The sequence below is a fragment of the Cornus florida genome, unplaced genomic scaffold (assembly GCF_030987335.1).
Source record: "Cornus florida cultivar Cherokee Brave unplaced genomic scaffold, ASM3098733v1 CherokeeBrave_3.0.0_Hap2_Chr01, whole genome shotgun sequence".
Classification (NCBI taxonomy): domain Eukaryota; kingdom Viridiplantae; phylum Streptophyta; class Magnoliopsida; order Cornales; family Cornaceae; genus Cornus; species Cornus florida.
Window position 1 is genome coordinate 96239154 of NW_026775571.1, and position 72089 is coordinate 96311242.

The following is a 72089-nucleotide window of genomic DNA, read 5'->3' on the forward strand; positions in this document are numbered from 1 at the left end:
ACTTCTATGGCATGACAAATGTCGAATCTTTAGTGTGCGATTCGTTATACGCTATAACAATATATGTCAACATTGAAAACATAAACTCTGAATTTAATACAAGTCCAGAATCATAATTTAAACATATAACCAATGTCAAACACATGATTAAATCATTAACGCTATAGAAACGAAAATTAATTAAATAAACTAATTAATTTTTTTAAATTTCAAATCTCAATCAAATGATCCCTAATTAACACATGTTAAACAACATTGCATGGTCATTACATAAATCCTTTCAAAATCTTAATTAGGCCAATGAAACAACAAAGTAGAATTTAATTAAATCATGATAATTAAATCTTTAACTTCTAAAACAACTTCAAATGGTCCCAAATTAATAAATATGCTAATAAACAAGTCCTAGTCATTTCAAATATCAAGTTTAAAACTCAATTAAGCCAATGGAACCCTTAAATCGATTTTAATTAATTCTCTAGATTTTTATATTCATCCAAATGCTCAAAAATTAAAGTATGTTAAAGAGCATGCCAAGACTTAATTTAATAGCCTATCACAGGTTAATTCCATGCAAGGTACGACCATAACAATTAAACTTTCACAAAAGAAAATTATTAAATAAAAGTTGCAATCTTTATTAAAATAATCCAAATTTATTATATGTTAACAAACATATCAAAGCCTAATTTACTAGCATACCACAATTTAATTCTAAGTTGAATATCATCATGAGAATTAAATATTAAACATAGAAAATAATTAAATTAAATTCTAGATTATGAACAAAAGCATGCATACAAGTTATATAAGCATCAATAGCATGCAAGATAATAAAAAATAATAACCTATAACATCCCCTACCTCAATTTGAGATAAAATCTCAAATCCCCACCGAAAGAAAAATACTCCGAATTCGACGATACTCCTAGGTTATGTCGGGGACAACGAGGGGAGCAACTTTAACCTTTGAGGTACCATGAAAACCAAACTTGAACTTGAAACCCGAACTCAAAATTGGTCAGAAATGGATTCTAATAAAGAGGAAAGGAAGGCATAGTCAAGGCCTTCGATAAACGTTAAGGCACGACGGTAAAATACCTAAGGGAAGAAGGTTAAAATGAGAGAAGAAGAGTGACAATCCCCCTTGGGCTGCCATGGCAGCTGCTGGTCATGCTTGAAGAGAGGAGAAGGTCAAAAATGAAATGTTTCACCTCCCTTTTATAGGAAAACCCTAAAAGTGCCCCGAAAGGGCCTCGCCTTGTCTGGAAAAGTGGAATTCGCGTAAATGCACTCAAACAGCAAAACTCTGTGAACAAAAAAAAATGAAATGAGAAAATATGAACAACGGAAGAAACGGCGTCAAAAATCGAGTCCCGAGTAGAAAGATATGTCCCGAACAAGTTTAGCGACAACTGGGGCCAAAAACCCTAAAACTGGGGGAAAACGATCAAAAGGAAATTCTAAGAGTATACGACTTGACGAAAAGTAAAAATGAATCCTGTATGAGGATCCAGGCTCAAAACGAGGCATTTTTACAATAATTTTCATTAATTGCACAATGGCCCCTCCAAAAAGTGAAAACTGCACTAATGACCCAGAATGAAAATATCTTCCAAAAATATTTTCTTAAAAACCCCTAAAATAAAATATCTTCAAAAGATATTTATGAAAAACACCCCAAGACAAGAAAAAGATTCTGAAAAACTATACATCCATGCCTGTATGGACACCGGGAGCAACCAGAGTACTTTACTCCAAAAGTAAAGATACGTATTTCTTGGAAACTACTTAGAATGAAGATATGTGAAGTCAAAAACCAACTCCAAACATAGAAAGTGAGGTTATGCCAACAAAGTGACAAACGGGGAAAATGACGAAAAGTGAATAGTATCGAAAAACGAAAAATGCATAAATGACTCGGTTCTTAAAGGAAGTTGTCAATCCAAAGGAAAGAGTCTCAAAAACCATTTCCGAGCACTCAAGATGACACTAAGTGATGAGAAACCAAACATAGAATAGAAAAGACAATGAAAAAAATTTATCTGAAAAATTTGAGGAAAAAGGAAAGGAAAGAAAATGACGGAGTCATTATGTGTGACCATCATGTTGAAGCATCAATTAAGATCATAAAATAGCAAAATGGTCCACAGGGTGGATGAATTGGCCCACATATATCCCTGTGAATTCGTTGTAAAAGTGAAAGAGATTCAATAATGACTTTTGAAGGAGATGGTCTAATAATCAACTTACCTTGTGAGCAGGCAGTGCATAGATGATTATTTGGTAAGGTGATTTTTTTTTTAATTTTATTCTTTAATGGGTGTCCATGTGAATTTTCAATAATTCGACACATCATTGTATTCCCTGGGTGACCAAGTCGATCATGCCAAAGCATAAGAAGTTTTAGATCACAAGATTTTTTATGTATCACAGCATTTGACTCAATTATCCTAATGGTTGTATAGTATAACCCAGAAGAGAAAACATGGAGTTTTTCTAATATCAGCTTCTTGCATGAGGTAATGGAAGTAATGTAGAGATATTCTACATTTCTTTCATTTGCGGTCTCAATATGATACCCATTATAACGAAAGTCTTTAAACTCAACAGATTTCTCCGAGATATTGTAGAATATAAGGCATCATTGATTTATAATCTTGTTCCATGTGGTAAAATGATGTTGGCTTGTCCGGTACCTTCAATCAAGTCGGTGGGACCTGATATTATACTGACACTAGCGTCTGTCAAAGTTAGGTGAGAAAAATGTTTTTGATCTCGAAGAATTGTGTGTGTCGTTCCACTATCTGCAAGACATATATCTTCACCATTTATTTTGGAACTAGTCAGATCTATTCCTACTTATGCAAATTTCTATATTAGAAAAGAAACATTTATAACAAAAGAAACTTTAATACAAACTAAAATAAAAACATTAATACAAGGAAAATAAAAAGTTGTTGAAGATAACATAGTAGACAAAACAATAAAATGAAAATAGGATTAAGTGGTGTGGACATTTCCATCACCAATCAGGTGGTCTATTTTTCCATCACGATTCTCAAAAAAATCTGATACATCCAGAATTGTGATGTCAACTGGCTCATCATGATCAATGAAATTCATTTATTTCCGTTTCCCCTTTTTTTTCATTGAGGCTTGGTAAAGTTCAGCCAGATGATTAGGTGTACAAAAAATGCTTTGCCAATGCCCTGTCATTCCACACCGATAACAAGTATTATCATATGCCTTGGGAGGTTGAGCCACATCCTTCTCTTTTACTTGTTTCATTTCATTATATTCTCTTCTTTGGGGATATGGTGTAGATCTTTGATTGTGAAAATTTTAGGATTGATATCCTTCACGGTAACAGGAATGATTTATACCACGACTATATTCATTATTGTGGTATTTATTTTTACCACGACTATATTCATTATTATAGCTATTTCTACCACCACGACCACGTCCACGTCCACGGGATGAGGCAACATATGTTTTAGGGATCGGTGTTGATTCAGTTGGACGAGACTAGTGGTTTCTTAACAAAAGCTCGTTATTTTGCTCTGCCACAAGTAAACATGATATCAACTATGAATATTTTTCAAATTTAAGCTCTCGATATTGTTGTTGTAAGAGTACATGAGGCGTAAAATGTGGTGAATGTTTTTTCCAACAAAAGTTTATCATTGATGGTATCACCACACAATTTCAGTGTAGAGCTGATTTTAAATAGAGTAGAGTTGTATTCAGCTACAGTTTTAAAATCTTGCAACTGCAGTTACTGCCAATCAGCCCGAGTTTTTGGGAGGATAACTATTTTTTTATGATCATATCTTTCTTTCAAATTTTTCCACAAATACAGTGGATCTCTTTTAGTGATGTATTCAGTTTTTAGCTCCTCACTAATATGGCGCCGAAAGAAAATCATGACATTCGCTTTATCTTGTAATGATGCATCATTCTCTTTTTTAATTGTGTTTCCAAGGCCCATGGCATCTAAATGGATCTGAGCGTCTAGAATCCATGATAAATAATTTTTGCCAGAACTATCCGAGGCCACGAATTCCAGCTTTGTCAAGTTTGACATTTTCAGAATAACTAGACATGACAACAAGATAGAAATACAATTTAGCATAGTATATAAAAAAATAAAATGGTATTAAATGAAACATTAACATAAGATGAACTTATTTAAATAACAAAAGTGGTAAAACCAACCATAGTGACATAAATTATTAAACAATAAAGGCGATAGAACTGAACGTAGTGTGAGCACGTATATCACTTAAGTAAACAAATTAATTTTACGAACAATAATCAATAATTAAAATTTTCTTACATTTTGGAGTCAGAAATATAATTTTATTCGATAAAACAAACAAACCCAATAATCTATTAAAACTAATATCACAAAAGAGATATATAGTTGAAACAGAAAGATGGAGAGAGAACTTCTTCTTCAAATCTCAGATGGCTAGAGTTGGTGCTAATAACGTGTTATGAATATATATATATATATATATATATATAGAGAGAGAGAGAGAGAGAGAGAGAGAGAAAGTAATATCAAGTGAGAGATATTAAGAGAGAGAAAACTGTAAAAGATGAAAGAGAGAAATTGCTTCTTTTTTTTTCTTTTTTTTTCACACCTCACAAATGTATGCATATGGAATCAATTTATAGCATCCAAAAGCGTGGGCACCAAGCAGCTTCTTCAACAAGCTGCTCTGATATTCAAAATGTGTTTATTATAAGTGGACAACAAGCAGCTTCTTCAACAAGCTGCAAAATGTGTTAATTACAAGTGAACTCCACCCAACATTCATATATCTAACAACAATAGTCTTGTTATATTTTTTTTATGAAGTGAAGTGTTAAAGTGAGTGGGCGGAATGGGCTTTGGACGAAAAGACCTGAATGGCCTATAAATTCAAATCCCTTTAATAATTTCATTAGAATACTGTGGGTGGTAGACCTTTTATGATTGTGGAGGGTTAAAGTGAGTGGTGGGCTGAAGTGCAGGTCATATCAACATTTTATCTTCATCACATCGGTCAATCATTAGTGGGCCCAAGCCCAAATATTGCAACCTTTCGTATTTAATTAAATGTAACGTCCAGATTTGGACGCGTTGCGCTCATGTCTCTTTTCGTCGGTCAATCCTTTAGGGTCCCAATCTATTCATTTACGATTAGAAAGAAGGCATCTACTCACAAAATTATTGTCTTAGTTGAATGCCTCAAATCCATATTTCATTTATATATATATATATTGTAACATTTTTAAATGATTCTCTTGATATTGATTTGATTAAACAAGTCCAATAACTACCAGTACTCCTCTATCTTATAATAAGGATGGACTTGAAAATTCAGTTTATTAATAAAATAAAATAAAATTAAAAATTTATTACCATAAAAAATTAGGTTGCCTGAGCATCCAAGAATTTTGGAACAGGTAGAGTATTAGTTAATTTAATTAATGAATTTAGGTATAAAAAAAAAAAAAGAAAAAAAAAAGTGATAATTAAGGACTCTTCCAAGCTTGATGCCAGAGTGGACAACCATAAAATAAAATAAAAATAAAAATAAAAATAAATAAATAAGTTAGATAAGGTTTGTTTTAACTGGGAAGAGAAACCTATTTCATTAATAGTTGAGTAGACATAAGTCTTTTGGACAAGATTCATATTTTTTGTGTTCCTAAAAGAAAGAAAAGTAGGAAGTGGCCGGTTAGTTGTAACAAGGGGGAATTTATTTCGCATCGATTCAGATGGAAAAGTGAATGAGATGTATATGGATTAAGTGTTAGCTTCACTTAATAGTTTAGATTTTTGGGTCGGATCACAAAGCATACATCCACCCATTACAGTTGGTATCAAAACCAAATCCATATGGTGTAACGCCAAACAGCCGGCCCAGAGGGCGTTCAGGTTTGCAACCCGGGTACACAGAGTGGCCCTAGTCTTAACGAAGACTTTGCGAGTTCGGATGGAAGATGGAAGAGAATGTAACAAAAAGAAACTTATCCCACCAATACAAAGAGAGATTGAAAATATTCTAATCCTGTTGATCCAACGAGAGTGGCAAATGAAAATATTTTTTTTTTAGCTCGAGTGAACTAGCTAATACTGATTATTGTTAAACTTGTGTGTTAATATGTATTTATAATATAGTCTCGTATATATATATTTTGGGGTTGGGGTGGGGGGTGGGAGGAGGGGTTTAAGGCTCATGAATACCTTGACGTATGGTGATGAAGAAGTCAAAACAATCTTAAAGATTAACTCAACTTGAACGATTATTGCTATTAAATGTGCAAAACACAAGCTTTTCAAAACGATGACAAGTTGAGCCCGAGCTCAACTTTGATCCTAAATTGAGTTAAAGCTAAGCCCACTAATGAATGAGTCTAGTTGAAATAAACTAAAATTCTGTTTGTATGTACGTATTTTGTTACCACCTTCCGCTTCAAAGGGTCTGTGCCCAAGAATTATCTAGCAACCTGGCTGAGTTAAAAGTCATATTTTTCAAAAATTTGTCCATGTTGATGTAGCCTTCTTCTTTTTTTTTTTTTTTTTTTTTTTTTTTTTTTTTTTTTTTTTCAATAAAATAACTTTATGTCTAAACATTATAGTCGGATCCATGGATTTTAAACGTGCATTTTCTTTGTCTTCATTAATAAGAATGTTTATCACTAACTGAGCTAGTCGGATTTTGGGGTAAAAAATATGGACATATTGTGTGTCTCACGTTCATCCTTGTTATAGTCACTAAAAAATTTATTAAAGAATTACTGTTTTTAATTATTTGCCAATCACAGAATTAGTTGCATCAATATCGAATTTATTTGTCAATCACAGAATTAGTTGCATCAATATCGAATTGTTGACGACACGCTTATATAAAAGTATGTTCATGGCATAGATAACTTCATCTATATATATATATATATATGCTTTCCAAGATTGTGAGGACTTCGTGATGTCGCCTCGATCTGCTTGGAACCTTCCTAGCTCTGTGTTCATGGAGGTCCATCATCCCCCCTAGCTCCTACCTCTTTGCTGAGAATTTTGCCCCAACCTCCTCTGTTTGAAAGGAGGTTGGTTCAACGGTCGTTTTTGTTTTTGGGTGGGCTGGTTTTTGATTGTACTAGTACTACTACCATATAACTTCACTTTAATGTAATGGAAAACAAAATGGGATCTTTAGTAATGCATGATAATTTGCCTTGTACTAGCTCTTTGCTGGTTCTTCCTTTGGGCTTATCTTTTCCTTCCTTTGGGCTTATCTTTTCCTTCCTATGTCAAGCTGTATTGCCCGACTTTCAGCTAATCCACCATGTAACATGCAACAAAGGTTGGAGAGATTGAGTGCTTACTAGCACCATGGTCTGTTCAATTCCCACTAGGAGCTTACGACAACTTAGGGTCACGCCTTCATTGCCATGCTCAACTACTTACCTGACCCGGGGTGAAGAGACACCCTTTCTGGGTCCTCGAGAATTAGTCGGGGTGAAACCTGTGTAACATCTTTTTACTAATCTACCATGACTTAGGCAGAAGTGTATAAGATTTTATTTAATCAAAAAGATGTTTTTGGGTCGGACTGTTTCCAATTAAATAAGAATACAAGTTGACGACGACCATGTATATATTAAGCTTGGGCATTAATAACGGGGTGTCCGGGGCAAAGTATATATTAAGCTTAAACATTAATAACGGGGTGTCAAGGGCAAATCCCTAACTAATCCACGGGACTTGCCTTGACCAGGGCGGATGTGAATCCTAAAGAATTGTTTGCACCTAAGAGTAATCGATTCTGAAACCTTATACTTCATGTGCCACTAGGGTTCAAATCTTTTATAACTAAGCTAATCCCTTGGATTTTATTTCTCTAACATTATGAGAAGTAAAAACCACAAAATGTTGTGTTCTTCACAAGATTCATGCCTTCTCTCTTTACTCTTATTTCCTTCAATTGACAGATTTGGACTTTTCACAACAATTGATCCAACTGACAAAGACAGGATTTAAGCACAGGAAGTGTCGGCATTTCTTCTAATTCAACTTTAATTATCTACTTAGTGCATAGAAAGATTATATACTTAAATTGACCTGTGTTGTACTTTATTTCGCTAATCACTCATTTCATATCGTTTATGGTACTTTATTATGATATGAAATGCGGTGTGTCATAATTCTTCTTTTGGTTTACTGGGGGAATATCAATAGATTCAATTGGTTTATCAGTCACTATCAAATGGTTTTGAATCCTCAATTGGATATGTAAACCCCTTTCGGTTCATTTTTTTTAATCCAATCTATCAACATGCTACCATGGTCAGTTCACTCTGCTAATAATGCTGAAAACATCAAATCAGCAGGTGGTTTTTGGATTACTTTTTGACAAATTGTAGGAAGGTCCCGGGTCTCTGCCACATAGGCAGGATGGGTTCCAACTTCCAACCGCAGCAAGAGTATTGTGAAATTCGTTAAAGTTGGTATTAAAGAAAAGTCTTGATCATTTTTTACAGTAAAAAGTACATTCTTTTAATTTTGTACATAATGATTAATTCTAAGTCTACTGGATTGATGCAAGAAACCTAGGAAGCCCTATTTTTTTACCCAAGTTTTTGACATCCTCGGAGACCTGCGCTCTGAGTTCTCCGAAGCTAAATTTTCTGTACATGGAAGGCTCAACGCAACTCTGTATCATAGTCAGCTCATCGAATGGGCAGAAGAAGTATGCAGTCGAGAACCTCTGCACTAGCTTGTTGGTCACGACCCTATGTTCAACACTCTTATAAAGGCCATTGCTCCATACCTGCATCGATCGCAAAGATTCAATGACAATTGCAAGTTAACATGGATAGACGGTTTGTTAATTTATTGAGGAATTAATGAATTTTAAGAAGATATGCAACACTCATTATTGTACCTCAAATAAGTCACCAATGTTGATAACTAAAGTCTCTTGATTTGGTTTAACAGCCATCCATTTCCATTCCTTCACCAACTGCAATCCTCCAATCTGATCTTGATGGATGATGTTGAGAAAGTCGCTATCGGTGTCTTAACCAAACCGAACGCCTCAGGAGATACCGGCAAGGTGGGTACCCGTTCAACCGAACATAGCATGTGCTCGGTAAACAGTTTTCTTCAAAGAATGTCAATTTTTGGCCCATATTCACTGCTAAAATTTCCACCAACTTTTTTGCAAGTTCGGAAACTATTGTGACACATTGTAGCATTGCTGATCTGAACAAGTGCAAGGGAAAAATAGTTCAGGCAAAAGTAGGATTTTTTTTTTTTTTTTTTCACAGAACAAACAAACAAACAAAAGTAATTATATGTTACCCCTTTCGGTTCAATTTTTCATATTGTCTACCAAGAATGCTAATACGTTGGTCATTTCACTCTCCCTAAAATGCTGAAAACATCAAATCAGTAAGCTGAGGATTACTTTTTACTTTTGACAAATTGCAAGTAAAAGGTGAAATAGGTGAATCAACAAAAGTTGACATGCAGTAAGTGATATATATCCTATTCCATTGCAATTGCTTTCACATATACTGCATTTTATGGATAACTGAATCACTGTTTTTTTGAAAAAATAAATAAATAAGATTTAAAAGGTAGAATCATCCCTTGTTGTACTTCTATTTCTTGTGTCAAAAATATTTTGTATCAAAAATAAAGAAAAGTAACTTCTCAACAAATTGAATTGACACATAGACACATAGGCCTAATATGCCCTAATTAGGAATTGTGCGCATTAATATTTATTTAGCACAATTAATAATAAAAGTAAATTAATTAGGTAAAACTAAACGTGGCCTCAATCAGAAGAGCATATAATTTCAGTAAAAATATTTTCTAATAAAGTTTGATCGTTTTTATAATATCTAGTAAAATATATGTCAACTAACTAGAATTGGACCAAATTTAACTGAGTTAAAACTTTAAACTAAACTATTTTTTCTTCTCCAGAGTCAGCATTAGATTAACTAAAAACAATTATATTGGTATATATCTTCTTATCATAATAGCATTCAACAGATAGAAAACAACACACACACACACACACACACACACACACACACACATATATATAAACACACATAAACACATAGAAGGGAGGGTTGCACATATACACATAAAGAGAGAGGGTTGTAAGTATATACCTGAGATTGGTGTGACCACCGGAATCCTGGAAACTGGTCATTGGGACATGGAAGGCTTCAGACCATGACAGCTTACTGGGATATTTAGCCATTTCTGTTCCCCAACGCTAAGTACCGGCCTTGAAAGGCAAACCTTCTTCCCTTTTTTTCACTTCAAATGGCTTCTCGAAAACCCTAACCTGCTCGCTTCTCATTCTCTCCAGAATCTCCCCAGGTATACCGTGGTTCACTACTTGAAAGAAACTCCACTTTTCTGATGCCTTCACCATCTCCCTCTTGCACTCCTCCACATCAAACTTCCCACCATTCAATCTACTCAGGTCAATCATTGGCAGTTCGCATTCATCTACCACTATAAAGTCCTCCGGTGGAGTCGCTCCGTTGGTATTCCGGACGAGGCTCTGGTAGAACTCCAGCAAAGGTGGCTCTGGCGAACCCATACTTACAGACTGAAAAAATAAACAAAAACTAACAAGAGAAGTATTAGACATATATATATACATAGTAACATATATATATATATAATAAACTGCATGGTTCAAATTAAATAACTAGCTAGTATTAGTAAAGGAGTCACAGACTTACCCTATACTTTAAAGACTAAGATGAGAAAGAATAAAATCTAGAAGTGATAAGGAAGAAGAAGAAAACGGAAGAGCTGAGCTTTGTTTGTTATTGTCGATGAAAAACGTTATTGTGCTGTATTTTATGGAGTGAAGAGAGAGAGAGAGAGAGAGTTGGGCTTTAGGGGGAGGGAGCTAGTGAGGTATAAATTGGTCCATTAACAGATATTCACATAAGGAACTTGTTTTGAGTGGACCGTGAAGCGGTCAAAAATCATAAAATAGATAAATGAAAATTTCATGAGTATTTTTTTTTTATATAATAAAGTACATTCGATTTTTATACTTCTATAGTTGTTTACATTTATATTAGGAGCACAGAGAGTCACACATTCACTAATTTTATATGAATAAAGATTGATATTATCATGACATTAGTAATATTAATGACATTATGATAATGTCAACCATACTGAATACTCACAATAGAAATTAGATTAAAGTAAAATGATATTGATAAATAGAATAGCAATTATATTTAATAAATAAATATAAAAATAGTATCATTTCCATTATATTATTTAAATAATATAATGGAATTGATCACTTGTATGGTAAACTCTTGACATACTCTTGAGGCATTCGGGGTTACATTAACTTTCTTAATTGAGCAGTACTTGTCACCCATTTAATTATTTTACTTTATTTGCAAATTTTGGATAATGCAAACTATTAATATCCAAATTTGTTAATTTAGAAATATTTTTTGTAATTTAAATTTGAAGCACGGACACTTCTAAAAAGTAATTGTACCCGTGTGTACCCGTGTCTGTATCCATATTATATAGCAATTTAACCTTTGCAAAAATGGTGGCCCACTGTCCATAGAAACAATACGCGAAGGCGGAGATGGTATTGACTTTTAGGGTAAAACCCAACTCTTCCTTTCCCCATAGAAAGGTACAAGGAACAGCTAATTATAGGGGCGTTGTACATGACATTAGTAAAATCTAATTTATGTTAAGGTCTATCTTTTCAGCACCGCCATATGTTAAAATTATTAAAATATTCTTAATTATATTATTTTAAATTTCTCGAAATATTCAAATAGATAAAAAGTGGAATGAGGATGAGATAAATTGTCTATAAACATCACAAAATCATAATCGAAGATAAGACTGATTTAGTCAGAATTGTTGTTGCCCACATACAGAAAGATAAATTTATTTTTGCCGGTGTACATGGAAATCCCCATAGTTATATATTGGAGAGAGTAATGATACTTTGTCCGATCAAATTGGCCTACTCGTAGTCTGAATCCTACGTGTAATTGCCACTAATTACCTAAATCGTTGATATTTTATTTGTATGCTAAAGATACCAAAAATAAATATATGGAAAGAAGCAGAAAATGTTTTGACGACCCATCTCTATCTCTCTGATTTCATTCTGCTGCTTCCTTGATTCTTTCTCTCTTTAACTCACTGTTCACTCTTTTCTACTAACAAAATTGATAAGAAAACAAAGCATTGAGAAGTCTTTATTGGTTCATAAAATCAAAAGGGAAAATACATATATATACAAAGAGGAAAAAACGAATCCTAATAAGATTGAAGGTATTTTTTCATTTTTTTTTATTTCATTTTCAATATATATTTTGGCTTCCGTATATGAAGATTTGATTAAGAAAAAAAAAAAAACTTCAAAAGTTCGTTAAGAATTGTAATGATGAATCGTGAGTTAGAGAGATAAACAATCAATGGAGAGATAAAGAATCAATGGAGCATCAAACGAAGAAGATGAATAGAGAAATTCTTTCCATATTTATTTTTGGTATCTTTAGTTCCCAAATAAAATATCGACTATTTAAATAATTACGTGACAGTTACATATAGGATTCGAACAAGGAATAGTTCAATTCAATCGAACAGAGTATCGTTACTCTATTGGACATAATTTACAAATAGCCGGTACCCCTCTTAATTAATGTGCTTTATTTTTATTAATACTAATAAGGAGTGGAATAGAGAACGTGTCAACTCACACCAAGTATTGTAAACAGGCTTCTAAGTGACATGCAACATCGTAAAATCTGACTATCTGTTTGGGTGGGACCGACAATTTAGGTGATTTCTTTTCTGCACGCCATACGTACGCTAATATTATCAAATTACATATCCTTAATTACTTTATTTTAATTATCTCGAAAAGAGTTATAAATGATTCAATTAAAATATGTATTAAATGATTCATTTGATCTTTTATGTATTTTTAAAAGTCTGTCTCAAAAGATGATGAGGAAATTCTCTTGAGAGCATTATTTGTCTTGAAATACTCTAATAGATAAAAGTGAAATGAGATTGAGATAGACTGAAAACAAATATTACAAAAAAACAGAGTTGAATTATCTTGGAAATTATTAATTTTAATTAGTCAAAGACATGTACATAATTAAAATTAAGATAAGAGTAGTACATAATTAAAATTAAGATAAGAGTATAACATAACACAAAATTAAATGGGAGACATGACCAAATGCCTCTAAACTTATAGTAACTTTTAGAAAGGATAACTCTGATTTTAGAGTTCTTAAATGAGATGTGGATGAGACAAAATGCACATAGATATTACAAAATTAATTAGCCAGTGACCTAGAGGTATTAGTTCCCTATCATTTAAAGGGAAGTCAGGGTTCGAGTCTCAATAAAAACATGTGTATGAGTATTAACTAAAAAAAAAAAAAATTCAAAGTTGAGCATCAAAGTTGAGGATGAGACCTTAATTCTTAGGGTTCCATTGTTACTACTATCACAAACACAGATAAATTAGTTTTTGGCATGTGCAAGGTTAAAATTAAGAGTACAAATTCTCTAGGGTACAAAGTTGAATTAGGAATCGAATAATACACAGAGGGCAAAAGGTATCACACAATCATGAAAGTTGACAAAATAGTGAGTGATAAAATTCATTCGAAAATTAGGAGCACGGAATTTCTATAGTACAAACATTAGATCAAACAAAATCTAATAGAACGTTACATGTAATATAAGAGAGGATGCCTACTCAAAAATAAACAAGGGGTTATTAGGTGTCCTTCAAAAAAACAACTCCATGTTATCTAAAATTATGTACTGATTATAATCATCTATAAAGTACGGACAACTTTACAAATGAGTCATACCCGTATCGTATTTGTGTCAGACAATTTATATATATTTCCAAAAATAAAAATAATAAAAAATCATTTTGAACACTTTAACTACAATTATGGACACGTGAAATCATAAAATAGATAAATGATAAATTCATTAGTATTTATTCTGTCCGTTCCAAAATAAATGAGTATTTCGGGAATTGTGACTCATACCCATCTATTTTGGAATGAACACAATAATTTTTATTATTTATTTTATTTATTTACTGGAATACATTGAATTTTTATACTCGTAAAGCTGTAAACCTTTTGAATAGATGTTGCACCAAAATTTAATTGCACACGATTAGATTAATACATTAAAAGAAATATATATATAGATATATATATATATATATATATATATATATATATATATAATGTCCTGTTAATAATTTAGGAATACTTTATACAATATAACCTTTGTAATAAATGGTGGCCCACCGCCCACCGAACCACTACACGAAGGCGGTGATGGTATTGATTTGTAGCCAACTCTTCCACTCTCCATAGAAAGGTGCAAGGAACAGCTTAATATGGAGGCTTTGTTTGTACATGAAATAGTAAAATCTTATTTATGGTTAGGTTTATGTTTTCAGCAACGCCATATGTTAAAATTATTAAAATGTTCTTAATTACATTATTTAATTTTTTTTTTTTTTTAAATACTCAAATGAATAAAAGTGAAATGAGATGAGATAGACTGTCGGTATATATCACAAAATCAGAGTCGAGTATCACAAAATTGTGAGAGTGATAGATTTTGTCGAAAATTAAGAGTACTAATTCGACGAGTATAGAATAAAGCATAATTCAAATAAATATCAAACAATGAAGAGAGTTATGTAACCATTAAAACATGAGATGGAGTGGCATCGCATTAGCTGAGTTGCTACCAAGTGAAAATGCCTCTGAACTTGTAGTAACTTTTACAATGGATAACTCTGATCCAATTTAAAGTTCTTGAGATACTCAAATGGATAAAAATGAAATGTAAATAAAGACGAAATGCACATAGATATTACAATATTAGAGTTGAGGATCAGACCTGGATAGGCTTGGATGGGGTTGCCCCCATTGTTACTACTATCACACAAATAAATTTGTCATTGACAAATAACAAATATCTCAAAATTATGAGTGTGATAGAATTCATTTGAAAATTAAGAACACAAATTTTAATAGAGTATTAGAATGATGTTACTAAATCCAAGTCACCTATACAATACTCCTAAACGTCAAATGAAATTGAGTGTAGATAGATAGATATACATAAGAGCAATAGAAACCGTTGGAGGCAATGCAAGAGAGGATGCCAACTCAAAAATAGATGAGGGATTATGTGTCATTCAAAAAAAAAAAAGAAAAAACAACTCCCTGTGATCTGGAAATATGTACCGGAGAGTCATCACATCAGATGAGTTCAAATGCCTCTGAAATATTGTCAGGTCTCTCTGTTTCCTTTGGAAGCTGGATTTTCATTGCTGTCCAGCTTCTTCCTTCGATACTTGGAATAAATTGGTCAAAAGTAATTGCCTAGTTATGAACAATACAGAGTAAAAGCTTCAGGTAGAAAAAAACATTAGGGCAAACAGATCATGCAGTGTATCAATTAGTTGGGTGTACTTGTTAAAACTACTAATTCTTAGAATTTGTTTGGCTCAGTTTGAAAAATTAATTTAAAAAATTAAAAAATTTGTCAATCAAATAAATTACCAAACCATACTTTTTTTTTTTTTTGACAAACCAAATCAAGTATATCCTTACAATTTTGAATTCTTTTTTTCTTTTCACTCATTTTAACCACGTAAATTCGTCTTGTCTTTGCGCCATCTTGAACATTGAAGTTACCAATAATCTGCTAGGTTACTCTTCTTGATAAAGTTTGAATGTTCTTATCGTTCTCAATAAAAAAATACATATTCAAAGTAAAATATATCAGACACCATGTAAGGATGTAATAAACTTGGCTGTTCAAGCTTCAATTTATTTAAGTTGAGTTTGATGTGATCAAGGCCATTGATAACAATACTGCAGAAGAAAAAGGATAAATTTTTCTGTGCGAAGAGGGAAAGAGAAAGTGGGCTTTAGGCTATAAATAGAGCGAGAAGGAGACAGTGAGTGAAAAAAGACTTGGGCTTTAGGGGGTTGAGGGGCATGGGGTATAAATAGGTAGGTCCATTAGAGATATACACAGCGAAGGAACTTGTTTTGAGTGGACGGTCTGCGCGGTCAAATCATAAAGTTGATAAAATCAATAAATAAAAAATTATATATATATAATTATAAAATAGATAATTGACAAGAATGACAAAATCTTTTTTTTTTTTTTTTTTTTTTTTTTTTTGATACTGGAGTACATTCAATTTTTATACTCGTAAAGCTGTTAACCTATATGTTGCATCAAAATTTAATTACACACAAAATTAAGATTAATACATTAAAAGAAATATATAAATAATATAATATTTAAATTTGTTAATAATTTAGGAATATTTTATACTATCTAACTATTGTAATAAATGGTGTCCCACCGCCCACCTAGCCAATACATGAAGGCGGTGATGGTATTGATTTTTAGAGTAACCCCCAATTCTTCCCCTCCATAGAAAGGCGCAAGGAACAACTAATTATAGAGGCTCTGTTTGTACATGACATAGTAAAATCTTATTTATGGTTAAGTCTATCTTTTCAACAACGTCATATTTTAAAATTATCAAAATATCCTTAATTACATTATTTAAATAAATAAAAGCGAAATGAGATGAGACAGAGTGTCTATAGATATTACAAAATCAATGTCTGAGTATTACAAAATTGTAAGAGTGATAGACTTCCTCGAAAATTAAGAGTACTAATTCGACGAGTATCAAATAAGATATAATTCAAATAAATATCAAAAAATTAAGAGAGTGAGTATCAAATAAGACATAATTCAAATAAATATCAAAAAATTAAGAGAGTGAGAAATCGTCCCATTTAGTACACTCAAAAATTAAAATGGGGTTAGATGTCATTCAAGAAAACTACTCTATAATATGGATTAAAACATGAGATGGAATGGCATCACATTAGTTGAGTTGTCACCAAGTGAAAATGCCTCTGGACTTGTAGCAACGTTTACGATGGATAACTCTGATCTAATTTAAAGTTCTTGAGATAGTTAAATGAAGACAAAAATGGGATGTAAACGAAGACAAAAATGCACATAGATAAATAAAATAAATTAAATAATAATTATATATAAAAAAAAATTATAAATTATAAAATAGATAATTGATATGAATAACAAAATCATTTTTTTTTTTTTTTTTTTGAATATTGGAATACATTGAATTTTTATACTCCTAAAGCTGTTAACGATGTTGCATCAAAATTTAATTACACAAAAAATTACGATTAATACATTAAAAGAAATATGTAAATAATATAATGTTTAAATTTGTTAATAATTTAGAAATATTTTATACTGTCTAACCTTTGTAATAAATGGTGTCCAACCGCCTACCGAACCAAGTGATGGTATTGATTTTTAGGGTAACCCCCCAACTCTTCTCCTCTCCATAAAAAGGTGCAAGGAACAGCTAATTATAGAGGTTTTGTTTGTACATGACATAGTAAAATAAGATTTATGGTTAGGTCTATCCATTCAGTACCCCATATGTTAAAATTATCAAAATATTCTTAATTATATTATTTTAAATTTTTTAGAATACTCAAATGGAAAAACAAAAAATGAAATGAGAATGAGACAATTGTACGTGGATAAAACTTGTTTAATTATAAACTTCAACGAGGTTACCACATTACTGTTGCCATGACACACACAGAAATAAATTTAATTTTGCCGTTTACATAGTTAAAATTAAGAGATTGCAAATCCAATTAGATAGAAAATGCAAATTAATATCACAAAATTGTGAGTGTGATAGAATTTGTCAAAATTTTAGAGTATTATTGAATTCGACGAGTATTAAATTAAACAGAATTAAGATAGATATCAAAAAATTAAGAGAGAGAGAAATTAAAAGGGGGTTAGATGTCATTCAAGAAAACGACACTATGATTTGGATTATGTACCATTAAAACACATTAGCTGAGTTGTGATCAAGTAAAAATATCTCTAAACGTGTAACTTTTACAATGGATAACTCTGATTTTAAAGTTCTTGAGATACTAAAATGGATAAAAATGGGATGTAAATGGGACAAAATACATCCCATTTAGGTTTATCTTTTGATTCTTTTCAATACCGTCATTTGTTAAAATTATTAAAATATCCTTAATTATATTAATAGTAATTGAGAACAAGAGTCATTTAGTCCAAAGAGGCTTTGATAAGGTTAACCCATTATTATTTCCATAACAGACATAGATATCAAAAAATTAAGAGAGAGAAAATAAAAAGGGGCTACATGCCATTTAAGAAAACAACAATATGATTTGGATTATGTACCATTAAAACTCATTAGTTGAGTTGTGACCAAGTGAAAATGTCTCTAAACATGTAGTAACTTTTACAATGGATAACTTTGATTTTAAAATTCTTGAGATACTCAAATGGATAAAAATGAGATGTAAATGAGACCAAATACATCCCATTTTATGGTTAAATCTATCTTTTCAACACCGTCATATATTAAAATTATTAAAATATTCTTAATTATATTATTTTAAAAATTTTAAAATATTTAAATAGATAAAAGTGAAATGAGAATAAAAGACTTTCTAAGTCTATGTATTCAAAATCGTAATCGAGAACAAGACTTATTTAGTTGAAATAAGCTTCGATAAGGTTAGTCCATTGTTATTTGTTATTGTCATGAAGAGTTAAAATTAAGAGATTGGAAATCCAATGAGATATAGAGTGCCAATTGATATCACAAAATTAAGAGTAATAATTCTATGGTGTATTGATTCGACGAGTACAGAATTAAACAAAATTTTGATAGATATAAAAAAATTAAGAGGGAGCGAGAGAAATCGTCCATTTTTGTACACTCCAAAATTATAAGAGCGATAGAAGCCATCGAATGCAAATACAAGAGAGGATGCCAACTAAAAAATCGATATAAGTGGTTAGGTGTCATTCATAAAACCTAGCAAGAGAGGATGCCACATGTGATCTGGAATTATGTACCACTGTAAAAAGAGAGGGAGAGCCATCACATAAGCTGAGTTGAGACCAAATTCAAATGGATGAGGCTGAAATAATAAGTTGTCAGATCTCTGTTTCCTTTAATACCTGGAATAAATTGGTCAAAAGTTTTGCCTACAAACAGGTCACATGCGGTAAAAGATTCTGGTAGAACCAAAATAAATAAATGAACAAAACAATAAGGGCTAATAACATTGTGACAATGAAACTGCACGGGTGTAAGGGACGGAGTGGGGTGGTAAATTATGACACGATACGATAACACAACACTAATATAACACGATTTAAAAGGATTTGAATTTGATATAAATAGGTTTGGGTCATAAAAGGGTCGACACGATTGATCTGTTTACTTAACCGTATCAAGTTAGGGTTAAAGAGTTCAATTCGTATAATCTGTTTATATTTAACTTAACATGTTATAATCGTGAATATAACTTATATAATATGTAATATGTTTAAACCCAGTTATTATGAATAGTTAAATCATTTCAACATAAACCTTGTCTATGGTTTATGATTTTTCTTTTTATTTTAAATATTTAAGTTAATTATGACAATTTTTTTCTATTATTTAGTATTTGATTAAATATTAAATGTCTCATTTTAATAAACAGATTATTAAATGGGTTAATACGTTTACCTGTTTAATAAACGGGTTGTGTTAGTGTTCAGGATTCTTGACGCGATTATTAAATAGGTTGAGTCTGGGTTTACCTATTTAATATAATACCTTTACATCGACACGACACGAACACAACCCACGAACACAAATTGTCACTCCTAGGATGGACGCTTGTTCATTTATTTAAAAGCTTAAGTTAAACTGTGTTGCATATTTCATCCATTCATACTTAATTACTCAGAATAAATCTCCCCTTATAATATTCTTTTCCACTCGAACTCGCAACGCTCTTGTTGCTGTCGGGCCATCCTGTCTACCCGAGTGGCTCACCCAGACGCTTTCTGAGGCGGGAGCTTGACGTGACATCGGATTAAGGATTGAATATAACTCTGATATTAACGGTAACGAATGAGCGCTTGCCTATTTTGAGTTATAACTAGTGGACACTTATCTATTTATTCAAAAATTTAAAATGTTAAAACTACTATATACTCATTCATTTATATTTAGTCACTTTATCATTTAAATTTGACGTGGTACAAAACTCCCTTGTGACATCATGCCAAGAAATTATAGCTAAGATGATTACGTTAGTGTTAATTGGGCATACTCGTTAAAACTACTAATTCTCAGAATTTGTTTGGCTCAGTTTGAAATTTACATTTACTGAAAAGATCAGGTATGCCCATATCTAGATTAATTCTATGGCAATTTGTCTTATATCCTAAAACAGAAAAACACAAGGCCCTAATTAGATCTTAATCCATATATAGATACATGGAGATTTGGAATGGAATAGAAGTTGCCTAGAAGATTCTACCTATGATTTCCTCCCTTCCAAAATTATTATGATAATTCCAACTTTGTAATAAGAAACATCTCTTTTAAATTACAAAACTACCCCTACAAGTAAGTGTTAGTAGAGTAAGGTAGTGTTTGCCATGGCTCCGGGAATAACTTCGTAAAAATCAATTTGAAAATAAAAAGGTTAACCTAAGTTAATTTAACTTTTCAACAGTATTGGTAACTGCAAAATGATCTACAATTTTACACTAATACCCTAACATAATATTTATCTAATATCATTTTGACACAAATTATTGAATCTAGCACCAATTTTATCATTTCAAAAAACACATAAAATTGTAATTTAATTACGAAATAAAGGAATACACACAAGCTATTCATACATGCATGCATACACATCTGGCTGAACAACTCAAATATTTTATAATTTGTAGGGTTAAATCTGAACAACTCAAATATTTTATAATTTGTAGGGTTAAATCTCCCATCAGCTTCCCGAGAAATTGATTTCAAAAGCCTCATTTTGTGCTTCTATTGAACGGACTTTTGAAAACCTTGGCTTCTTAAGGAAGCCCATTTCAAAAAAATTACTAAACACGCCCATTTTTGTGGAATGCCTTCCTGATTTTAGAAGTCCGTTCTAGAGTCCCAGGAAGCCACGCCAAACAGAACCTAAGTTTTCAATAAATTAAAAATATTTTTGAAAATAAATTATCATTTTATCTGGACTATTACTAGAATTTATTTACAGTTAAAAATAAAAAAGGAACAAAAATTTGGGGGTGGAGAGAGTGTATATACTATTTTAGAGAGAGAACATAAATATAGTAAAAATCAGCATAGATACAATTAGTCCCCCAATATATGATGGCATTAAGACATTTTATTTTCCCCTACCTGGTTTTGATGCGCGGAAAATTTATCAGATTTGAGAGCTATTGCTTCCTTCAATGAACACAAATATTTTTAAAAAAATATTTTTTAATTTTTGGTGTTTGGTTGTCATAAAATATTTACTATTTCTTAACATTTTCTATATTTTATATTTTCATAAAATGTCTCATTAACTATATTTAATTATTCATACCTCATTTACATTAATGTGTCCCATTAAAAGTATAATTAAAGGTTAATTTCAGTTTATATCATCTATTATGTATATCTACATACAATTTTAATGAAAAACGTGTACATTATAAGTATATTAAAAAAAGTTGGGAGTTGAATAGTCAATAGTTACAACTTTTTAATTGCCAAGAGTTACATCTATCTCTTTATTTCTTAGCACTTTAATCAAATATATTCTGCTACATTATATCTTTTGGGCATTTTGTCTCTGTCATTAGTACTCCGTATTTGTTAAATTTTTTTTTTCTTTTTTGTTTTGTTTTGTTTGGGGTAAATGTTTTTTTTTTTTTTCAATAGATTAAAAATTACTATTTCATTTTGATGAATTGTCATGGAGATTGATCATTTTGTTATATGTTCTTGTTTTGGTCAGAATATTAAATTAAGCTTAACAACACTGCAGATGATTGTTTGGCTCATAAAAGGGGAAAGTAGAGAAGAAGGAAAATATTGAAGCAAGGTTTCAGAAGGTTTATTTTGTTAAACTTTTTTTTTTTCAAACATTTTTTATTTCCTTTTTGTATGATTATGTCATGCATAAGGAAAGAAGACCTGAGAAGTGGATTTTTTTTTTTTTTTTTCATATACAGTTCTACATTTTTTTTATTTCGGGCATTTCCTCTCTTTCATTAGTATTTGTTAGATTTTTTTCTTTTCTTTTTTGGCGTAGATACGTTTTTTATTTTTTCTATAGATTAAAAATCACTAATTTATTTTGAAGAATTGGCATGGAGATTAGTCATTTTTGGTTATGTGGTTTTTTTTTTTTTTTTTTTTTAATGGGTAAATCAATTTATTCAAAAAAACAAAGGCTACAATACAAGGGCTACCCAAAATAGGCAGCCCAAAACAAACATGAAGAAAAAGGCACTAAGGCCCGAATAGAAGCCTGAAGGCAACAAAGAACCTCCATAACTGCACAGAGGAAACCATTACACAGTAGAGCAAATAGCGAGCAGAGCTCAGTCCATAGCACTATTGTTATCAATGACCACACTTGGCAGTCTCCAATTAGCAGCCATACTCCAAGAGGTTCTGGAGTCTTTGAATCTCAAGGAGAGAAGATGACTACGAATGCAGTCTTCAGTGAGTTTCCACATGAGGGAATGAAGATTTTTCAGCATAGGTACGTTTGTTCCTTGTCTTCCATATGAAATAAATAGAAGCAGAAAAGCATAGTCTAGCTGTTATAGCATCCATAGAAATACACTTGTCATTCCACACATTGTCAATCCATCTAGCTATGAATGTAAGGCTACGCTCACCATAATAGAATCCACAAGTATGTTGAACCATATCCCAAATACAAGATGAAAAACTACACTTGAAGAACAAATGCTCATGAGTTTCATCCTCACTCATACACAAAGGACATAGGTTAGATTCTCCCATTTGACCTGCGAAGAACCTGTCTTTAGTATATAGTCTGGTGTGAAGAGCAAGTCAACTGACAAAGGCATGTCTTGGGATGTGTTTGGAAAATCATGTAATGCTGGTCCAAGTAGACAAAGGGGCATGAGGAAGAAGCGTATTATAGGCATGCTTCAAACTAAATTTGCCTGTAGGAGACAAAGTCCAAATAACCCTACCCATGCTATTAGCATTGATAGCTGGTGGATCTTCAACCAAGTTAATTAGATTCCTGAATAGGGGAGGTAATCTCCACTGGTCATGTCTGATAAAACCTTTGATGTTAGAGTTTACATTCCACATAGAGTTGATAATAACATCATTGCCAACACTAAGGTTGAGAGGGCCGGAAGGCAACCAGTAGTCAAACCATAGAAATGTAGTAGAGCCATCACCTACCTGATGCTTGATAAATTGCCAAGCTAAACCCCTCAGCTTGAGGAGCATTCTCCAGTTCCAAAACCTTAATTAATTGGCTTTAATATTCCAAAAAAATTTCTCCTTAAATTAAACTTAATTACACAGCAAATGATAGTTTGGAGAATGAGAGGAGAAAGTAGAGAAGAGGGAAATATTGAAGCAAGACTTCAGGAGGTTTGTTTTGCTTACCTTTTTTTTTCGAATATATTCTGATTTTTTTATTAATTTTTTTTTTTTTTCTTTTTATATGATCGTGTCATGCATAAGGAAAGAAGGTGTGAGAAGTGGAATTTTTTTTTTTTTTTTTTTTTTTTTCATATACTCTGCTACATTATATATTTTGAGCATTATCTCTCTTTCATTAGTATATATTAGATTTTTTTTTTCCTGTGATTAATCATTTTGTTATGTGTTCTTGTTTTGGTCAGAATATTGAATTAAGCTTTGGAAGATGAGAGGGGAAAGTAGAGAAGGGAAAATATTGAAGCAAATCTTTAGGAGGTTTGTTTTGTTAAACTTGTTTTTCTTGAATATATTCTTAATTTTTTTTTTCTTTTTATATGATCATGTCATGCATAAAGAAAGAATGCCTGAGTAGTGGAATTTTATTTATTTTATTTATTTATTTATTTATTTATTTATTTTTTCATATGCTTTGCTACACAATATATATTTTGGGCATTCCCTCTCTTTCGTTACTATTTGTGATTTTTTATTTATTTATTTATTTATTTTTTTGTGTAGATATGTTATTTTATTTTTTTTATGGATTAAAAATCACTTTTTCTTTCTGATGAATTGTCATGGAGATTGATAATTTTATTATGTGTTCTTGTTGTGGTCAAATATTGAATTAAATTTAATTACACTGCAGATAGTTGTTTAGAGGATGAGAGGGGAAAGTAGATCGAGAAGATGGAAATTATGCAAGGTTTCAAAAGGTTTGTTTCTTAAAACTTTTTTTTTTTTTTTTTTTTTTAACATATTTTGATTTTTTTTTTTTTTCCTTTTTGTATAATCATGTCATGCATAAGGAAAGAAGGCCTGAGATGTGAATTTTTTTTTTAAGGTTATATTTTTATTTTTTGAAAGGTAAGAAAATTGCTTAGTAAAGAAGTTCCAAAGCATCAAAAAGTGAAATTGAATGGTACCCAGTTCTTTGCTCAAAATAAATTAAGATTGGTGGCAAGTTTTATGAATAATAGAGTTATGAACCATTAGTTTTGCCTTTTCTATTTTGAATGTTGTAACTATATCACTATTTCCTCTATTAATTTAATGAAAATTTTCTCTTAATTTCTTATTTAATAAAGTAAGTCTTCAAAAGGTTTGTTTTGTTAAATTTATTTATTTATTTAAAATAGTAATCTTAGTTGCTTTAAGAAGCTTTTATAGGATCTATTTCAAAGACACACCTAAGTCACATAATTCTTTTCAACATGTATTATTTTCATGTTTCGAGCACGCTCCTGCTCTCATGTTCTCGCTCAAATTCTTATTACTTTTGACTTAATTCTGCCGTTCTCACGCTCTCGTTCTCGAATTCGCTCTCGCTCTCGCTCCTGCTCCGGCATTATCTGACTTAATGACTTAAAGACTTAAAGACATACTGATAAGTGTGATTTTTTTTTTTTTTTGAAACCTATGTTTAATTTTTTTTTAAGGTAAGAAAAGTGGAAATTGCATGGTAAAGAAATTTCAAAAAAATCAAAAAGGGCAATTAGGTAGTGTTAAAGGAAATTAAACAGAATTAACTTTGTTAATAGAAAATTTCGTGTAGAACCATTATTTTTATATTTTATTTTTTCTTAATCTATTTGTTAGATGCTAAGTACTTCTGAGCAAATATGTTAATACATTTTTAAATGTTTAAGTTGGAAGTTGAATACTTAAAACTTGCAACCCTTGGAATTTCTTAAGAGTTACATGTATCTCTCTTTTTTAGCACTTTAATCAAATATACTCTTGTATATTATATATTATGGGCATTCCCACTCTTTCATTATTTTGTGTTGGATTTTTTTTTTCTTCTTTTCGGTGTATATATATATTTATTGATTTTCATATATTAGAAATCACTATTTCATTTTGATGGATTGTCATGGAGATTGATAACGTTTGAAGCTGTGGCAAGAAATATGACATTTTAAAAGGCTATTTAATAGGAAATTTAAAGAGAGAACGTTGTTGTAATTAATTTTTGGAATAATTACATTGACCTCTCCTGAGATTTCGTCATCATACACTGACCTTTCTTCTTGTTTGTCAAATAATACTGACCTTCTTCGAACTTTATATACTGATAACAGGGACCTCCCCTGCCTTTAAACCACTAACGGTTTAGGCTTATGTCCGTCATAAAAAATTAGTACAAAGACAATTTTACCCTTCTAATAACTGCAATGACATTTTAAACCTCAATAATCACTGCAAATTTACAATACTATCCTTGACTTATAAACTCAAAAGGACAATGGTGCCCTCATATCAACAAACCCAGAGCACCCAATGGGTCTAAACTGCAGCCAGACATATACCGGTGAGACCAATGGCGGCTGTTTTACTGGCGAGAAACGAGAGCAAGGAAAGATGGGTATGCAGTCGGCGAACAAGGATGAAAAGAGAGACAACGGTGAATTCTAGAGCTTCTGTGTTTGTTAGCCATGTACATATATGTCATCCTATATTTCTCTGTTGATACATATTATATATATATATATAAGTTTGACGATGAAGGCAGTCGGAGTTCATGTACATTTCAGTTCGGAGCTTTGCTGGTAGGTTCGTTGACACTTGATGGTCTTTGTTGTCACCGGACCGAACTGGGTTGCTGCAACTCGCTGTCACCGGAACTACTAGCTTGTTTAATTTGGAGTTCGCCGACCCGTTCTAAAGCTCACCGAAGAACAAATTAAGCACGCTGCTTGGAGCTTTTAGTTGTAGTCATTGAAGCTTGGAGCATGCATGTCATTCACCGGACTACGGAAGCTCACTATAAGTTTGCCTGAACTGTAAAACATAGAATCTGGCTTGCCGGAGATGGGTTCTTGCAGAAGTTGCTGGCCGGGCTATCACTGGAGAAGCATGTACATGAAACCCACTTCTAACCACACAATAATGAAGCAAAAAATGAGTAAAGAAATACAGAGAAAGTGAAAGGAAAATTCAATATAAAAAAATGAAAATCCAGTTTAAGAAATAGTAAGGTTGAGTGCCTACTGTATTCGCCATCCTCGCCGTAGTCCTCATTGTTCCGTTTCACCGCCGTTCCCGCACCTCGATGGTAAGCTTCGTTTCGACCTCTCCTTCAACCGTTCATCCTGTTCCACCCTCTGCTCATGATGGTAATCGAGTCCCTCTACAGCGCTCTCGTCGTCGCCAAGTTCTCGACCCCATGTGCGGCGTCGAATGTTCTCGACCCATTCCCTCCATCGCAGTCGTCATCAGCGTACCCAATAAGCAGCTCCTCACAATTGGGTCATCCAATACCACTGCCGCCGACACCAGCTTCCATTGATTCCGTTGGAACTCCATTGATTCTAGTGAGCTTTGACTGAACCGTACTTCAACGATTAAAATACAGAGCTATACACACACACATAAATATATATATATATATATATAATGTTGGAACCGATATATTAAAATGGTAAGTATCGAGGCTGAGAGGCGCGTAATTGCTTCTTGAAGATAGTTGAAGCCTCTCCCACGTGCAACGAAAGACAAATGACAGCATTATCTCTTAGATTTAACTAAGCCCAGATATCAAAACTGTATGTTCATGAAGGTGGCACTTCTTCTTCATGAACCTGTGTCTTTATCTCCGTCTGATCAACAAAAAATATGAAACTCACACACTCAAACTCAATAATTTGAAAACACTTTTTCAAATATCTTTTTCTCTCTTACTTATATTGAGAGTGTGTGTATCATAGGCTTCATATGCCATACTATATATACTAAAATATTAAGAAGTCATTAAGTATTTAATGTAACTCATAAATAACATATTAATATAGTAGATTAAATGCATCAAGTGAAGAACTTAAAGCTTAAGTTTAAAGTTTGTCATATCAAAACTTTGTCTTCATAAATATAGAGTTACTAAATTAATTTGAAACATAACTCCAACAATCCCTCACTTGTTTCAAATTCATTTTGTTGATCGGTACAGTTATGTGCATCAATAATGGTGTCTTTTGGACTTGAACCATTACCTAGTGTAACTACCCTTGATTTCATCTAGGAACTTGGTGAACGATGTCTTGAACCAAAAACCACGTTGATGAATAAGAAATACTACACACACATTTCTGTTCGGAGATAAAGTACTAAAGCTTGACACATTTTGGCCATGTGTCCGGAATCCATACTTCTGAGTGTCGTTAAGGATCAAGATCAAGCCTGTCTTGATCCTATAGAAGCGGCCCTACTTCCACACTCAGATCGATGTGTCCAAAAAGAGTGACCTTGCACACTCCAACCGAATACCGGTTATGAACTCATTAAGAAAATTTAATCTCATCCTCTTCATTGCAAGATAAATTGGTGAATCTATCAAGAGTGATTGTGTACACCCCAATCGGAAATCCGATCTATAGAATTCATTAAGAGACTCATGTCTCAGCCTCCTCATTGATTATACAGTGAATCTATCAAGAGTGATCTTGTACACTCCAATCGAAAATTGATCTATAGACTCATTAAGAGATTTAAAATCTCAACCTCTTCGGTTACAAGATTGAGCGCCCACATCACATCATAGGGAAAGGAACATTAATGTGCTCACACAAGTTGTTATGTTACTTATTTTTCCCATTGAACCCAGGAGAAATATCACTGGGTTGGGTTCCCATAACATCACAACATCGATTACAAGCTCTTTCCAATCCCTTTAGATGTCTTGGACCACAAGGTCCCTTCACATGTCTTTCGACAATGGATATGCCAAATGAGATATGGCCTTGGACATTAAGTCCCTTCACATGTCTTTCGACAGTGGATATGCCAAATTAGATTCGGCCCTGGACACCAGGTCCCTTCACATGTCTTACGACAGTGGATCTACCAAATGAGATTTGGCTTTCGACACCAAGTCCCTTCACGTGTCTTTCGACAGTGGATCTGCCAAATTATATTTGGCCTCTATACAGCAAACTGTGATATTCCATTAGCCAGGATCTCTTCAAGATAATTGTGCTTCAACTGCACATGTATAGATTTTTCATTGTAACACTCGTTGTGAGCTTGAAGCATCGCAACCTTATTGTCACAAAAATATTTCAAAGGCAGTATAGGCTTACTTCGTATTGGAACTGTGATACCCCTCAGATCTAGAGCCACGGGTGATCAAGTCCGAGCACAGATCCGAGGGATACCAAACAATTAAGTATATAAACAAGCATAAAGTACAAGAAGGATAAAGAATAAATAAATAAAAGGAAAGGAAAATAATAATAATAATAATCATAACTCCTTAAAAGACTTATTAAATAGTCCTCTAAATGACAATATCCAAAAAAATATCTGATATCATTACAACTCGGGAATCCATTATGTGGACCCCTAACCATAAACAACTGAAATTAAATACTGAAATAAAATGAAATCCAAACTAAAACATAAGGAAGACTCCTACGTCAGATCGGAAGAGTGATGATAGACTGTCTCTGCTCAGTACGAACAACCTCTAAGATTGGAATTATCGAACACCTGAAAAAATAATAGTTGGCCAGGCCCACGAACAAGTTCTAATCTACTATATCCCAAACAAAGACCCGATACACGTATACATTCTAATCAATCCAACAGTAACTAGTCTGTATATATATATAAATACACATTAAAGGAACCTCACTAGACTATAGGGTTGCCCAACCTGAATAGTAGGCATCACGCAAAACGCATATATAGTGGTCATGAATACCTAGACCTACCAGGGCACACAACTACACTATATCTAGCTACACATCCCTGGCGATATACGCGCCCTAACCAATGATCCTGAGACTCAAGCTCATATCATGACACCATAATTATATATATAAAATCTATCATATTCAACTATAATTAATCCTCTATAAGTCATTCAACTTGTTCCGTTGACCTGACTTGAATATAAGTAGGACTTAACATTTTAGTTAATCCATTCCCTTATACAAAATAGGTAGGACTTAACCGATAAGTTAATCCATCCCTAGAATGCCACCATCCCATACTGGTGCATTTCATCACACAATCCACAATTGATGAAAAAATATATATATAATATCACATCAATTAAATCCAGAGATGAGCATAATATAAATCAGTCATGTATAAGATCATAATATACTACAACTACATGATTAAATCATATATACACCACATTAAATTGCTAAATTAAATCTAAGCAATTATACTCTCCATTAACAACATGCAACTCCATTTAAAATTTCATATTGTTTAATATCTTAGCATAATAATTATAATCATGCATTCCATAACCTCCATGAATTTATTTTAACAATTTAAAATAATTAAAACAAATCCAAACAATTATTAACATGAACAGTATAAATAACATTAAGAATTCCCAAATCCTACGACATATTAGTTGACTGAACCCGTCCTTCGATCGGCCAAAACGGCACTGTACATCCTTTTCTTCTACGGGTTCTTCTTTAAACCTCCATTGTTGGAGATTCAAAATTCTGATTCCTCTTCCCAAAATGTCCTAATACCCAATATACATTATATGAACATATTTTAAATAATCCAGAACACAAATCATACATCAATTTGTCAAATTATAAAATAATATACAAACCCATTATATACATATTTACATTGTAACTTCAGACTTTAAACATGTAAAAAGTTTGTTTTAATCCAATTAATTCTCCTGGAATTGATCTAAGTCTGTATAGAACACAAGTCAAAGAGGATGAGAAGAAATAGAACTTGCTTTTGAATTTTTAGATTTAAAACCCCAAATCTCTTCCTTCCTATCTTCTCTCTCAAACCCCATTGTTTTCCTACCTCCCTTAGTGTCTGCGTGAATAGGGTTTTCAACCCTTTCACAGACATACAACTTATATAAATATACTAATATCTTATAATCATTTTCCCTTCCCAATTCTAATTACTTTAAATTAAATACGTAATTTAGTTTAAATAATATTATATTATATATATATTTAATTAAATACATATATGAATCAACCGACTAATAGTATTTAGTTAAATTAATTACTCCTAATAATCATACAATTAAAACAACCATTAAACACTTAATTAATAAAGCATTTAAACATACAATTAAAACAACCATTAAACACAAAAATAATATAACTTTTAAACATATAACTTAAAACACTTAATTAATAATAACATTTAAACATATAACGTATAAACCATAAAACTAATAGAACAGTTAATTCAAATAAAAATAATACAACAATTAAATATTTAATTAATACAATATTTAAAACATACCATTAATACAACAATTAAACATCTAATTAATAAAACAATTATTTCAAATAAAAACATATTTACAAATGGCCACGAAATCAAAATAATCAAGTAATTCAATTAAAATGCGATAAAATAATTAAATAAATACCGAGACTATCCTTTTAAAATTAGAGGTATCACATTCTTCCCCCCCCCCCTAACAAAAGGAATTCCATCCTCGAAATTCACCCTTACCTTCGTCTATTATTTCTGGAAAGTGTAAGCGAATGACATCCTCTCGTTCCCACGTGGACTCAGCCTCATTGTGGTGACTCCATTGGACACGCACTAACGGTATGACCTTGTTGCGAAGAATTTGGTCCCGACGGTCTACAATACGACACGGTGGCTCACATATGTTGATCCGGCTGTAACTCAATCTCACCAACATCTATATGCTGATAACGATCCTCATCGCGCAAAATTTTTCGTAACATGGAAACATGAAACACATTATGGACACGATCTAAATTGTCCGGAAGTGCTAAGCGATAGGCTACCGCTCCAATTCGATTCGTAATCATGAAAGGACCGACAGAACGTGGTGACAACTTCCCTTTCTTCCCAAAACGTATCACTTCTTTCATAGGAGACACTTTGAGTAAAACCTGATCTCCCACCTGAAACTCCGAAGCACGAGTACAACGATCCGCATAACTCTTCTGCTTACTCTAGGTAGTGCGCATGCGATCCCTAATAAGAGCAATCTTTTCCGAGGTATCCTTAATGAATTCAGGACCCAAAAGTCTACTCTCTCCAACCTCCATCCAACAAACAGGAGATCGACACGGTTGGCCATATAATGCTTCAAACGGTGCCATACCAATAGTCTTCTAAAAACTATTGTTATATGCAAACTCCATAAGTGGCAAATAGTCCTCCCAATGACCCTTAAAGTCAAGGACACAACAACGAAGCATATCCTCCATGATCTGATTAACCCTCTCGGTGTGTCCATCTGTCTGAGGATGATAAGCAGTGCTAAGATGCAACTCTGCACCCAAAGCCTGCTGAAAACTCTTCCAAAACCCTAACACAAAGCTTGAATCCATGTCCGATATAATAGATAACGGAATGCCATGTAACTTCATAATCTCTGAAATGTAAAGTCTTGCCAGCTGTTCTGAAGTAAAATCAGTGTGAATAGGCAAGAAATGAGCTGATTTAGTCAACCTATCAATGATAACCCAGATAGAATTGTGATCCTTAAACGAATTAGGCAATCCATCCACAAAATTCATAGAAATGTTCTCCCACTTCCACTCAGGTATAGGTAGTGGTTGTAAAGAACCTGGTGGTCTCTGGTGATCAATATTAACCATGTGGCAAGTAATACACTTAGAGACAAATATAGCAATGTCCTTCTTCATACTTGCCCACCAAAACTGTCGCTTTATATTGGTACATTTTGTCTCCTCCTGGATGAACAAAAAACTTAGAACGATGAGTCTCAGTCATCACATCCTTCCTCAATTCATCAGCAGAAGGTACTACTAACTGCCCCTTGTTTCTTAAGCCTCCATTAGTCCCAACATGATAGAATGGAACATCCCCAGAAGCTATCTCTGCAACATTGTCAATGCACTGCTGATCCGTGAGTTGTGCCTTCAAAACCTTGTGAATAATACAAGGTGTAACTACCATGCATGCCATAAAAGCATCAGACAACTCATCAACTGTCTTCAAAGCATTCCACTCAGTGGTGAATAAAGCAAAAAGACTCACATAGGGTCGGCGACTGAGTGCATCTGCCACTAAATTCGCTTTTCCTGGATGGTACTGTATAGAGAAATGATAGTCTTTTACAAACTCTAACCATCCACGTTGTCTCATATTCAGCTCCCGCTGAGTGAACAAATACTGTAGACTTTGTGATCACAAATAGTCTGAAGGACTCTCCTAACAGATAATGCCTCCAAATACGTAAGGCAAAGACCACAACTGCCAGCTCCAAATCGTGCGTCGGATAATTAAGCTCATGTGGCTTAAGCTTACGAAATCTATATAAAATTGGTCGTTCCTCCTGCATCAAAACACACCCAAGACCCTGCCAAGAAGCATCTGCGTAAACCAAATATTCTATCCTGCTCTGTGGAGTAGACAGAACCGGTGCAGAAGTCAACTTGCGCTTCAGCTCTTCAAAAGCTTTCTGACAGTGCTCATCCCATATGAAATGTACACCCTTCTTAGTCAAATGAGTAAGTGGTCACGCTATCTTCGAGAACCCCTGAATGAACCTACGATAGTATCCTGCCAATCCGAGAAAACTCTGAATCTCCGTAGGTGAAGTAGGTTGTCCCCACTCTACCACTGCTGAAACCTTGGCTGGATCTACCGGTATACCATTTTCTGACACTACATGACCCAGAAGCTTCACTTTTCGCTGCCAAAACTCACACTTCTCAAATTTGGCATACAGCTGGTGTTCACGAAACGTCTGCAATACTATGCAAAGATGTCTAGCATGATCGTCCGCTGTCTTAGAATAGATCAAAATATCATCAATGAAGACAATGACAAACTGATCTAAATAAGCCCTGAAGACTCTGTTCATTAAATCCATAAAGACAGCTAGCGCATTAGTCAATCCAAAAGGCATGACCCGAAATTCATAAGATCCATATCTAGTGAGAAATGTTGTCTTAGGTACATCCTGCTCCTTAACTCGAAGCTGATGATAACCAGAACGTAAATCAATCTTAGAGAAATAAGTAGCCCCCTTCAATTGATCGAAAAGATCATTAATCCTGGGTAAAGGATACTTGTTACGAATAGTAACCTTGTTCAACTCCATGTAATCTATATATAAGCGAAGTGAACTATCATTCTTCTTTACAAACAAAACCGGTGCTCCCCAGGGTGAAGTACTCCTCCGAATAAAACCCTGACTAAGTTTCTTCACCCAGGGTGAAGTGCTCCCCAAGGTGAAGAAATTTTATTTTTTTCAGGTGTTCGACAGTTCTAGTCTTAGAGGTTGTTCGTGCTGAGAGAGACAGTCTATCATCAATCTTCTGATCTGACGTAGGAGTCTTCCTTATGTTTTAGTTTAGATTTCAATTTTATTTCAGTATTTAATTTCAGTTGTTTATGGTTAGGGGTCCACATAATGGATTCCCGAGTTGTAATGATATCAGATATTTTTTTGGATATTGTCATTTGGAGGATTATTTAATAAGTCTTTTAAGGAGTTGTGATTATTATTATTATTATTATTTCCTTTCCATTTATTTATTTATTCTTTATCCTTCTTGTACTCTATGCTTGTTTATATACTTAATTGTTTGGTATCCCTTGGATCTGTGCTTGGACTTGATCACCCGTGGCTCTAGATCTGAAGGGTATCACAATTGGTATCAGAGCACTCTAGGTTCAAGCGTCTCTAGGATTCTTTCCCATAAGACTTCCTCGTAACGTATTCTTTTGTTTAGAGCCTAAGTTTAGGATTCATTGTATTCCTTTACAGTTCATTTAAAAACATACCGATGTCTACCTTTCTATGTTAACAGAATGGTTAACACTAGAAGAAGATGGGATAATAAAAGAAACAGGCAGCGAGCGGCACATAGGCAGTAGGATTTCCTACGGCGGTTCTGTTTACTCCACAGAACGGGATAGAATATCTGGTTTACACAGATGCTTCTTTGCAAGGTCTTGGATGTGTTTTGATGCAGGAGGAACGACCAATTTCATATGGATCTCGTAAACTTAAGCCACATGAGCTTAATTATCCAACGCAAGATTTGGAGCTGGCAGCTGTGGTCTTTGCCTTATGTATTTAGAGGCATTATCTGTTAGGAGAGTCCTTCAGACTATTTAGTGATCACAAGAGTTTGCAGTATTTGTTCACTCAGCGGAAGCTGAATATGAGACAATGCCAGTGGTTAAAGTTTGTGAAAGACTATTATTTCTCTATACAGTACCATCCAGGAAAAGCGAATGTAGTGGCAGATACACTCAGTCGCCGACCCTATACGAGTCTTTCTGCTTTATTCACCACTGAGTGGAATGCTATGAAGATAGTTGATGAGTTGTCAGATGCTTTTATGGCGTGCATGGTAGTTACACCTTCTATCATTCACAAGGTTTTGAAGGCATAACTCATGGATCAGCAGTGCATTAACAAAGTTGCAGAGATAGCTTTTGGGGATGTTCCATTCTATCATGTTGGGACTAATGGAGGCTTGAGATACAAGGGGCGGTTAGTAGTACCTTCTGCTGATGAGTTGAGGAAGGATGTAATGACTGAGACTCACCGTTCTGAGTTTTCTGTTCATCTAGGAGGAGACAAAATGCACCAAGATATGAAGCGACAGTTTTGGTGGGTAGGTATGAAGAAGGACATTGTTATATTTGTCTCTAAGTGTATTACTTGCCAGATGGTTAAGATTGATCACCAGAGACCACTGGGTTCTTTACAACCACTACCTATACCGGAGTGGAAGTGGGAGAGCATTTCTATAGATTTTGTGGAGGGATTGCCTAATTCGTTTAAGGATCACAATTCCATCTGGGTCATCGTTGATAAGTTGACTAAATCAGCTCATTTCTTACCTATTCGCACTGATTTTACTTCAGAATAGCTGGCGAGACTTTACATTACAGAGATTGTGAAGTTACATGGCATTCCATTATCTATTTTATCGGACAGGGATTTGACCTTTGTGTCAGGGTTTTGGAAAAGTTTTCAGCAGGCTTTGGGTGCAGAATTACATCTTAGCACTGCTTATCGTCCTCAGACAGATGGACACACCGAGAGGGTTAATCAGCTCATGAAGGATATGCTTCGTTCTTGTGTCCTTGACTTTAAGGGTCATTGGGAGAACTGTTTGCCACTTGTGGAGTTTGTATATAATAATAGTTTTCAGAAGACTATTGGTATGGCACCGTTTGAAGCATTATATGGTCGACCGTGTCGATCTCCTGTTTGTTGGATGGAGGTTGGAAAAAGTAGACTTTTGGGTCCTGAATTCATTAAGGATACCTCGGAAAAGATTGCTCCTATTAGGGATCGCATACGCACTACCCAGAGTAGACAGAAGAGTTATGCAGATCATCGTACTCGTGCTTTGGAGTTTCAGGTGGGAGATCAGGTTTTACTCAACATGTCTTCTATGAAAGGAGTGATGCGCTTTGGGAAGAAAGGGAAGTTGTCACCACGTTTTGTCAGTCCTTTCATGATTACGGATCGAATTAGAGCGGTAGCCTATCGCTTAGCAGTTCCGGACAATATAGATCGTGTCCATCATGTGTTTCATGTTTCCATGTTACGAAAATTTTTGCGCGATGAGGATCGTTATCAGCATATAGATGTTGGTGAGATTGAGTTACAGCCGGATGTAACATATGTGGAGTTACCGTGGCGTATTGTAGACCGTCGGGACCAAATTTTTCGCAACAAGGTCATCACTTAGTGCGTGTCCAGTGGAGTCACCACAATGAGGCTGAGTCCACGTGGGAACGAGAGGATGTCATTCGCTCACACTTTCCAGAAATAATGGACGAAGGTAAGCATGAATTCCGAGGACGGAATTCCTTTTGTTAGGGAGGAAGAATGTAATACTCCTAATTTTAAAAGGATAGTCTCGGTATTTATTTAATTATTTTATCGCATTTTAATTGAATTACTTGATTATTTTGATTTCGTGGCCATTTGTAAATATGTTTTTATTAATTAGATGTTTAATTGTTGTATTAATGGTATGTTTTAAATATTGTATTAATTAAATTTCGTGGCCATTTGTAAATATGTTTTTATTTGAATTAATTGTTTTATTAATTAGATATTTAATTGTTGTATTAATGGTATGTTTTAAATGTTGTATTAATTAAATGTTTAATTGTTGTATTATTTTTATTTGAATTAACTGTTCTATTAGTTTTATGGTTTATATGTTATATGTTTAAATGTTATTATTAGTTAAGTGTTTTAAGTTATATGTTTGAAAGTTATATTATTTAAGTGTTTAGTGATTGTTATATTAATTAGATATTTAATTGTTGTATTAATGGTATTAATTAAATGTTTAATTGTTGTATTATTTTTATTTGAATTAACTGTTGTATTAATGGTATGTTTTAAATGTTGTATTAATTAAATGTTTAATTGTTGTATTATTTTTATTTGAATTAATTGTTGTATTAATTTTATGGTTTATAAGTTTTATATTTAAATGTTGTTATTAATTAAGTGTTTTAAGTTATATGTTTAAAAGTTATATTATTTAAGTGTTTAATGGTTGTTTTAATTGTATGTGTTAAATGCTTTATTAATTAAGTGTTTAATAGTTGTTTTAATTGTATGTTTAAATGCTTTATTAATTAAGTGTTTAATGGTTGTTTTAATTGTATGATTATTAGGAGTATTTAATTTAATTAAATACTATTAGTCTTTAGATTCATATATGTATTTAATTCTATATATATATATATAATATAATATTATTTAAACTAAATTACGTATTTAATTTAAAGTAATTAGAATTGGGAAGGGAAAATGATTATAAGATATTAGTATATTTATATAAGTTGTATGTCTGTGAAAGGGTTGAAAACCCTATTCACGCAGACACTAAGGGAGGTAGGAAAATAATGGGGTTTGAGAGAGAAGAAAGGAAGGAAGAGATTTGGGGTTTTAAATCTAAAAATTCAAAGGCAAGTTCTATTTCTTCTCTTCCTCTTTAACTTGTGTTCTATACAGACTTAGATCAATTCCAAGAGAATTAATTGGATTAAAACAAACTTTTTACATGTTTAAAGTCTGAAGTTACAATGTAAATATGTATGTAATGGGTTTGTATATTCTTTTATAATTTGATAAATTGATGTATGATTTGTGTTCTGGATTATTTAAAATATGTTCATATGATGTATATTGGGTATTGGGACATTTTGGAAAGAGGAATCAGAACTTTGAATCTCCAACAATGGAGGTTTGAAGAAGAACTCGTAGAAGAAGAGGATGTGCAGTGCCGTTTTGGCCGATCTAAGGACGGGTTCAGTCAACTGATATGTCGTAGGATTTGGGAATTCTTAATGTTATTTATATTGTTCATGTTAATAGTTGTTTGGATTTGTTTTAATTATTTTAAATTGTTAAAATAAATTCATGGAGGTTATGGAATGCATGATTATAATTATTATGCTAAGATATTACACAATATGAAATTTTAAATGGAGTTGCATGTTGTTAATGGAGAGTATAATTGCTTAGATTTAATTTAGCAATTTAATGTGGTGTATATATGATTTAATCATGTAGTTGTAATATATTATGATCATATACATGACTGATTATATTATACTCATCTGTGGATTTAATTGATGTGATATTATATATATATATTTTTCATCAATTGTGGATTGTGTGATGAAATGCACCAGTATGGGATGGTGGCATTTTAGGGATGGATTAACTTATCGGTTAAGTCCTACCTATTTGGTATAAGGGAATGGATTAACTAAAATGTTAAGTCCTACTTATATTCAAGTCAGGTCAATGGAACAAGTTGAATGACTTACAGAGGATTAATTATAGTTGGATATGATGGATTTTATATATGTAATTATGGTGTTATGATATGAGCTTGAGTCTCAGAATCAGTGGTTAGGCCGCGTATATCAGCAGGGATGTGTAGCTAGATATAGTGTAGTTGTGTGCCCTGATAGGTCTAGATATTCATGCCCACTATATGTGCGTTTTGCGTGATGCCTACTATTCAGGTTGAGGCAACCCTATAGTCTACTGAGGTTCCTTTAGTGTGTATGTATATATATATACGGACTAGTTATTGTTGGATTGACTAGGATATATACATGTATCGAGTCTCTGTTTGAGATGTAGTAGATTAGAACTTGTTCGTGGGCCTGACCCACTATTAATTTTTCAGGTGCTCGATAGTTCCAGTCTTAGAGGTTATTCGTGCTGAGCAGAGACAGTCTATCATCACTCTTCCGATCTGACGTAGGAGTCTTCCTTATGTTTTAGTTTGGATTTCATTTTTATTTCAGTATTTAATTTCAGTTGTTTATGGTTAGGGGTTCACATAATGGATTCCCGAGTTGTAATAATATCAAATATTTTTTTGGATATTGTCATTTGGAGGATTATTTAATAAGTCTTTTAAGGAGTTATGATATTCCATTAGCTAGGATTATTTAATAAGTCTTTCGACAGTGGATATGCCAAATTAGATTCGGCCCTGGACACTAGGTCCCTTCACATGTCTTACGACAGTGGATCTGTCAAATGAGATTTGGCATTCGACACTAAGTCCCTTCACGTGTCTTTCGACAGTGGATCTGCCAAATTATATTTGGCCTTTATACAGCAAACTGTGATATTCCATTAGCCCGGATCTCTTCAAGATAATTGTGCTTCAACTGCATATGTATGGACTTTTCATTGTAACACTCGTTGTGAGCTTGAAGCATCGCAACCTTATTGTCACGAAAATATTTCAAAGGCAGTATAGGCTTACTTCGTATTAGAATACCCTCCAGTAAGATCCTTACCCTATCAATTTCCTCTCCAGTAGAGAAAATGCAATAACATTCAGATTCTATTAAGGAATGAGTTATACAAGTTCACCCTTTTGATTTCCAATAAATCATAACTCCACCCACGGTAAAGATCCAAGCTAGTACGAACATTGAGCATCCATAACAAAGAACAGCTATGTATTTGCAATAATCCAACCCATGATCCATAGTACTCTGCAAGTACCTCTATATTCTCATAAGAGAAATTCATGATCTCTTCCCAGATTATTTTTGTACTTGATAACAAGTTTTGTTTACCATGGTGTAGTTCATTGCATCATAATGACCACCAATAATTTGAGAATTCAAGTTAATTCAGTATACTACCTTGATTGCAAACTGACTCTGATCTGGGATCAATAAGAATAAAGACTGCAGCATCTGATCGATAAGATTTTGAACCTTTCAAGATTAATTGATAAAATTGGATTGCGTGAGAATAAATCCATGTTGAGGCCCCACAATTTAATTTACACTCTAGCTTCCCTAAGATCCATCATGTCAAAAGTTCAAATTAAGAACTTAATACGCAAATAATAATTGCCAGAATTCCCTTGGAATCTCCTTTTATCAATATGAAATTCAACTGTAATCATTGTTTTCCTAAACTTTCATTTCTCTATTTAGGAGCTTTCAAAAATGAGTTTTCAAGGATAAAAATTAGTATCATCAATAAAATGATAACATATCACTTTCCTTCATGAAAATAATTAGCTCATTTCAAACATGTCAATACGGATCAAATTTTCAGTATTAGTGTCTTTTCAACACATCAATAAAAATTTATATACTATATGTAATGCTTTGATCCACTTGAATCTTACCATTAGTTATCCTTTTGATTAATGAATTTAAACTCATGTAATCAAGTATATGACATGCCATAAATTAAGAAATTTATAGTAACCAAAAATTAGTTTTATAACTAGAAAGCATACCGTTAATAGAGTGACTCATTTCGACAATCATACCAATTTTGGATGAAAATTTGATGAATTTAGAACTCACCTCGAAGCCATTATTTGCAAATCTAAAGACCTCTTTCAGATGCATCACTTACCAGAAATTATGCTTATGCATATCACTTTAGAAGTTGAAGAGTTCTCCTCTTATATTGTCATCTGATCCCCCCACTAGTCATAAATCTTGCATGATTTTGACTAATTGTAATGTGGAGAGATGATCTAGTTTCAATCAACCGATGGCACGCGTCCCGAAAGACAATAAACTTCTTTTGTGATCTTCTCGTTCATCACATAATATGATCTAATCAGACGGAAATTGACCTACTAGAGCTTTCAACTTTCAAGTAATAAACATAAGTATATTCAAAATGAGTATCAACCTTTCGATCAATCCCTGACAAATCCTTTGATAAAAGGATTCAGTTCATTGACCAAGTTTATAACATGTTATTAATCAATGACTTTGGCAATATAAATATAAATTATTGCACAAATTTAGACATACCTTTAATGAAAAGATTATTTCAAGGAACATACTAGAATTGCAATTTCATCCAATTGCCCTTGTGCCCACCAACATAGGATATTGGGTTACATAATTCCCACACTAGGCATGGAAGAATTCTGGTCACTTTTTGTATGATGAGATGCCAATTCAATCCACCTTATGATCTTCTCATTGATCAAATTAAACTTGATCAGATGATGTTTTGTCACCCAGAGCAGCTGGACATGGCTTAGTCATGACAAAAGTGATTTTTCAATTGTGAAAGGAAAAATAAAATTTTCCTTTCCACCGTTGGGGTGCATATGTGTGTGTATACATATATATATATGCACACACAACATCAAAGCCTTGATATTCGGTTGAGAAACTGAATAATCAGTGCTCGACAATAACGAAAATGAATCTATTCAAGAGAAAATTATCTTCAAATTGTTGGAACTGATATATTAAACGGTGAGTATCGAGGCTTAGAGGCGGGTAATCGCTTCTTGAAGATAGTTGAAGCCTCTTCCACGTGCAACAGAATACAAATGGCAGCACTATCTCCGGGATTCAACTAAGGCCAGATATCAAAACTGTATGTTTATGAAGGTTGCACTTCTTCTTCATGAACCTGTGTCTTTATCTCCGTCTGATCAACAGAAAATATGAAACTCACACACTCAAACTCAATAATTTGAAAATACTTTTTCAAATATCTTTTTCTCTCTTACTTGTATTGAGAGTGTGTGTATCGTAGGCTTCATATGCCATACTATATATACTAAAATATTAAGAAGACATTAAGTATTTAATGTAACTCATAAATAACATATTAATATAGTGGATTAAATGCATCAGGTGAAGAACTTAAAACTTAAGTTTAAAGTTTGTCATATCAAAACTTTATCTTCATAAATATAGAGTTACTAAATTAATTTGAAACATAACTCCAACATATAAGAGCACTTGTTCATTAAGAGACCCAACTGAAAGAGCTTGAAGAGAACAGATCCCATGCGATTTGGTGGTTTTGTATCAATCTTATTGCACATCCATATTGATCAACAAAGTATAGTTTAGATTCCTTTTGGAGAAAAAATAATAATAAAAAAAAGTTTTGGAAAGAGTAATGAGACAATTGGTTTTTGATCATATGATTTGGGTTTATCTAGTTAGTAGACCTGGTGGTCTTGTTCTTATGTGGACTGATGGGGTGAATTTAGTGGTTAAAAAGGTGTAAGTTTTTTGCTTTATTGTGACAATTGTTGGTGATTGTAAGAAATTTGGGGTGGGTTTCAGTAGATTATAGGAAAGCAGAACATAATGGGGGTATTGTAAAGACAGCTTGTTGGCAGAGTTTCTTTGATGACCTTAATTTAAAGGAAAACGGATCAAATCTTAATCTCTTACTATCAATAAGTTCACCTGGTATCTTTACTAAAGAAGATCTTTATGCATTTGAATCCACAAATAGGGTGATGGTTGTCAGCATATATGGAAGTCACCGGAAAAAATGGTTGTTGTAAAGAGGAGACGGATTAGAAAATAAAAAAGGTAGAAAGTAATTTTTTTTTTTTTTTTTTGGTTCTGACCTGGAAAGTAATAATAAATATAGATGGGTATTTTGGTCTTTGAAATTTTGAAATAAAATAAAAAATATATAATAAGGACATAAATGTAATTACACAATAATAGTTAACAAAATCCAATCTAAAGCTCTGACAGGAGAGGTCCGTGTAATTTGGCAAACAAGAAGGGAGATCTTTGTATATTGGCAAAACCTCAAGGGAAGCCCATTATTTTTATATATAGTTATTAACATATAAATGAGATAATTATGTGATTATTTATTTGGGATACAAATAAAATATTTTCTTGACAAAACCTAAAACAAATGTTGTTTACACTTTACATTGAATAAATTCTCTCTTTTGACCGGACCAAAAATGGATCCTATGAGCTTTCATAGTTTTAAGTACAAAGATATTATAATTTACAATATAAAATGTTTATTTCATCACCTGCATAGGACGTGTATTATGCTTGTATTTAATAAATAAATATAAAATTAGTATCATTTCCATTATATTATTTAAATGATATAATGGAATTGATCACTTGTATGGTAACTCTTGACTCTTGAGGCCTCGGGGGTTACCTTAATTTTCTTAATTGAGCAGTGCCTGTCACCCGTTTAATTATCTTAATTTATTTGCAAATTTTGGATAATGCAAATGATTAATATCCAAATTTGTTAATTTAGAAATATTTTTTACAATTTAACTACGAAGCATAAACACTTGTACGAAGGAGTTGTATCCGTGTCCGTGCTATATAGCAATTTAACCTTGGCAATAATGATGGCCCCCAGTCCACAGAAACAATACCCGAAGCCGGAGATGGTATTGATTTTTAGGGTAAAACTCAACTCTTCATTTCCTCATAGAAAGGTGCGAGGAACAACTAATTATAGAGGCTTTGTACATGATATTAGTAAAATCTGATTTATAGTAATTAAGGTCTATCTTTTCAGCACTGCCATATATTAAAATTATCAAAATATCTATTAGTGGAATGAGGATGAGACAAACTGTCTGTAGACATCACAAAATCATAGTCGAAGATAAGACTTGTTTAGTCGGAATTGTTGTCGCCCCACACACAAAGATAAATTTATTTTTGTCGTGTACATGGTAAAAATTAAGAGCTTGAAAATATATTGGAGAGAGTTTACAAATAGCTGGTATCCCTCTAAATTAATGAGTTTTATTTTTATTAATACTAATAGGGAGTGCAATAAAGATTGTGGAAAGGGTAGCACACTAGCACGTGTCAAATCACACCGAGTATTGTAAACAGGCTTGTAAGTGACATACAACATCATAAAATCTGATTATGGTTAGGGTGGGATCGACAATTTAGGTCTATCTTTTCTGTACCGCCATAAGCTAAAATTACCAAATTATATATCCTTAATTACTTTATTTTAATTATCTCGAAAAGATTTATAAATGATTCAATTGAAATATGTATTAATCTTTCACGTATTTTAAAAGTCGGTCTCAACCGATGATGAGGGAGTTCTCTTGAGAGCATTATTTATCTTGAAATGCTCTAATGGATAAAAGTGAAATGAGGTTGAGACAGACTGCAGATAGATATTACAAAAAACAGAGTTGAATTATCTTGAAAATTATTAATTTTAATTAGTCATTGACCTGTACATAATTAAAATTAAGATTTAGTGTAGATAGATATCACAAAATCAAATGAGAGGCGTGAACAAATGCCTCTGAACTAATAGTAATTTTTACAAAGGATAACTCTAATTTTAGAGTTCTTAAATGCGATGTGGATGAGAAAAGATGCACATAGATATACAAAGGAGTCGTACACATATGGTATCTGTGTCGGACACTTTATATACATGTCCTAAAATAAAAATATATATTTTTTATTATTTTGAACACTTTAACACAATTCTGGACACATGAAATCATAAAATAGATAAATGACATGAACGACAAATTCATTAGTATTTACTCCATCCGTCCCAAAATAGATGAATACTTTGGGAACTGTAACTCGTACCCATCTATTTTGGAACAGACATAGTAAAAAAAATTTATACCCGAGTACATTGAATTTTTATACTCCTAAAGTTGTTTACCTTTTGAATAGATATTGCACCAAAATTTAATTGCACAGAAAATTAGGATTAATACATTAAAAGAAATATATAAATAATAAGAAAAACTACACATAGGTAGAGTCATGAGTCTTAAATAACAAAATGCTCTATTTTAAAAGTCTACTTTTCAATTTGATTGATTTAAACAAAATAATTACAAATACATCAAGAATTATTATTAAAGTCCCAAATACCCCCTTTGTAATCTGAATTGCTTTTTTGGTTGTGAAGAAATATGCCTCTTTAGGTGTTGCTTATTTCATTCTTTAATAAAATTGATTAATTATCAATATATATATATATATATCAAAAAAAGTTTTCTTGAATTATCTTTTCAAATTGATTTCATGTATATATTTGTAGTGAGACCAAATTTACAAGATTATAGAATAAAATAAAACAACAAAATAAAATAAACATACCAATAGAAACCTATATTATTTTGTTAAGAACACAAAGGGTATCACACGATCCCAACAAAATAATGTAGCAAATACTAATATTTCATTTTCAAGATGGTCATATTTATTATATAGTCATGGAAAGAACCGAAAGAAGTATTACACGCAGTAATAAGTCATATCTCTTGCACCATAATATTGATATACCATAAAATCTTATTAAATTTTTTATGTTTCAAAGAGTGTTTTGTGTCTTTAATTAGACTTTTACACCATAATATTAGTACGTTTATTGGTAGGTTTCTGTTGGTACATTTATTTTATTTATCTTTTTAATTTTATTCCATAATTTTGTAACTTTGGTCTTACTACAAATTATACATGAAATCACTTTGAAAATATAATTCAGGAAACTTTCTTTGATATATATATATATATATATATATATATATATATATATATATATTGATAATTAAGCAATTTTATTAAAGAATGAAACAAACAGCAAGTAGAGGCATACATCTCAATAACAAAAAAGTAATATTTGAGACTTTAATAATAATTCTTAATGCTTTTGTAATTATTTTGTTTAAATCAATTAAATTAAAAAAATAATCTTTTAAAATAGATCATTATATTATTTAATACTTCTAACTTTACTTATACGTAGTTTAGGAAAACTTTATACAATCTAATCTCTGTAATAAATGGTGGCCCACCGCCCCCCAAACCGTTACATGAAGGCAGTGACTACTGATTTTTAGAGTAACCCCCAACTCTTCCCCTCTCCAAAGAGAGGTGCAAGGAACAGTTAAATATTGAGGATTTGTTACTACATGACATAGCAAAATAAGATTTATGGTTAGGTCTATCCATTCAACACTTCAAAATTATCAAAATATCATTAATTACATTATTTTAAAAATTTTAAAATATTCAAATGAATAAAAGTGGAATGAGGATGACACTATGTAGCTATGAAGCACGAACATTCCTCCTAGGGGTTTCGTACCAGTGTCGGACACTTTTCGGACACCGACACCCGTGTCTGAGACTCGGACACGTGTCCGACACTTCTGCGAAGTGTCCAGAAATTATTTTTTATTGGACACGGCTCGGACACACGGAGGACACGGGGTAAACACGGCTTGGACATGCTGGGGATACGGAGGGGTATATTTTGTAATTTTTTTAAAGGACAGGACACGGCGGGGTATATTTTGTAATTTTTTTTGTAAAGATAAATGGGGTACCTAATGTAATTTATTAATTTTAAAAGTAAAATTTTGAAAAAATAAAAAAACAAAACACTAGAAAATTACATTAAATTAAATTTTGTAAATGGGTTTACTATGTTTTGAGAAACAGAGTATTACATAAAAAATTTATTTTCTCTCACTTACTTTCTCAGTTTCTCCTCTTCTTCAATTATCTCTCTACATGAACACGACATTTTTTATTTTTTATTTTAAGTTACATGAACAAGACTTTGTGAAATACTGAAAGTATATATGTTTATTTATATACATATTTAGCTCATTATAGTTATGTCTCTTCTGCACATCTTCGTTTGGAATTTGGATCAACTTTATTTTTCATTTATTTTCTATTTTGTCTTGTCTATGTTTTTCTTATAATATAGATGAAATTATTGAAATTGGTCCTATTATTTGTTATTGTTTTATTTGCAATTTTGTATATATATATATACCTGTTTGTTATTAAGAAAATGAATGTGCAATGTTCTAGTAATTATATTTTAAATATATATATATATATATATATATATATATATATATATATATATAATTTGATAGGCGTATCCGCCGTGTCCGTGTCTTATTTTTTTGAAACTTGCCATGTATAACGACCCGAAATTAGGGGCACAAATAAAACATGATTCGGAAACCGTCCGAATAAATTCTCCAAAAATCATCCAATTTAAAATCCATAGTCCATTCATTGTCCCAAAACACGTCATAAACAACCTCAAAATTTACATAATGTGTACTACAAATTTCATACAAAAAAAAAAATTCATCAGGACAAGAGTGCCGAGTTAGGAGTAAAATCTGCGCAACAACTACTTAAAAATTCGTTTTAAATCGGAGCAAACGAAAATGATTTGAAAACTAGATTCAAAGTGAAACACAGCTGAGAAACTCATAGATGCTAAAGATTTTCCAATTAAATCAGATTTGAGAAGTAAATCAGCAATACTTAGTTTAAAGAAAACCTGGGCAGCAGATACTTCAGAATTTTTAGAAAATTCATTTGAACTCCGAAATTGACAAAGTAAATTTATTTTGACAGTAGGCTTATGAAAGAATAAATCTGGAAGTTTTGATAAAGATCCGGTGTCAAGAAGTTGGTGAAGTAATTTATTTAAAATCTTATTTTCAGCAGGTGTAAAATCTGGACAGCAGATAATCTCAAATTTTTATAAAAATATCTGCTACTCTAAAAATTATGAAATTTTATAGAGAAGTACTAGATACATAAAGGAAGTTGTGGTAAAAATTTAAAAGCATTTAGAGCAATACAGCTCCTTGAAGAAATTATTTAATTTTCGCAAAAATACAAAATCCTTGTTTTCTTACTTGAGCTCCATTTACAAATTTCATCACAACTACAATAGAAGGATAGGTACAACCAGTCTCTAAGTGAACATAGAATGGTTTAGATACAAATTAGGCACTTAAACTCACAAATACATCCAATTCCTCAAATAAATTCATGCAAACATTTCTCAAACACTTTATACACAAAACTAAATGGTCTCCAATGCTATAATTTTCAGCCACTCCCAATTGTTCTCCAATGATCAATACAACCTGCAATATGGTAGGGTGAGACACAAGGTCCCAGTAGGAATAAACTGTAACAAAAGTTTCTAAGGAAATTCCAGCATAAGACATAGCCATGAAGAACATGATTTTCAAGTATAGGAGTAATATGCAGCTCAATTACACATAAGAATGAAGCAACAACCTTCAAATAGATTCGGCACAAGGATTTTAACAATAATGACAAGAATCAAGTAGTAGTCAAGGGTTCTGCAAAGCAGATGAAATTGTAACACAAGGAACACTTTCATGGCTACAAAACGTAAAATAGGGAACCAAAATCACCAAATAAACAAATGTTACAGTAAACCCTACCTCAATCATGCTAGAAAAGGTGAGATAATGATGGAAATGAACATGCATAAGGTGATAGTGAGAGGCTGGTGGAAATCTGGCCAGCACTTCCTTAATCCTTTCTTCCCTTTATTTTCTTCCATGGCTGAACCTCCCTCTTCTTATTCTCTCGGTTCTGCTCCTCCTTCTCTCTAATCCTCTCTTCCTCCTTCCCTTTCCTACACCTTAGTTTCTGTTTCATGCCCCAAGTGAGGGACACAATTGAATTGTAAAAGCCATGGATTACTAACGTGTCTTTATGTGGGCTGATTGTGAGGACACATCATTTAAGTTTTCCTATAAGATTGCCACATGTATCTCCACTAACAATTCTTTCTTTAATTTACAAAACCTCCACCAATAAAAATTAAATCACTTTAATGTCCCAACTCTTCTAACAAGTGATAAAGACCCCAAATGATATAAAAGTCTCAAAAAAAAAAAAAAAAATCATCCATTAATCAAATTTTTAAGCTTAATCCAAAAATCCGAGGTATTACAATCTCCACCCCTTAAGGGAATTTCGTCCTCGAAATTCAAATCTCAACTTGTTTCTGTTATCATTCGAAAAGCATAAACCACATAAGTCCTTTGTCCCTTTTTTCCAGATTCTGGAAAAATAAGTTCATGAAAAACCAATTAAAACTCGTGCGACTAAAACTCCAGAACATAACACATAGCATCAAGTAAACATGTGTATATATATCTAAACTTGTCCAACAATTTAAAACATTAGGATTAGGAACAAATCATACTCATTTAACATGGAACAACAAAAACACAGGTTATAACAAAATGTGAACATCTTTTCCAAATTGGAACAAAACCTGAAACCAAAATAACAACCAGCCAAAGGGATAGAAAAACAAGTAGAGAGTTTAAAGAGAATGTCCCACGACTACCAAAGTTAGAGGAACCCTACCAATGGATGATGAAATGGTGATGATGAGAGTCCTAACTCTATTCTTTCTCTTCCTCTTTCTTTTGTTCTTCTAAACTTATGGTCAGGTTTTTTTTTTTTTGTCCTCTCTATTCTTTTCTCCGTCCCTCTATTAGCACAAAGGAAAACCAAACTTCAAGCCATGGGTGTTTGGTGTAAATGTGTCATAGTGGTGCATGCTAGGGACATGTGTCCTAATACCCTTTTATGGGGCTACCACATAGAGACCCACTAAGCCAACTCTTAGTGAAGTAATCATTTTGGCCTACCCCACTAGTAAAGAAAATGCATTAGGAACCTCACTCTAATTTTCTATATTTAATTAAAATGACAAAATGGCATCACATAGCGCTAAAACAAAAATCAGATTAATAACAACAAGCACTATAAAATTTGATCAAATATATATAAGTATCACATAGGGTACAAAAAATAAAATAAAAGACTAAATGGAAACACTTAACCCTTTGTGCATAAATAGAGGCATGGTTAAAAAAAATCTATGGTGTTACATTCTCCTCCCCTTAAAGAATTTTCATCCCTGAAATTTTAACATTTGCCTTATTAGGAAGTTCAGTCACAAAGATCTTTATTATCATTATGCACAAAATATTTAAAAGAGCTTAAATTATTCACAAGCTCAAGAGTACATCCACAAGTTCATTCTCCCTAACTTATTAAAACATACACACACAGAATCTTTCAATTTACAATTTTTAATCAAAACATTACTCATTTTTGGGAAATAAAATGGATCATTTTTGTTTAGGCTACATAGATGCATGGATCAATATATACCCCAACTCACTATTCTTTACAAGTCAAATGTCCATGTCAAATGCCGTCACATACATGGCATGAAACTTGACACACAGATTTCGTGACCATTTCATTTATTTCCCCACCAAACATCCTAGAGTGTCCCACACTGTCACTCCCCCTTCGAACCAGTGTGGATCCAACTCTCAACACCCAAACAATGGTCTACCACGTGGGTTTCGGGTCTTTCACCCCAGGGTAGCTCGTACCCTAATTAATTCACCACTTCCGTCCAAGTGTGTACCCGAGAGTGTCCCACACTGTCACTCCCCCTTCGAATCAGTGTGGTCCCATCTCTCCATACCCAAACAAGGGTCTACCACGTGGGTTTCGGGTCTTTCACCCTAGGGTAGTGCGTACCCTAATTAATTCCTCTCCGAAACATCACCCCTTTCGTGTTTCTGGAAATGTTCCATCCCTTTCGTATCTTAATCAAGCCATAAACCTCTCGTCACATGCATTACAACCAAGGCACAAAACATGTTCAACTCCACAATATAGTTTTATCAAGGGAATTATTAACAATAAATTCAACAATTTAGCTAAGAGACTGTCCATAGCCATTTGTATCCAAACCAAAGTACAAACTTGAACATTACTAGCAAAAGGCTCCATACAAATGGAATACATATCAACAAGGTATAATCCCACATTTATTGTTTTAAATATCTTTCCATAATCATTGACATTACAACTTAGTGTACAACACATGGACGTAAGAGAAATTACATTTGTCACAACAGTGTGTTAACCTTTCTTTTAATTCATACATAGTTCTGTCATTGTCCAATTTAAACCTAAAACTCAAATTATAGATAATGTGGGGTGGTGAGACGAAAAGTCCCAGTAGAAAAGATGCTAACCAAAGACCCTAAGAGGGTGTTATGCAAGCGATGGCAAGCAGTTTATGAACAAGGCTCGTGTATGCATACATTGATCATATCTATATCATTTCATATAGAAATAAATTTATACATTTAATGCACATGATTGACAAGCATTCCATGAAAATGATTTATTTTACAAAGATGATCGCAAACAAACATGGATAATAATATTAATTATGCTTAAAATGGACCCGTTTACTAAATGACATCTGACCAGTGTCTAAAAAAAAATCTTAGAAAATTCATCTATTATCAAAACGAGGCAAACTGAAATTCTTTGGAAACTATACCAACAGTTCTAAGAATCTGGAAGTTTTCAAAATTTTCCGACGGCTGAGAACTGGTCAATAGAATTCATTAATAATTCAAACAACACTTAGCGAAAGAAAAGAGCAGTTCCAGATTATATATATATATATATATATATATATATATATTAAAAAAATTAACCACCTGTCCAATGACGATGAAATCTGGTAGAGACTAATTAGACACACAAACCCACGTATGATAAAAAATATATATATATATTCTGAGAGTTAAGAGGATAGAAACACGCGGAATACAGAGCCTGAAAAGACTCCAATAGCAGCAAAAGAAATTTATTTCAATAGCACAATCTGTTTATCATTTTTTTTTTTTTAAGATAATGTTACCTCATTCAACTTCAAAATCTCCACTATCACGGAGAAATAACCAAATTTTCACTACGCGATTGAAGGTAACCAAAAGGTATGATAACACATAAACATGTAAACTAAAGGATTAACAAACGATTGATTGGAAAAAAAATAATTGAAAAGAAACAACTGAGTAAATTAATAACATGGCAAACAATGCCAAGCCTATATATGATAATAGGCAAGCCTTAAGATTAGGTTTTAATCTTAAGTAGCGCAAACAATGGCAAGCCTATATATGATACAATCATAGATTCATATGAACAGTGGAAAACATTTCATCTAAATGATGGGGGATAATTGAGCACCTATTGCAACATAACATCATAAGCATGGAGGAGAACAACTATTCTCTTTAACAACATATATGACAACCAAAATGAGATGCCCATGTATATAAATATAAGAGGAAAATAATATATATATATATATATACACAATTTTGTAGGAATGGTCAACCAAAGGGGCTAGGGTTTGAGAATCCCTACAGCTCTTTCCCCATTTTCGCTTCTTCACTATAATTTGTTAAAAACTTTTCTTAGAAGAAAATTCATTTCAAAGTTCATGATGAACATGCCAAGTTGAATATTAACATAATCAATCATCTACATGTGTTTCAAAATACAATTTTATTGAAAAGGATATGTATTGAAAACTAAATGACATATTACGCATAGGCATCCATATAAAGGAAAACAACTTAATATGATCTCATGATAATAAACCATTAAGTGATTGATAAGATACTACAGTTTTCAAAAGTTTGCCAGGTAATCAAGATTCATACAATAGTGAAAAAGAATATCTCAATACAACCATAAACAAATCAAAGCTTTTGGATCCAATACTTGGCACATAAATGAACAAATTGACCAGTCACTTATCATATATCAACATATTAAAAATTACTTTCACATATCAAGGCTCACAAATGTCATTAAGGTATGTCACATAGTTTTCTCCTCCCCACATTCCAAGTAAAACGTGTTGTGTCATCGAAGGGTGTTGAATTTACATATAGCACTTGCCCCATCCACACCCAGGCGATGTGGGATTGTGCACCTGTAACTCGCCCAGTGTGGTAGTGCCACCTGCACACGCTCATGCACACCCGCCCACAAGGTCATCACAATCAACCCCCCCCATTGGGGCCCAACATCCCCGTTGGCCACACTTCCGGCTGGGTCAGGCTTTGATACCATTCTGTAACGACCCAAAATTAAGGGCACAAATAAAACATGATTCGGAAACCGTCCGAATAAATTCTCCAAAAATCATCCAATTTAAAATCCATAGTCCATTCATTGTCCCGAAACATGTCACAAACAACCTCAAAATCTACATAATGGGTACTCCAAATTTCATACCAAAAAAAAAAAAAAAATTCATCAGGACAAGAGTGCCGAGTTAGGAGTAAAATCTGCGCAACAACTACTTAAAAATTCGTAGAAAATTCGTTTTAAATCGAAACGGAGCAAACGAAAATGATTTGAAAACTAGATTCAAAGTGAAACACAGCTGAGAAACTCACAGATGCTAAAGATTTTCCAATTAAATCAGATTTGAGAAGTAAATCAGCAATACTTAGTTTGAAGAAAACCTGGGCAGCAGATACTTCAGAATTTTTAGAAAATTCATTTGACCTCCGAAATTGACAAAGTAAATTTATTTTGACAGTAGGCTTATGAAAGAATAAATCTGGAAGTTTTGATAAAGATCCGGTGTCAAGAAGTTGGTGAAGTAATTTATTTAAAATCTTATTTCCAGCAGGTGTAAAATCTGGACAGCAGATAATCTCGAATTTTTATAAAAATATCTGCTACTCTAAAAATTATGAAATTTTATGGAGAAGTACTAGATACATAAAGGAAGTTGTGGTAAAAATTTAAAAGCATTTAGAGCAATACAGCTCCTTGGAGAAATTATTTAATTTTCGCAAAAATACAAAATCCTTGTTTTCTTTCTTGAGCTCCAAATACAAATTTCATCACAACTACAATAGAAGGATAGGTACAACCAGTCTCTAAGTGAACATAGAATGGTTTAGATACAAATTAGGTACTTAAACTCACAAATACATCCAATTCCTCAAATAAATTCATGCAAACATTTTCTCAAACACTTTATACACAAAGCTAAATGGTCTCCAATGCTATAATTTTCAGCCACTCCCAATTGTTCTCCAATGATCAATACAACCTGCAATATGGTAGGGTGAGACACAAGGTCCCAGTAGGAATAAACTGTAACAAAAGTTTCTAAGGAAATTCCAGCATAAGACATAGCCATGAAGAACATGCTTTTCAAGTATAGGAGTAATATGCAGCTCAATCACACATAAGAATGAAGCAACAACCTTCAAATAGATTCGGCACAAGGATTTTAACAATAATGACAAGAATCAAATAGTAATCAAGGGTTCTGCAAAGCAGATGAAATTGTAACCCAAGGAACACTTTCATGGCTACAAAACGTAAAATAGGGAACCAAAATCACCAAATAAACAAATGTTACAGTAAACCCTACCTCAATCATGCTAGAAAAGGTGAGATAATGATGGAAATGAACATGCATAAGGTGATAGTGAGAGGCTGGTGGAAATCTGGCCAGCACTTCCTTAATCGTTTCTTCCCTTTATTTTCTTCCATGGCTGAACCTCCCCTCTTCTTATTCTCTCGGTTCTGCTCCTCCTTCTCTCTAATCCTCTCTTCCTCTTTCCCTTTCGTACACCTTAGTTTCTGTTTCATGCCCCAAGTGAGGGACACAATTGAATTGTAAAAGCCATGGATTACTAACGTGTCTTTATGTGGGCTGATTGTGAGGACACATCATTTAAGTTTTCCTATAAGATTGCCACATGTATCTCCACTAACAATTCTTTCTTTAATTTACAAAACCTCCACCAATAAAAATTAAATCACTTTAATGTCCCAACTCTTCTAACAAGTGATAAAGACCCCAAATGATATAAAAGTCTCAAAATAAAAAAAAAAATCATCCATTAATCAAATTTTTAAGCTTAATTCAAAAATCCGAGGTATTACACCATGTCACTGTATCCGTGTCGTATTGTACCCGTGTTTCATGTTTGTGTCCGTGTTTCATAGCTACGTAGGTATCACAAAATGAATATCGAGGATAAGACTTACTACGTATGTAGTTGGGATAGACTTCAATGGGTTACCCCACTATTATTGCCATGACACACAAAGATAAATTTATTTTTTGCCTGTGCATAGTTAGATATTGCAAACTAGATGAGACAGAAAATGTAAATTAATATCACAAAATTGTGAGTGATAGAATTTGTCAAAATTTAAGAGTATTATTGAATTCTACGACTATTAAATTATATAGAATTAAGATAGATATCAAAAAATTAAGAGAGGGAGAAATTAAAAAAGAGTTAGATGTCATTCAAGAAAACAACACTATGATTTGGATTATGTTACCATTAAAACACATTAACTGAGTTGTGACAAAGTGAAAATGCCTTAGAATTTGTCAAAAATTAAGAGTACTAATTCTATACTGATTGGACGAGTATAGAATAAAATAGAATTTAGATAGATATAAAAAAAATTAAGAGAGATTGATATCACAAAATTGTGAGAGTTGTAGAATTTGTCAAAAATTAAGAGTACTAATTCTATGGTGTTACAGAATGACAATTACTGAAATACGTTCGTATGGCCGAAAAAGCCAAGATCGACGAGTGGTTAGGTGTCATTCAAAAAACCAACTACATGTGATTTGGAATTATGTACATAGTTAAAATTTTAGCCTCGTAAACTCGCTTTGTCATTGCGACATCTTGAACATTTAAGTTATAGATAAACTGTTAAGTTACTCTTTTTTAAAAAGTTTTAATGTTTTTATCATTCTAAAAAAATATATATATATATAAAAAGTAGAATATATCTGGCACTATGTAATGATGTAATAAACTTGATTGGTAAAGTTTTACTGGTCAATATATTTAAGTTGAAGTTTTACTAGTGCCGCATATAAGTTACATGGACGGTCGTGATCACTTGAGTTTGATGTGATCATGGCCATTGATAACAATACTGCAGAAGAAAAAGGATAAATTGATTCTTGTTCATGTTTTTTTGGTGGTGGATGAAACTTTTTTTCTATGCGAAGAGGGAAAGAAAAAGTGGGCTTTAGGGAGTTGAGGGGCATGAGGTATAAATAGGTCCATTTAGAGATATACACAGCGAATGAACTTGTTTTGAGTGGACCGTCTAGGCGGTCAAATCATAAAATAGATAAAATAAATAAATAAAAAATTAAAAAATAGATAATTGATATGAATGACAAAATCAATTTTTTTTTTTTTTTTTTTTTTTTTTTGAATAATGGAGTACATTGAATTTTTATACTTCTAAAGCTGTTAACCTAGATGTTGCATCAAAATTTAATTACACAAAAAAATACGATTAATACTTTAAAAGAAATATATAAATAATATAATGTTTAAATTTGTTAATAATTTAGAAATATTTTATACTATCTAACCTATGTAATAAATGGTGTCCCACCGTCCACCAAACTAATAAATGAAGGCGGTGATGGTATTGATTTTTAGGTAAACCCCCAACTCTCACTCTCCGTAGAAAGGTGCAAGGAACAGCTAATTATAAAGGCGTTGTTTGTACATGACAAAGTAAAATATGATTTATGGTTAAGTCTATCCATTCAGTACCCCATATGTTAAAATTATCAAAATATTCTTAATTATATTGTTTTAAATTTTTTAGAATACTCAAATGGATAAAAATGAAATGAGATTGGGGCAACTGTATGTAGGTATTACAAAATCAGAGTCGAGGATAAAATTTGTTTAGTTGGAATAAACTTCACCGAGGTTACCCCATTACCATTGCCATGACATACACAAAAATAAATTTAATTTTGCCGTGAACATAGTTAAAATTAAGATATTGCAAATCCAATGAGAAAGAAAATGCAAATTAATATCACAAAATTGTGGGTGTGATAGAATTTGTCAAAATTTAAGAGTATTATTGAATTCGATGAGTATTAAATTAAACACAATTAAGATAGATATCAAAAAATTAAGAGAGAGAAATTAAAAAGGGGTAAAATGTCATTCAAGAAAAAACCACTATGATTTGGATTATGTACCATTATAACACATTAACTAAGTTGTGACCAAGTAAAAATGCCTCTGAACGTGCAGTAACTTTTACAATGGATAACTTTGATTTTAAAGTTCTTTAGATACTCAAATGAATAAAAATGAGATGTAAATGAGACAAAATACATCCCATTTTATGGTTAGGTCTATCTTTTCAACACCATCATATGTTAAAATTATTAAAATATTCTTAATTATATTATTTAAAATTTTTCAAAATATTTAAATATATAAAAGTGAAATGAGAATAAAACATACTAAGTCTCTGTATTATATACAAAATCATAATTGAGAACAAGACTTGTTTAGTTGAAATAGGCTTCGGTAAGGTTAGTCCATTGTTATTGTCATAGCAGACATTGATAAATTTATTTTTGCCATGTACATAGTTAAAATTAAGAGGTTAGAAATCGAATGTGATATCACAAAATTATGTGAGTAGTAGAATTTGTCAAAAATTAAGATTAATAATTCTATGGAGTATTGATTCGACGAGTATAGAATTAAACAGAATTTAGATAGATATAAAAAAATTAAGAGAGAGAGAGAAATCATTGGATTTAGTACACTCCAAAGTTATAAGGCGTGCAAATTCTCTGCTGTGGATTCCCAATTCCCATGCTATCCCCTGCAGTAAGTTCTGTTGGAGTTATGTTTCAAATTAATTTTTAGTAACTCTATATTTATGAAGACTTTAAGTCTTAGCTTTACTATATATTTATGAACACATAAAGTATTTTTACAAATTCTAACTCAAAGGATCTTCACCTGATGCAATTAATCAACTATATTGATATATTATTTATGAGTTAAAGTTTAAAGTATATTAAATACTTTATTTAATTATGTCTTCTATAGATGCTAGTATAAATAGTAGGTTTATGAAGCCTACAAAACACTCTCAATACAAGTAAGAGAGAAAAAGAGATTTTATAAAAGTGTTTTCAAACTATTGAGTTTGAGTGTGTGAGTTTCATATTTTCTGTTGATTGGACGGAGATAAATACACAGATTCATGAAGAAGAAGTGCAACCTTTATGAACATACGTTTTTGATATCTGGGCTTAGTTGAATCCCGGAGATAGTGTTGCACATGTGAGAGACTTCAACTATCTTCAAGAAGTGATTACGCGCCTCTAAGCCTCGATACTCACCGTTTTAATATATTGGTTCCAACAATTTGAAGATAGTTTTCTCTCCAATGACTTCATCTTCGTTGTTATCCAACGATGTTTCAACTGAATATCGAGGTTTTTATGGTAAAAAATATATATACCAATGGTGGAAAGAAATTTTTTATTTTTTCTTCAATAATTGAAAATCGCTTTTGTCATGACTAAGCCATATCCAGCTGCTCTAAGTAACAAAACATCATTTGATCAAGTTTTAATTTGATCAATGAGAAGATCAAAAGGTGGATTGAATTGTCATCTCGTCATACTAAAGGTGACCAGAATTCTTCCATACCTAGTGGGGGAATTGTGTAACCCAATATCCTATGTTAGTAGGCACAAAGGCAATTGGATGAAATTACACTTCTGGTGTGGCTTCAAGGTTATCTTTGAATCTGGTATGTTCTTTGAAATAAGCATTTCATTAAAGGTATGTCTAAACTTAGAAAATACTTTATGTTTATGTTGCCAAGTTTATTGATTAATAACATGTTATAAACTTTGTCAATGAACTGAATCATTTTATCAAAGGATTTGTCAGGGATTGATCGAAAGGTTGATGCTCATTTTGAATACACTTATGTTTATCAATTGAAAGTTGAAAGCTCAAGTAGGTCAGTTTCCGATTGATTAGATCATATTTTGTGATGAACGAGAAGATCACAAAAGAAGTTTATTGTCTTTCTTGTGATGGCCCAAGTTTTTCAACCCGGTGCGTCAGTGATGACCCAAAAGTTAACCCGGTAACGGATCCAAAATGTCGAAGCGGAAAATGAAACCAAAGTCTATAGAGATATAAACCATCCCCTAGACACCAATGTGACCTTCCATGAAGTAGCAGAACTCAAAGAAATAACCAGAAGCGAAAGCTAGAATGTAAGGGGCAAATGTACCCTATGGCACCAATGACAACCAAAGAAACAAGATCTAGTTCAAACTAGACCACGTACGCCATTAAAAGGCTTAAACAAGGTCCTGTGGAAACAAACAAATGGAGTTAACCTGTCTAGGCAACAAACCAAACAAAACCCACAAGGCAGCATCATTTCGGTCGTCCGAAATGATGCTTCGGTCGATCGAAGTAAGCCAAGAAAAGAAGGAAAGGAACTTTCATTTCGGTCAATCGAAATGACAAATAGGTCGACCGGTTTGTGGCTCAGAAGGGAAAAAAGCTACTGGAATTGGATTTTTAATGTTCAATTACAATTAAAATATATGCCGGTCGACCGAAACAAGCCATCGATCGACCGAAACAGGTTGAAAATGTGAAGAATGAACCTGTTATGCACCAAAACTGAAAAGAGACTTTAAATCTCATTTGCATCCCCCATAGTATGATTAATGTACATTATATGCTATTGTGTGATGATGTGAACATACACGCAAGTGTAATACGGCATTTTAAACATGCTATAATGGCCCATGGCCTTATTACAATTCATTTACAACATTTAACATGCCAAGCTTCCAAAATTAGGAAAATTACATTTCATAGGCAAAATTCAAACATGCTAACACTTGCATGTGACAAAAATGCATTTAAAGAAACCTTAAATCTACAAATCACCCAAGGCAAGTGCAATTCCTCAATTCTTGAATCCTGTACCTAAAAATAGCCCAGTAACTTCGGGATGAGCAACATAAAGTTACTCGTAGGAAATGAGCATGCATCGGCCTAACATTTTACAAGTTTGCATGATTTAATCATTTTGGTTCATTCCACCTAACGTCTATGTCGAAGGTGAAACTCAGGGAGCATCCTAAGCTACCTTAGATCATTTCTAGCATAGATCACATCATTCATGCAATTTCAATATCATAACAATCTGCTATACAAAGTAACAAGATATAGATTCTCAAGGTTATTAACTTGAAATCTAAGATGCGAAAACAACCAAAGTGGGTCATGCCACCTAATGTTTATGTTCCAAATGAATCTATAAGATCATTCCTAAGCTACATTTGAACAATAAAACATAGATGTACTTAACAACATCAAAATTTGCAATGATGTCTTAAAATCATAATGCCTGAATGTACTTAACAACATCGAAACCTGCAATGATTCATTAGAAATCTTAATGCATAAATGTATTTAACAACATTAATATCGCCAATAACCAAAGCCACAAGTCACAATTAAACATTGGTTGTCAACTTGAAATAGAATGCGAAAGCAAATATGGAAGACTTGGACATCAAATCTCAGATTTCTACCGAGAACTCAATGATTATTCCAGGCATTAACCTGCTGGGAAGACCACCATAGTGCGTACTATCAAAATATGGAGAACTCATACCTCCCGTATTAGAGCCAAACTCTAGCCATATCACTTGTAACAATGTCCCAAGACTCTAAAATAAACCAAATAAGTTCACAACTTATACATAATTTATATAATGCACGAAATCACCTTCCATGCACAAGTAGGTTGGAACCACACAATACATGCTCTAAATCCACAACTACTATAGGATGACAAATGTCGAATCTTCAGAGTGCGATTCGTTACACGCTATAATAATATCACATGTCAAATCTTTAGTGTGCGACTCGTTACACGCTATAACAATATCATTCAATATTGAAAACATAAACTGAAGAATCTAGTACAAGTCTAAAATCATGTTTTAAACATATTATCCATATCAAACTCATGATTAAATCAATAATGCAATAGGAACGGAAATTAATTACATAACCTAATTAATTTTTCTAGGTTTCAAATCTCAATTAAATGATCCCTAATTAACACATGTTAAACAATATAGAATGGTCATTACATATACCACATCAAAAACTTAATTAGGTCATTGAAACAATATGATGGGATTTAATTAAATCATAATAATTAAATTCCTAGATTCTAAATCAACTCTACATGGTCCCAAATTAATATATGCTAGTATACAAGTCCTAGTTATCAACAATATCAAGTTAAAAACTTAATTAAACCAATAGAACCTTTAAATAAATTTTAATTAATCATTTTAATTAAAATCTCTAAATTTTTATACTTATCCAAATGCTCTCAAATTAAATTATGTTAAATAACAAGCCAAGACTTAATTTAAAAGCATATCATAAGTTGATTTCATGCAAGGTACGTCCATGAAAAATAAACATTCACAAAAGGTAATTATTAAATAAAAAATGCAGTTCTTATTCAAATAATTCCAATTTAATATATGTTAACAAACATATCAAAATATAATTTATCATCTTGTCACAATTCAATTCTAAGCTATATACATCCTTGTAAATTAAATCTTATACAAAGAAATAAATATTACTAACTTTCTAGATTTGTTACAAGGCATGCAAACAAATTGAATAATTATGGAAAATACTCAATACAACACATACAAAATTCTAAAAGACCCCCTACCTCAATTTGAGATGAAAATCTCAAAAGCCACCAAAATGAAACCGTTCCGAATCCGACGAAACTTCTAGGTTTTGTCGGGGACAATACAATGAACAAGAACCCCAAGGAAGCCCCATCAAAATCAGACCTTGACTTCAAACCCAAACTCAATAAATGGCCAAAACGAGATTCCAATCGGTGGAATCGAAGGCCTCGCCAAGGCGAACATAAAACAGTAAGGCACTACGGTGTTTCACTAAGGGGAAGAGGTTCAAAAGAGGAGAGAAAAGGTGGCAACCCTTGGCTGCCATTGAATCCGGCCAAGAGAGGGGAGAGAGAGAGAGAGTGAAATCTGATTTTTCACTTAACGACCCCCTATTTATAAAAAAACTCAAAAAGTGCCCTGAACGGGCCCCGCCGGGTCCGGAAAAGTGGAATTCACGCAGACGCGCTCAAACGGAAAAACTCTGTGAATAAAAGAGAATCGAAATGAGAAAAGATGAACAAAGAAAGAAATGGCGTCGAAAACCGAGTCACAAGCAGAGAGATATGCCCCGAACAAGTTTGGCGGCAACTAGAGCCAAAAACCCTGAAACTGGAGAAAAACGACCAGAAGGAAATTCTAAGAGTGTACGACTCGGTGAAAAGTGAAAATGAATCCCGTACGAGGATCTTGGCTCAAAACAAGGCATTTAGCAATAACTTTCGTTAATTGCACAATGGCCCCTCCAAAAAGTAAAAACTGCACTAATGACCCAGAATGAAAATATCTTTCAAAAATATTTTCTTAAAAACCCTTGAAATAAAATATCTTCAAAATATATTTATGAAAAATACCCTAAGAAAAGAAAAAGTTTCTAAAGAACTATGCATCCATGCCCTTATGGACACCGGGAGCAACCAGAGTCCTTTTTTGCAAAAGTGAAGATACGTATTTCGTGGAAACTACTTAGAATAAAGATACGCAAAGTCAAAAACCAACTCCGAATACAAGAAGTGTGGTTATGCCAATAAAGTGACAAACAGGGAAAAGACAAAATAGGGAAAAAGACGAAAAGTGAATAGTGTTCAAAAAGTAAAAATATGGAAATGACTTGGTCCTCAAAGGAAGTTGTCAATCCAAAGAACAAAGTCTCAAAAACCATCCCCGAGCACTCACAACGATACTAAGTGATGAGAAACTGAACTCAGAAAAGAAAATATCAACGGAAAAAAAATATCCGTAAAAATCTGAGCGAAAGGAAAGGAAAGAAAATGACCGGGTCATTGCAACCTACCCACCTTAAAGGGATTTCGTCCCTGAAATCCAGCCCCAACAAAACAAAAATGCGAAACCAAGGTAATTACAGAGTACATCTCCAAGTATCCCACACAACATGCTATGAAAGCAATCCCAAAACTGAAGGACAACGTATAAACCAATGTCATTCGCACCCACGTGCTCACACGACATGATAACCTTTCAAAAGAAAAGCGACCACACAGTCACACAACAAGCCAGAACTCACCCACAGAACCCAAGGTCAGACAAGGGTATGAAAGACAACAACCGTAAACATTTTTCCTAACAAACCATCATAAGGAACCAAAAACAACCACTAAAAGATCTCCAAAATAACCACATATCAAATCAGGGTACTGAACAAAGACGACATGGCAGTACGAATGGCGACCAAAACTTGCCCACGAGGTACTTAAATGTGTGGTAGCAATGACAGTGCACAGCGCCCGCCCACACTTACTCGTCAGTAAGGTAGTATCGACGGCAACTAGCACTCGCCCACAACACACAACTTTGTACGGTAGCATGACAGTATAAGGCACTAATTCATAACCTGCCCCCCACTAGGTCTACCTATGAAACCTCTCGATACAAATGATATCAATGTCGCAAAATGATCATGGCCAAAAGCAATATGGGACCCCGCATCTGTGAGAGTTAGAATATGGTCCAAGGACATTCCAGACCATCTCGGCCAATCCCAAACTCTGACAATAATGCCATAGGCACCATTATGCTTAAGGTCCCAAATCCTCAATACAACAAAACCAACAACTTTAACGTATCAAAACAAACCTCACAACAAGACATGTCATCGAAATTTCTACATATCTCCCTGAAACAGATTAACCACAAGACTATACCGTAATCAAACATCGGATCCACATCCCTATCATGGATAACTAAATCCTCAAAATACAAGTCCACCAAGTGGCACCCATATCAAAATTTTGACCATCGAAATCACCAAATAAGTCTCTCAAAACCGTACTTGGCAACACCAAGTTAAATCAAAATTTCTCAATTTTCATTGATCCATAGACAACTACTGGAACTACTCAAAACCACACCTAGTCATAACTAGGATAAGAAAACTCCACAAACAAGCCATATCCAACTGCGATCCTCCAAAACTTCTCCTAAGAGTCAACCACATCAAGGTTTCTAAAACCCAAGGCAAGTCTCTAAAGACATCCTTAAACAGTGTCAAACTCACATAACGAGTCAACCAAATCCTCAATCAAATAGACATAAGTCCCCGTAAAATGATCTCACACCAATCCACTCACTTTGAGCACCACAACTCGTCAACAACCATGGCAAAACCCCCCAAGGGAAGGCACGAATGAAGGAACCCCCAGTCCTGAGGAGGACAACACCACGACTCTGTCTCTAAAACGAAAGACAATAAAGTCAAAGACTTCACCCCCTACATGGAAGTAAGTCGACCAAAATCAACCAAATCCTTGCCAAGGACTCAAGACAACAATGGTGATCCTCACGGACCAGCCAACCCCAAAACTGTGCATGATGCAACGAACAAAAATGACCCACTCCTTATGAAGTCCCTACATGAACCAAAAAAGAGAGGGGAAACCCTATTCTCCCACAAATGTCAACACGACATACACGAAAAAGGAACAAAAAGGGAAAACTGAACATGGAAGTCATGCAAGTAACAAGGGAATGTAACTACCAAGAAAGTAAATCTACTCACATAGATAACATCAAGGGTACATACGACACATCTTCACGTAAGCACAAAATCATATCACTAAAGTATAGTAACAACATGGCATCTCTAAGCATATAAAGAAGGTATGCTAATGCCACACAACAAGAAGCAAATATGGACACACCTCCACCTACTCATGCATCACAATATCATAAATCAAACTACTAACATGGTAGAAAACGAAACTACAGAAGATAAAATGTTACAACAATGAACCCTATGGGCATCGTGTCCTATAGTGTCTAGGTAAAAGGAAAAACCAGTCCTAGCCATAAATTGACTCCAAAAACCAAGGCGATAACAACTTGTCTCGAAAAAAACGTGAACCCTTACCACAATGGTAAGACTCTAACAATCCATCTCCGAATCTAGAGGTGACACTACAAGTGACACTAACAGTGCAATGCTCTCTCTACCCGAAACATCAATCAATCGACTTGATCCCAAAAACATCATCACACAAGGAGAACTCAAAGAAAATAGCAACTATAGCCATACCAGCAACAACCAAATCAATCAATATGACTGATCCCCAAAATAACCATCATCATCATTGATCAAAAGGACAACGCTTATCAAAACAAAACCAATATTGATTCCATCTGAACTGCACTTGTAGCTAGCCAGTACGGTAGCATGACAGTGCTAAACACTCGCCCGCAAACGTACCTGACCATGAAAATCGCAATCCCAAAGGAATCATCCCGAATAATCAAGGATCTTAAAAGGTTCATAACCTCATCATGGCCCAAAACCAACAAATCTAGCACTACGGCAATGCTAAATGACTTACCTCACGAGAGCCAAAACAAAAGGTGTCTTACCACCTACCTCAAAACCAATGCTAGGCCAACAACAACCTATACTACCACGAGACTATGAGTACAATCACCATCAACCCCAACTCGTGCCTTAATGACCAATCCCGTGTCATGCCAAATATATAACACAGTTATGCATCTACAAATCTAATCTAGCATACATCACATGTCATGCTCTTTATATTAGAATAAAATTATGTTTAAACAAACGGCATACTACATATACCATATTGGCACATAAATATGTTATCAAACCAAAACATGTTATCATGAAGCATATAAACACATAGAGTATTGCAACATAAGCATAATATACACCCAAAACCTGTCATCCAAGGTATTCAAACCTAAGCGTTCTGATACCACTTGTGACGGCCCAAGTTTTTCAACCCGGTACGTCAATGATGACCCAAAAGTTGACCTGGTAACGAATCCAAAATGGGGAAGCGAAAAATGAAACCAAAGTCTATAGAGATATAAACCATCCCTTAGACACCAATGTGACCTTCCATAAAGTCGCAGAACTCAAAGAAATAACTAGAAGCAAAAACTAGAATGTAAGGGTCAAATGGTACCCTATGGCACTAATGACAACCAAAGAAACAAGATCTAGTTCAAACTAGACCACGTACTCCATTAAATGGCTTAAACAAGATAAACAAGGTGTGATACCCCTCGGATCCGAGACACGGGTTGATCAGGCCCAAGCCCAAACCCAAGGGAATATCAAATAATTAATATTTTAAACGAACACAGAATTACAAAATGAATTTAAGAAATGCACAAACCCAAGGGAAAATCAAATACTTAATATTTTAAACGAACACAGAATTACAAAATGAATTTAAGAAATAAATAATTCAAAGCTGAAAGAAATCTAAAATATAATCCTTTAAGAATTAAATACTTAAAATCTAAAACCTCCAATAGTTTAACAACTCGGGAATCCATCCAGTGGACCCCTAATAAGAAAATCCCAACTGAAAAATAAAACCAGAAGAAATCCATAATTAGATCATGGAGGGAGATCCTACGTCGTCGGAAGAATGAGTGATTGCCTCTGCTTAGTATGAACAAGCTTAAGCCTAGAACTGACGTGCACCTGGAAAATAGGAGTGGGTCAGGCCCACGAACAAGTTCTATCCTACTACAATTCAAGCAGAGACTTGATACGCATATACACTCTAACCAACTCAACAATAACTATATAATCCGTGTATATATATATATATATATCCACACTATGGACTCTCACTGGACTATGATGCGGGTCTCAACCTGAGTAGAAGGTAACATGCAAAACGTACCTGAGTAGGCATGACTACCTAAGCCTAACAGGGTATACCTCAACCAACATAGCCAGCTACACATCCTTCTGCATATACGCTCCCTACCCGTCGACTCAAGCTCATATCGCGGTACCATAAAAATATATTTAAAGTCCTATCCTATCCATCCATAAGAAATCCAGTTGGCCATTCAGCTTGTGCAGCTTCTTTGACTCAAAATAGATAACAAGTAATCCAACTAGTCATTCAGCTTGCGCAGCTTCTTTGACTTAGCATAGACATAAGTAGGATTTATTTATAATCCATTCCCTTATTCCAATACAGGTTGGATTTAGTATTTTGAAACTAAACCATTCCTGGTATGTCACCGTCCCATATCAGTGCATACAATCAAATCCAATCCAGCCAACAGTTGATAAAGTATATAGTCAAAGCACATACCAACTGATCCATAACATCCACAATTGATAACATAATAAATAAATATAAGCATCAATTGTTCTATATTAAGCATGATAAAAAGATTGGCAATTAACAGGCTTAATCCATACTATTCTGAAATGTTCAACAACTGATAGTACAGGCCATACATGTAAACTAGTTAATTCAAATCAAGCATAACAGAATATAAACGTTCGTAGGTTTATTTTTATAATACTGGAACGTAACTAACTGCAAATCATCATTGAGAATTTTAATACCAAAGTTTAAACATTTTGCAGTTCCTCCTATCCAAACTATAAACCAACTTAGGTCCAAATAAGCAGACTCAAATATATAAATCCACACGCTTATTTTATAACACTGGGACCAAATTAACTGAGAACTTTATTACTAAGAACTGTTATCCTATAATTTAAGCAATTCAAAATTCATACATCCAGAAACATTAATTTGATTTATTTCAACTTTGTCTATTGTTGTATTAAAACAAAGTTGTCTTATTTTGCGTAAATATTTTCTTAGAGATTTTAATCAATCTTAGAACATCTCCAAACAACTCAATATAGCTTCCTCCAGAATCTAAAAATCCCAAAATCCAAGTCCCATAGCCCAAACAGTCGCGGAAAAACGAAAAAACTGAAAACCAAACGAAAGAGCTTGCTCTCTCAAACAGAGCCTGCTCTCCTAATCTTAGAGCTTGATCTTTGCTCCCAAGATCTAGCTCCATGATTCCATGGAGCTTGCTCTTTGTTCCAAAGGGCTTGCTCTTTGAAATCAAGAGCCTGCTCTTCTCCGTTCCTACATCTCTTTCACGTCCGGCGTGTTTCGGATGAACTGACTTCCATTCCTAAGGTAATTAGATGTTTAAATTAGGTTCCAATATGTTCTAGAATCCATTAAATTCTTTGCTCAATTACCAAAATCAATTTAAACATGAATTTTCCAAAAAGGATTTAATACGAGCAATTTAAGCATTCATGAACATCAACTGCTTTAGCAAATCAAACTTGCAGACTCAATTAATTCCAGTGTTTCCCAACATGTTATAGAACTAATTAATTTCATTATTCATCAATTTACATGAATTAAAATAGAAGTTACGCAAGGAAGAATTTAAAACAAACAATAAATAACTTGTAAACACATCCGGTTTTAAGCATCTTAAACATGCAACCTAGTTTAATTTTTAATTCTTATTTAATCCTGGAGTTGTATTAGTCGTGTAAAGAACACAAGCCAAAGGAAAAGAGTTAGGAGTAGAACTTGCCTGCAAGATTTTGAATTAAAATCTCTACGTTGTCTTCTTAAGTTTTCCAGCGTAACTAGTTCCCTCTGCTTCTCTCTGTTTCTTCTGTCCCTCTGTATATGTGAACTGGGTTTTTGATTTCTAACCCTAAGCTGACGTCTAACTATATATTTATATAGGTTTTAAGGAAAACCTAATTCTTATTCTAATATAAGTTAGAGAAGGGAACCGACCAATCTCACACTATATCTAAGGCGGCTTAATAAATCATGACTACGTACAGCAACCAAAACCCTAATTTAATCCCATTAACTAATTTACATAATTAAACAATTATAAGAAAATCAATTAACGCATTTTAAATAATTAAAATAATTTAGGATATAATTAAGTCAATTAAAATAAAACAAAATCCAATTAAATAAAATAAGTCACTTAAATAACAGAATTCAAATAATTCAAATAAATCAAATAATAACAATTAATGCAAATAACCAAGCAATAAAACAATTAAATAATTAAAAATACAACCAAAAACTTAAGTAAAATACTAGGATTATCCTTTCAAAATTAGGGGTATTACGAAGGTCCTGTGGAAACAAACAAATGGAGTTAACCTGTGTAGGCAACAAACCAAACAAAACCCACAAGGCAGCATCATTTCGGTCGTCCGAAATGATGCTTCGGTAGTATGATCAATGTACATTATATGCTATTGTGTGATGATGTGAACATACACGCAAGTGTAATACGGCATTTTAAACATGTTACAACGGCCCATAGCCTTATGACAATTCATTTACAGCAATTAACATGCCAAGCTTCCAAAATTAGGAAAATTACATTTCATAGGCAAAATTTAAACATGCTAACACTTGCATGTGACAAGAATGCATTTAAAGAAACCTCAAATCTACAAATCACCTAAGGCAAGTGCAATTCCTCAATTCTTGAATCCTGTACCTGAAAATAGCCCCAGTAACTTCAGGGTGAGCAACATAAAGCTACTCGTAGAAAATGAGCATGCATCGACCTAACGTTTTCAAGTTTGCATGATTTAATCTTTTTGGTTCATTCCACCTAACGTTTATGTCAAAAGTGAAACTCAGGGAGTATCCTAAGCTACCTTAGATCATTTCTAGCATAGATCACATCATTCATACAATTTCAACAACATAACAACATGCTACACAAAGCAATAAGATATAGATCCTCAAGGTTATCAGCTTGAAATCTAAGATGCGAAAATAACCAAAGTGGGTCATGCCACCTAATGTCTATGTTCCAAATGAATCTATAGGATCATTCCTAAATTACATTTGAACAATAAAGCATAGATGTACTTAACAACTTCAAAATTTGTAATGATGCCTTAAAATCATAATGCCTGAATGTACTTAACAACATCGAAACCTGCAATGATTCATTAGAAATCTTAATGCATAAATGTATTTAACAACATTAATATCGCCAATAACCAAAACCACAAGTCATAATTAAACATTGGTTGTCAACTTGGAATTGAATGCAAAAACAAATATGGAAGACTTGGATATCAAATCTCGGATTTCTGCCGAGAACTCAATGGTTATTCTGGGCATTAACCCGCTGGGAAGACCACCCTAGTGCGCACTATTAAAATAGGGAGAACTCATACCTCCCGTACTAGAGCCAAACTCTAGCCATATCACTTGTAACAATGTCCCAAGACTCCAAAATAAACCAAATAAGCTCACAACTTATACATAATTTATATAATGCACGAAATCACCTTCCATGCACAAATAGGTTGGAACCACAGAATACATGCTCTAAATCCATAACTACTATAGGATGACAAATGTCGAATCTTCAGAGTGCGATTTGTTACAGGCTATAATAACATCAAATGTCGAATCTTTAGTGTGCGACTCGTTACACGCTATAACAATATCATTCAATATTGAAAACATAAACTGAAGAATCTAGTACAAGTCTAAAATCATGCTTTAAACATACTATCTATGTCAAACTTATGATTAAATCAATAATGCAATAGGAACGAAAATTAATTACATAACCTAATTAATTTTCCTAGGTTTCAAATCTCAATCAAATGATCCCTAATTAACACATGTTAAATAACATAGCATGGTCATTACATATACCACATCAAAAACTTAATTAAGTCATTGAAACAATATGATGGAATTTAATTAAATCATGATAATTAAATTCCAAGATTCTAAATCAACTCTAAATGGTCACAAATTAATATATGCTAGTATACAAGTCCTAGTCATCAACAATATCAAGTTAAAAACTTAATTAAACCAATGGAACTTTTAAATAGATTTTAATTAATCCTTTTAATTAAAATCTTTAGATTTTTATATTCATCCAAATGCTCTCAAATTAAAGTATGTTAAATAACATGGCAAGACTTAATTTAAAAGCATATCATAAGTTGATTTCATGCAAGGTACGTCCATGAGAATTAAACTTTCACAAAAGGTAATTATTAAATAAAAAGTGCAATTCTTATTCAAATAATTTCAATTTAATATATGTTAACGAACATATCAAAACATAATTTATTATCATGCCACAATTCAATTATAAACTATATACGTCATTGTAAATTAAATCTTATACAAAGAAATAAATATTACTAACTTTCTAGATTTGTTACAAGGCATGCAAACAAGTTATATAATTATGAAAAATACTCAATACAACACATACAAATTCCTAAAAGACCCTTACCTCAATTTGAGATGAAAATCTCAAAAGCCACCAAAATGAAATCACTCCGAATCCGACGAAACTTCTAGGTTTGTTGGGGACAACATGATAAACAAGAACCCAAAGGAAGCCCCATCAAAATCACAACTTGATTTCATACCCGAACTCAAGAAATGGCCTAAACGAGATTCCAATCGGTGGAATCGAAGGCTTCGCTAAGGCGAACATAAAACACTAAGGCACTGAGGTGTTTCCTTAAGGGGAAGAGGTTCAAAAGAGGAGAAAGAAGGTGGCAGCCCTTGGCTGCCTTGGAATCAGGCCAAGAGAGGGGAGAGAGAGAGAGTGAAATCTAATTTTTCACTTAAAGACCCCTTATTTATAGAAAAACTCAAAAAGTGTCCCAAATGGGCCCCGCTGGGTCAGGAAAAGTGGAATTCGGGCAAACGAGCTCAAACGGTAAAAGACCGTCAACAAAAAAGAACCAAAATGAGAAAATATGAATAACGGAAGAAACGGTGTCAAAAACCGAGTCCCGATCAGAGAGATATGCCTCGAGCAAGTTCGGCAGCAACCGGGGCCAAAAACCCTGAAACTGGAGAAAAACGACAAGAAGGAAATTCTAAGAGTACATGACTTGACAAAAAGTAAAAATGAATCCCGTACGAGGATTCAGGCTCAAAAGAAGGCATTTAGCAATAACTTTCATTAATTGCATAATGACCACTCCAAAAAGTGAAAACTATACTAATGACCCAGATTGAAAATATCTTCCAAAAATATTTTCTTAAAAACCCCTGAAATAAAATATCTTCAAAAGATATTAACAAGAAAGACCCCAAGAAAAAAAAAAGTTTCTGAAGAACTATACTTCCGTGCCCCTATAGACACCGAGAGCAGCCAGAGTCCTTTTTCGCAAAAGTGAGGATACGTATTTCGTGGAAACCATTTAGAATAAATATACGTAAAGTCAAAAACTAACTCCGAACACAAGAAGTGTGGTTATGCCAACAAAGTGACAAATAAGAAAAAGACAAAATAGGGAAAATGACGAAAGGTGAATAGTGTCCAAAAAGTAAAAATATGGAAATGACTCGGTTCTCAAAGGAAGTTGTCAATCCAAATAAAAGAGTCTCAAAAACTATCCCCGAGCACTCAAGATGACACTAAGTGATGAGAAACCGAACTTAGAAAAGAAAAGATCAACGAAAAAAAAATTATCCGTAAAAATCTGAGAGAAATGAAATGAAAGAAAATGACCGGGTCAT

General features: G+C 33.1%; 1 protein-coding gene, 1 long non-coding RNA gene and 1 pseudogene across 2 annotated transcripts; 1 reads left to right on the forward strand and 2 right to left on the reverse strand.

Moving 5' to 3' along the window:
* Positions 1-8585: 8585 nt before the first annotated feature.
* LOC132278245 (gibberellin 2-beta-dioxygenase 8-like) lies at positions 8586-25066 on the reverse strand (annotated as a pseudogene).
* Positions 25067-36091: 11025 nt separating this feature from the next.
* LOC132278254 (uncharacterized) lies at positions 36092-36400 on the forward strand. The gene has a single exon (XM_059780058.1). The coding sequence runs from the start codon at positions 36092-36094 to the stop codon at positions 36398-36400; it is 309 nt and encodes a 102-aa protein (XP_059636041.1).
* Positions 36401-47662: 11262 nt separating this feature from the next.
* On the reverse strand, positions 47663-48935 carry LOC132308069 (uncharacterized). The gene is made up of 2 exons (XR_009482382.1): positions 48236-48935; positions 47663-47908 (listed from the first exon to the last, which is right to left on the reverse strand). It is a non-coding gene; the product is annotated as an uncharacterized LOC132308069 (long non-coding RNA).
* Positions 48936-72089: the final 23154 nt, after the last annotated feature.

Excerpts from the sequence above, each read along its gene's own strand:
- LOC132278254 (XM_059780058.1), top strand. The coding sequence starts at position 36,092 with ATGTCTTCTATGAAAGGAGTGATGCGCTTTGGGAAGAAAGGGAAGTTG.